We start from the raw sequence: 72,089 nt of genomic DNA, 5'->3' as shown, positions 1-72,089 counted from the left end.
AGCCACATAATTTTGTAATGTAATTTTAAATTTCATGGGTTGCAAAGAACTAACCCTAGTCTACAGGAGTGATTTGGAGCTTGCTCTTCACCAGATGGAGGCCAGATGGATAAGCAGGTTGAGGATCCTGGAAAAGGCATTGAACATAGAAAGTGAACTACATTACTTTCTGTAATCAATGTTATAATATATCACTGCAGGCAATTTAATCTTGAACTTGTTGAGAGGACTTTGTAAATATGATGTATTTTATTGTGAGGACTAGTTGCATGAGGAAGTATACAGCTGGTTATACAATGCTGTTTTTTATTGTCAAAATTACTTATGGATTTGGAACAAATCATAGCTGGGAGTTATGCCAAGCTCCAAGATGATGACCACTGTTGCATAGGATCTACAGCTTATAGAACCCTTCATATGGGAGTGGATTCCATAGTGTGTGGATAGATGATGCCTTTCTCTGTATAGTAGGATAGGCTGGTGCAATTTAAAATGGGCATCTTTAGATGTGTTATCTCTAATTCTAAGAGGTTTATAGGTACTGGAGTTTTCTAGATAGATGGATTCTCTTTCACGGTGACAGTTGGTATGAGAAGTATGCTTCAGTGATCTGCTGTAAATAGCATGGTGCCTACCCAAGAGGGGTATTGTTGAATGACTTTTGATGATAATTAATTGGTTTGGATATGACATGTTTGAGGTCTCAGTGGGGAGGTTACTTGAGGCTGATTAATTATTCTGTATGTGTCAAACAGCACAAGATGGCGGACACAGGTATCTAAATAGGAGTTGCAGTCTATGACAATTGATCAATGGAATCTGTGGGGATTTTTGTGAGCAGACTGTGAATGGTCTGTGTTAGACCTGGCATTTCTTGGCGTGATTATCCTTGAATTTGTGCCTCTACCTCCTCTATTTTAGGTGCCGTGATAGATTTTGTGTTGCCAACTTAGATGCTTTGGACACTTTGCCACTGCTAAACAGTGTAAAAGTGCAAGTGCTCCCTGTATAAAGTGTAATGGTAATGGGTTGTCCGTGATTGGTATGTTTATCTTACAAAGTAAAGTCCCTAGCAAAGTGCACTATGAGTGCCAGGGCTAGCAATGCAACTGCTACTAGTGGGCCTGCAGCACTATTTGTGCCACCTACACAAGTAGCCTTAAAAAGGGAACTCAGGCCTGACATTGCAAGGCCTGCGAGCAGTTTGTTAAACTGGCATGTTGTTTTGACAAGTGTACTCACTTGCCAGACCTTATCCTCCCATTCTATGCACATCAGACACCCCTATGGTAAGTCTAGGGTACCTCCTTGGGCAGGGTGCAGTGCACGTGAAAGGTAGGATATGTATTAAGGTGTGTGCCATGTCCTGACAGCAAAATAATCTCCATTTTGTTTTTCACTGTTGAAATGCCATCTTGAATATAGGACAGAATGAGGAGGCTGTGAATATGTTTTCAGCCTATCTTCCTAAAAGATTAAGATGGAAAGGTGAAGTTTAGTATGCCTGAACTCACAGTGTAATAACACATCTTTTTATGAAGGTGGTTTTTGCACTGTATGTTTAGAAGCCACTCTTTTAGAAGTGGCTGAGTTTTTGTGCTCCAACATTTCTGTGTGTCCCTGCCTGGCTGTGGATTGACTGTCTGGATTTAAAAGCGATATGATCTGGGGGATGTCTTGATCCAGGGGAGGAGGTGAGACAGCAAGAGGCTGACCTGCATCTGAATTGTAGGGGGAGGAGAAGCCTCTAGAGGTGAAGAGGCCTGGGTTGCTGCTATAAAACAATTGTCCCATCTCCTGCTGAGTGATTGAGAATCAAAACCCCCACTAATCAAAGGAAGAAAGGTGTCACTGGCAGGGACGCACACAGAACTGGTTTGAACAGGGCTCAGTGCCTCCTGAAACACAAAGACTTCGAAGCCATTGGAGGGGTATAACGTTGAGAGCTGAAGCCCCTGAACTTTGGAGAATGGCTTGATCAAGTGTGAACAAGCCTGGAGCCACTTCGTGGTCAGGAGGACCTTTGCCAAGAAACAAACAACTGAAGAGACTGAAGGATTGGACTGACCCTTGCTGTGTGTTCTGGGGCTGGCCTGCAGTTTGCTGTTTTAACCAAGGAAAGGCTAAAGGGACTTTGCTGTGTGCTGTGTACCCCTGCTTGAAAAGACTTTGCTGTGTGCTTGTGTCCTGAAGTAACTTATTCTCAAGGGCCCGAGGTGAGCTGGCTCCCTGTTTAGGAAACACAGGAACACAAACGTTTCCACGAGAGTCTCAGCGTTGTGTGTGCGTGCTTGTTGCAGCCTGAGACCCTCGTAAGGCGTGCCCTGTGATCATGGGCACCTGTAGTCCAAGCAAGGATCAGCGATGCAGTGTAAGTGTGCTTTGTGCAGCTTGAACCCCTTTGTGAAGATTGTCCAGTGATCGTGTGCACCGGAATCAGAGTGAGTCTCATCGACGCTGTGTGCGTGTGCGTTGTGCACCGTGAGACCTTCGTGAGGATTTGCCTTGTTATTCGGTGCACCGGAATCCAAGTGAGTCTCATAGACGCAGCATGCATGTGCGTTATGCACCGTGAGACCTTTGTGAGGATTTGCCTTGTTATTGTGTGCACCGGAATCCAAGTGAGTCTCATCGATGCTGTGTGCGGGTGCATTGTGCACCGTGAGACCTTTGTGAGGATTTGCCTTATCGTGTGCACCAGAGTTAAAGTGAGTCTCAGCGATGCTGTGCGCGTGATCTTTGTGCAGCCTGAGACCTGTGTGTGGAGTGCCCAGTGATCATGAACCCAAAGATTAAGGAGGACTCAGCGACACTGTGTGCGTGTGCTTTGTGGCAGCCTGAGATCTTCGCAACTGTAGCTGCCCAGACCGGCAATCCCGGAGAAGCTGAGTTGCAGGCCCGAGCCGCCGTTGCCAATTCACAATGCTGCATTGGAGGCCCAGCTGCTGGACGAGGAGAGGAGAGTGAGTTTGCGTCCCCCAGGTAACGTGTGTTGACTCCTGGGACGGAACGCTGGCTCGGAGGGAGACGCTCTAAGCCTCTCTCTTGTGTTGGCAGGGTGAGCCTCTGCTTCAGCTCGTATCGCGGCCCATATTGCCAAGGGATTGGCAGTACAGGGGCCGGAGTGAGGAGCTCCACTTTTGGATTACATTGTACTGTGTTGGTGGCTACTGTTCAGAGGCTGTCTGCAAGTTAGAAGGAGAGGCGGAGAGACCGCCTAAGGCTTGGTGATCGGGCCTGAGTGTATTACACATTATTCCATTTCTGCAGAACGGAGTACCTGACTGTCGTATTACACATTGAATCATCTCTGCATAATGGAGTACCTGATTAGAGTATTATGCATTGCATCATTCCTACATAACAAACTACCTGATTAGTGTATGACTCATGGCATTTTATCTGCAGAACGAGCTACCTGATTGTTGTATGACACATTGCATTGTTTCTGCATAATGAACCACCTGATTAGCGTATTGAGCATTGCATTGTTCCTGTATAACGAATTACCTGATTAGAGTATTACGCATTGCCTTATTTCTGCATAATGACATACCTGGTAGTTGTATTACGCATTGCATTATTTTACCTTGCAAAGTGCCTGATTGTTACGTTATGCTTTGCATTCCTTTCATTGCAGAGTGTCTGATTGCTGCATTACGCCTTACAGTATTTTTACATTGCAAAAGTGCAAGTGCCTGATTCTAGCATTACGAGTGTATGGCATGATATTAGGAGTACAGGAGAATGTTTAGAAATGCTCATTAATATCGCCAGAACTTACAAGGGCTGGCTGGCCTAACAACCGGCCAGGAGAAAAGTACACAACCTCATATGTTGGATTTATATTGTGTGGTCTTATCGTATATCTTTTTATATAAAGTTTATACTCGTTTTTATAAAACTTGTGTGGAGTCTATTTGTGGTGTCATCATTGGGTCGTTGTGAGCGTGGCTGCAAATACTTTAGACATTTGCCTTGAAGATAAGCCTGGCTGCTCGTGCCAAGCTGCTGAGGGGGTGAGCGGGCTATCTAAGAAGGTGACCTTCCTTTCCCTGGTACCTACCTCAGCCAACCAGGGATCCCGGGACTAACATTTGGTGGTTAGCGGTGTGGGATTTGAATGTGAATTTGAGGTGACCTAATCTTAGGACACCCCCGCGCCGCATGGCCACCAGCTGTCGCGTGTGTCCCCCACCTGCCACCGCTCTCAGCCTCGCTGAGCCTTCCTTCCTCCTGGCCACGCCCCCCACCGTCGCTCGTTGATCGCCCGCATTTCCCTGCTGTTCTGCTTCATTGTAATTGTATTCTACTGTAAATTGTATTGTAACTTGCCTTTCTCCTATTTTTCGTTCCTCTCTTTGTCCTGTTTTCCCCCCTTGTGCAGTTTCCCCGCAGTGCGCCCACCCGCCCCCGTGAGTGTATACACGCCCCCTTCCTTCGGTACCCTCCCCGTTCCCGCCTCCCAGCTACTCCTTCCCCCCTGCACTTCGCCATAAAATGGCGACCGTGCGCACGCGCAGCATTGACGCGCAGCGGGCGCGCCGATTGTGCGCTGAAGGCGCGCCAAAGATAAGCCCGTCTGCGCCCGTCCGTGCCTGGACCGCGCCCAGCGCTAGGACCCCTGGCCCTCCCCGCTAATGCAAGACGACCCGACTGACCTACGACTCCGCCACCCTCAACACACTCAATGCCGGCCGGAACCACGCCTGCTGCCAAGCCGCCACGAGACGCACCCACGGACCCTTCACCTGCCGCACCTGCAAGTTCACCTGCCTCCGAACCTGCCCCGCACCCACCAAGACTAACACCAGCAGCAACCACCTCAAGTGCATCCTGCTCAACACCCGCTCCATCCACAGGCATGCCGTGGAACTCTGGAACCTCCTCGACGCTACTTCACCGGACGTCACCTTCCTCACGGAAACCTGGATGAACGCCTCCTCTGCACCCGACATCGCCATCGCCATCCCGGACGGGTACAAAATCATCAGGAAGGACCGCATCAACCAGACCGGAGGAGGCATCGCCATCATCCACCGGAACACCATCCGCATCACGACCGACGCCAACGACTCCTTCGCCGCAGCCGAACTTCTCCACTTCCAGATTCACACCGACCCTAAGACGACCCTCAGAGGCACCCTCGTCTACAGACCCCCGGGACCACGCACACAATTCAGCGAAGACATCGTGGACTTCATCAGCCCACACGCCCTCCCCTCCGCTGACTACATCCTACTAGGGGACCTCAACTTCCACCTGGAGAACAACAAGGATGCAACACCGCCGCCCTGCTGGAAAACCTCACCAACCTCGGACTCAAGCAACTGCTCAACACCCCTACCCACTACGCCGGCCACACGCTTGATTCCGTCTTCTCTTCCAGCAAGCACATCACCTTCAGCCACGCCACCGGACTCCACTGGACCGACCACAGCTGCGTCCACTTCAGCTTCAAGAGATCCACGACCCACCACCACCCGCAACAGGTACCTCACAGGAATTGGAGCAAGATCACCGCGGACCAGCTCACCACCTCCCTCAGCCAGAGCCCGCCCGCCAACACAACGGACCCCAACGAAGCAGCCCGCAACTTCACCCAGTGGCTGACCGCCTGCGCCGATGACCTCGTGCCACTAAAGAACCCTCCCAGCAGACCCAGAAGCAAGAAGGCATCCTGGTTCACTGACGAACTCAAAGAATCCAAGAAGACCTGCCGCACCCTCGAGAAAGCCTGGCTCCTCGACCGGACCACCGACAACATGACCGCCCTCAAACACGCTACCCGCAAGCACCACCAGCTCATCCGCACCACCAAGAAGAAATCACTGAAGGAACGACTGGACAACAACGCCCACGACAGCAAAGAGCTCTTCACCATCGTCAAGGAGTTCTCCAACCCCAGCACCGGCACCAACGACATCACTCCATCACAAGACCTCTGCAACTCCCTCGCCTCGTTCTTCCACCGCAAGATCGCCGACATCCACAACAGCTTCGGCGCACCACCCGCGCACCCAACCGGCGAACCAACGCCCCCCACCGCCACCCTCCGCACCTGGACCACGGTAAACACCGAAGACACAGCCCGCATGATGAACACCATCCACTCCGGATCACCGACCGACCCATGCCCTCACCACGTCTTCAACAAGGCCGACTCCATCATCACACCCCAACTCCGGAACATCATCAACACCTCATTCAACACTGCCACCTTCCCGGAGAGCTGGAAGCACGCCGAGCTCAGCGCCCTCCTGAAGAAACCTACAGCGGACCCCACCGACCTCAAGAACTTCCGCCCCATCTCGCTCCTCCCTTTTCCTGCTAAAGTCATCGAGAAGATCATCAACAGACAGCTGACCGCCTTCCTCCAGACGAACGGATCCCTCGACCCCTCACAGTCCGGATTCAGAGCCAACCACAGCACCGAGACCGCCCTCATCACAGCCACCGATGACATCCGGACCCTGCTCGACAAAGGGGAAACAGTGGCCCTCATCCTCCTGGACCTCTCCGCTGCGTTCGACACTGTCTGCCACCGCACCCTAGTCCAGCACCTCAGCAGCATCGGTATGGCATAGGCACTGGAGTGGATCATCTCGTTCCTCGCCGGAAGAACACAAAGAGTCTGCCTCCCCCTGTTTCGCTCCGAGGCCACCGAAGTCATCTGCGGCGTCCTGCAAGGATCTTCACTCAGCCCCACTCTCTTCAACGTCTACATGAGACCGCTTGCAGCCATCGCAAGCCAGCACAACCTCAACATCATCTCTTACGCCGACGACACTCAGCTGATCCTCTCCCTCACCAGAGACCCCGACACCGCCAGAACCTGCCTACACGAAGGGATGAAAGACATCGCCGAGTGGATGAAGAACAGCCACCTGAAACTGAACTCAGACAAGACGGAAGTCCTCATCCTGGGATCCTCGCCCTCCGCCTGGGACGACTCCTGGTGGCCCCCAGCCCTGGGCACCGCACCCAAGCCAACCGACCACGCACGCAACCTGGGCTTCATCCTGGACTCCTCCCTCTCGATGACCAGACAAGTCAACGCCGTCTCCTCATCGTGCTTCAACACCATGTGTATGCTTCGCAAGATCTTCTGCTGGATCCCGACTGAGACCAGGAAGACTGTCACCCAAGCACTCGTCACCAGCCGACTGGACTACGGAAACGCCCTCTACGCCGGAACCACAGCCAAGCTACAGAAAAGACTCCAGCGCATCCAGAACGCCTCCGCCCGACTCATCCTGGATGTCCCCCGATGCAGCCACATCTCCAGCCACCTGAGGAACCTGCACTGGCTCCCCGTCGACAAGAGGATCACGTTCCGGCTCCTCACCCACGCACACAAGTCTCTCCACGACCTGGGCCCCAAGTACCTCAACGACCGCCTGACCTTCTACACGCCCACCCGCCAACTACGTTCCACCAGCCTCGCCCTCGCAGCCGTACCACGCATCCGAAGAGCAACCGCCGGAGGAAGATCCTTCTCTTACCTGGCTGCCAAGACGTGGAACTCCCTCCCCATCCACCTTCGGCTGACCCAGGACCATCTCGCCTTCAGGAAACAACTCAAGACCTGGCTGTTCGAGCAGTAGCATCCCCCCTCCCCCTAGCGCCTTGAGACCCTCCCGGGTGAGTAGTGCGCTATCCAAATGGTATGATTGATTGATTGATTGAAATTCACTCACAGTGATTGGTGTACATCATAAATAGCGCAGACCACGACGCAAGCACATATTGTGGCTGGCTTAGTATATGGTGCTCATTTATGTAAGCGTAGCACTATGCACTAACCCAGCCAACCCGTATGGTGATTTTAGTGGTCTGAGACAACCTTAGAAAGCTCTTTAAGTGGTAGCTGTGGAGTGCAGCCTTCAGGCTTAATCCAGAAGGAGTGTAAAGCGGCTTGTTCTACCAGTACTTAAGCATATGGTATAGGTTAAGTGAAAAAGAACCACACTGTGAAGTTAGAAAAATATGTATTTATTATGAACACTCACTAACACATTGCAATATCTGCTACCCAGAGATATAACCACAATATACACAATACTTTGATAACAGAACATGTAAGTAGCACAAAGACACAGTGGTATAGGTTAAGTGAAAAAGAACCACACTGTGTAGTTAGAAAAATATGTATTTATTATGAACACTCACTAACACATTGCAATATCTGCTACCCATAGATATAACCACAATATACACAATACTTTGATAACAGAACATGTAAGTAGCACAAAGACACAGTGGACTCCAGGGGGAGACCAAACCATATACTACAATAGTGGAATGCGAACTACAACTTAAGTCGGGGTTGGACCCAGAAGATGTAGAAGAGTCGGGGACCCAAGGAACCACCCAGTGTAAGTATCCAGGAACCCCACGGAGGCCATGTGCAGGGTGGGAACTTGACCGCGTTCTCAATACAAGTCAATTGGTACATCACGGTTGCAATTTTAAAGAAGAAGGACCCTTCCCAGAGGACCCTGAAGAAACCCCATGGAAGATAGAAGGTAGGAGAGTCACTCCACCCAGGGATACCCCAGGAACCAGGATACCTACACCAGGGAAACCAGGTGCATAGGTGCAAAATGACGTCGGAAACCACTGTAGAGCACAATAGAGGACTTTAGTGAAGATGCCACTGGCAAAGAGGGCAAAAGAGTCTGGTGGAACCAAAGGTGGATTCAAGATGAGAGGTAACTGCAAGCACAGGGGATAGAGTCTATGCCACTCAAGAGTGACCAGGAGGCATGGAAGATGAATGCTTATCGATGTCAGAGATGCAGGAGAGTTGACGTGCACGTGAAGTTGTAGCTGTGCAGACCAGGTGATGCTGTGGAAGACCAGGAGCAATTCATGAGCTGTCCCATGTCGGATGTCAAGAGCCAGGGTGTTAATGTCCCGTAGGGGCACCAGCAAGCCTTGGCAACCAATGAAGTAGTCAAAAAAGGTGCAGTGTCTGGAGCAGCAAGGTCCAAGTGACTCACCACGAGCAGGTAAGTCAGACCAGGCCTAAGCAATCAGGAGGGCCCACTGGAGTAAAAAAAGACCTTCGAGAGGACCCAAGGGCTGAAGTCACAAGAGTCGCAAGAGGACCCCGAGCAGCTCACCAAAGGATGAAGGCCCACGGTGCAGAGAATGTGGTGCAGGTGAAGATCTTGGTTGCAGGACATGCTTGAGGCTGGAGCTGCCTGGAGCCCGAAGATCTCTGGTGAAAAGAGCCAAAAAGCTGTGGTGCACAAGGGTACTGCTCCGGCAGTTCCGACAGGGGATACTGGCTTCAAGCGTGCTGTGAAGACAGTCCAGGTCTCAAGAGATTTGCAGAACCACCACCTGTGTTGATTAACCTTTTGGAGTCCGTAGGAGCTTAGGAACAGCAGACCTGTCAGCTTCATTGTTGTGCCTGCAGGTGCAGGAAAATGACTCCTTCACCTCAAGGGAGATTCCTTCAAGTGTCTTGGATGTCCACAGGTTTGTAAAAGAACCTGTACTGAGCACAGTCACAGATGATGCAGAAAACTGGCAGGACGATGAGACCAGGAGCAGCAGGAGTCTTCCCAATTGCAGTCTCGGTTCCCAAAGTGAAGTCCAAAGTGCCCAGACAGGTGAAGAAGTAGTTTCGGATCTGAATCTCATCCCACAACAAATCTAAAGACTCACCCACAGGTAAGAACTTAAGTACCCAAATGAAAGGGTTGAGACGATTCAGGGTTCCCTCCAACAGGAGGGGCTGGACAGCAACTAGGATACTCCTATGTTCTTTGTCCAGTTTCGCGCCAGAGCAGGAGCCAATGGATCCCTGAACTTGTTTCAACTGGAGTATGCAAGAAAGGCACCAAATGTGCCCTTCAAAACCATCTAGTGGCACTGGTAAGTGCACCCACCTTGTCCTAATACATTACGTCCTGTCTGGGAGGTGGTCACACCTCCCTGTGTCAGGAAACCCATTGTCCTGCCATCCCCTGCTCAAGCTTGGCTCATCAGTAGAAGGACAGAATTGTGTCTCTGGTTCGCAGCAGCCATAGTTTGCTGTCGGATCTAGAGTACTGGTACTGGGAGCACTGAGGGCCTCCCAGATGATCTTTACAGTGCAAGGATTCACACTTCCAACACTATTTACGCTGTTGGGGTATGATTCCAACATGTTTGGTACCAAACACAACAGGATTTGTTACAGCCAGTTTAGAGATAGCTATTGCATAATGACGCATGGCCACTCTATGTATCATAATGGCTGATACACTTACATCCTGGGAGAATTAACTCTGTGGTTTGTAGAGGTGTCCGACTCATGCAGAGGTACCCTCACACTTATACCCGAGCACCCTGCCTTCAGGTTTGAAAGGCCTGCCTTAGGGGTGACCTACAGGTTTCAATTGCAGTGACCTCAGATATGACCCCCGATATAAGGAAACTTATATTCTAGTGAAGTGGGGCTAGCATAGGCTGACACAGGCTACAATGGCAGGCCTGTAGTCGCAATTGGAGTGGACTCCAGTTTGGTAAATACATGCTTTAGCCCATGGGGAACAACTAGTGTACTTATGCCCTGGGTACCTTAGTACAATACACTAGTGACATACAAGGGTACATCAGTAGTCAACCTGGGGGGTACCTAAGTACTCATCATGTCAAATTTAGGGGAAAAGCAAAGAGATTGTGGTCCTGATTAGCAGAATCACAGTCAGAGTAGTCAGGAAAAAGTCATGACACCAGCAAAAAGTGGGGTGACCATGAAAGTAGATCCTACTTTCCCTCAGGGTGTTAGAGTCTTTTGTTGTGAGTGGTTTGGTGCATGAATGAGGCAGCAATTGGTATTGGGTTAGCAGAGGAGCACATCTTTATTAAAAACATGCCTGGATTAAACACGCCAATTGAAAGTGTATGCCTGCTTGTGGGTATGTTGATTGAATGGCAGGTCTGTGAACAGAGTCATAATGTGTCATGTGTTTAGTATTGATTGTATAGCTGGGAATGGATTGTATTAAATGCATACTGCAGAGTACATGTTCAGTTTCAGACACGCACATTGGGCTTGAGGTAATATGTGTACTGCTGATTTCATAGACGGGATTGGATGAGATTGAATGCATTCTGCAGAGTATATGCTCGTTTTTGGTCATGCACACTGGACTTGATAGCTCATTATGGGTGTAATAGGTGTACATTTATATTGATTTTTATTTTTAGGGATACTTTTTGTAAGGAACTTGCCGACTGATAAGAGCATAGTGTGTCAGGCATATCTTATTAGAGATGTTGTTCTCTGATTGATAACTTATTGGACATCCACAGAATGTGTAGGACTTGTTTATATGGTACAGTATAGTTGAGCTGGTATATATATCTTGCAACCTTGAAATTTAAAAATGAATCATTTTGTGTGGATATTTGTGGATGAAAGGAAAGGGATTGCACTTGTTAATTTTTTGGACTGGAATACGAAAGAGATATGGACTGATTGAAACCAATGAAGTGGATGTTTTTAAGAGGATCATTAAAATACGGAAGTAAGTAAAATCAAGGATACTTTATTTTGCAATTTAGGTGCACTCACCTATTCCTGGGAGTTTTGATTGATTTATAAAAATACATTTCCTATGCTAGTGATGTTACTTATATATGTGACAGTATATAATGAGTTAAGTCCTCTGACAATATGTGGATTGTCTTTATTTACATGAAAATATGAGATTAATGTGCACAAAGGAAATGTGTTGGGTACATTTATAAAAATTATGGTATTTTTAATAAACATAAATGTGAAACCTCTATTTATCTGTGGACTGATAGGAATGATTAATGTACAAAAGACTAAGGGACAAATGTATCAAGGTACCCATTTGCGATTCTGAATTTGCGATTTTTAGTGAATCGCAGATTCAGAATGGCAAATTGGTATGTATGTAACAATTCACAATTAAATAGCGATTCGGTAAAAATCGCTATTCAGTTGCGAGATTCCCAAAAGCGATTCCTCAACCCTAAGAAATCTCAATTTTGCGATTTCTTAACGGAAAAATCGCAAATTTGCGAATTTCGCAAATCTGCTAATCGGAAACTCGGGTGCAGCTTGATGACATCACAACCAGGAAGTGGGACTACCCATGCTGCACCTGAGTTGCTGAGTCAGAGTCAGAGTGAAGGAGTGGTGGAGAGGGAACTCTGCATTTTCATCAACATGGCTGAAACTGGAGACATGCCCAGCCAGGAAACACAGCAGCAGCAGCAGGGGGAAGGTTCAAGGAAGAGAAAACAGACATTCTCAGAGGCTGAATTGGAGGCATTAATCCAGGAAATGATGCTCAATCATGAGCTACTGTTTGGCAAAAAGTCTTTGAAGGTGCCAGAGACCCACAAAAGGCGCATTTGGGCTGATATACAGCAGAAAGTTAAAGCGATGGTATGATCTGCGCCAGCGCTCGAAGGAGAAGTTGGCTGCCAGGCTGGATCAGTCCAGGACCACCGGTGGAGGGACCTCAACAGTGTCGGACTCAACACCTCTGGAGGAACTGGTGGAGGGAACTCTACAACCAGAAAGTGTTATGGGCGTGGCTGATCTAGACAGCTGCGAGCAACCAGTATCTGGACCAGGTAAGAAGCATGCCATCACACCCCTGTCACCCCCCCAAACACCCCCCAGCAGCAACCTAGGGGCACGAAAAAAGATTTGTAGTCCAGAGCAGGTACACAGGCACACATAGCAATGCATTATGGGAGATGTATTCACATGAACTTAAAAGTTGTGCATTTTCAGCCTGCCAGTCCCCAATAGCATGTGCAGGTCAGGAAAGGAAATTACTTGACACATGTAATCCCAAACTGTGAAATGTAGTAATTGCCAAGTGCAAGTGAGTACAGTTAATAAATGTGTGCTATTCTGTCCACAGCAACATCTGCAACACAGCCTACAGGCAGTGGGACATTGGTTGAACATCCAAACTTAGGAGACGCAGGGCATGAGGAGAACACAGATGGGGAGGACAGCCCCGTCATCCCTCCAAAGCAACGCAGAGGACACGTAGTCAGACCACTACCCCCATTGGAGGGCGAGGCAGAGGACAGCGATGTCAAAGTGCATTCCGAGCCCACACAGCCACATCAAGAAGTCCGTGCACATGCTCACCAACTCCCACAAGGCACAACCAGGCGCAGACCTTGCACAACCAGCAGTGCTGCAGATCCGGGTGAGGGAACAGTCTTTGCCGGCCTGGTAAGGCATATGTTGCAGGTGCAGCGCCTGCAAGCCAAAAACATAAAATCGTTACAGAGAGAGGTGAGGGCAGGCTTCAGGGGCATGACGGGTGAACTGAGGGGTGCCATGCAGGCACTCTGTGAAGAACTACGAGCTGACCGTGCTGCTAGGCGCCGAGAGCTGCAGCGCCTGGATCTATATACACGGGACGTGAACCGCCTGGCCTCTGCCACCAATATCCTCTCCAGGCGCAGCATACACATGCAGCGGGAGATGGCACATGGTAGACAGGATGTAGCTAGGGCACTGGTGCAGGTAACATCTGCTGTAGACGAGCTGCGGGCAGTTCGTACTACTGGTCCAGGAGTCCTAACTCCCACTGAAGAGGACGCACTGTCAGGGCAGAGCAGCAACACCCCACCACCCATCATGGAGAGGCGCCTTAGTGGCCGAAACAGTAGGCCTACAATGTCTAATGAGGATAACACTTTGCAACAACCAACAGGGGCCTCAGCTCGCCAGCGCCGAATGTGAGGTGCTAAGTTCGTGACCACTGGGAGAGGGCAGCTACAGACTTGACTTGAACACTAACTCCTGTTTACAGTCTTGCACTGTGAGAATAACATGTGCAGGAAAAATGGAGTGTTACTAGTTGACATTCAGGCTGTGTGACATAATTGATCCTGCATTTAAGGAATTAAAAAACACAGGCACACACATGAGATATGGCATTGTGTAATTTTTTCTTACCTCGAAATAGTTGCGTGTAATCTCATCTTGCCTCTGGCGCCCAGCTGCTGCACCAGCTACACCAGCTGCCATACGTCCTGGGCCAGGCCCCTCCACGTCTGAGGATTCTGATTCACTCAACTCCACTGGTGTGCCTTTCCTGATGGCGATAATGTGCAGCATGGCACATGCTACCACTATCTTGCAACATGTCTTGGGGCTGTATTGTAGTGCACCTCCACTTTTGTGGAGGCAGCGGAATCTGCTCTTCAGTATCCCGAATGTGCGTTCAATGGTGCCTCTGGTTGCTATGTGTGCTCTGTTGTATCGCCGCTCCCCAGCGTTGGCAGGATTCAGGTAGGGCGTCAGAATGAAATCCCGGACTGCATATGCACTGTCACCTGTGGGGTGGGATGGATATGGTTAGTCACTGTACTGCACATGGTAGTCAGAACAAATGTGGCCTATGTTTAAATGCATTTACCTAGTAGATATCCCTCGCCAAACTCCCCACTTGTGAGTCTACGGTATATCCCACTGTGACGTAAGATGAAAGCGTCATGAGTGCTGCCTGGATATTTTGCAACTATGTCTGTGATGATGTGTTTGGCATCACACACCACTTGTATGTTCAGTGAATGGTAGCATTTGCGGTTCCTGAACACGTACTAATTGTTTGAGGGAGGGGATATTGCAACATGTGTCCCATCTATGCATCCTATCACGTGGGGGAATTGGGCAATTTGGTAAAAGTCCTGCTTGGTCTGGTCTAGTGCCTGTGGGGTGCTTGGGAAGTAAATGTGGTGTTGCATCATCTGTACCATGGCATCAAGAAACGCGTGGAAAAAGCGTGAAAGTGCACTTTGTGACACTCCTCCTGCTGTGGGTATCGCCCTCTGAAAACTACCTGAGGCCAACAGGTGTAGTGAGCACAGGACTTGGATCTGAGTGGGGATGGAATGTGTCCTGCGTGTAGGGTGTTCAAGGAAGGGTCTGAGTTCCTCAATTAAATCATGGATACTGTCTTCATCCAGTCTGTAGTGGGTGTAGATGTCCTCCTCAGTGCGCTGGTAGATGGTAATGCGCGCACGGAATATCCACTCCTGGCGTCTCCTCCTCTGTGCAGCAGCCCTGAGTCGCAACCTCCTGGCTAACACGTAAAGCCCTGCCATTGTGGAAAAAAGTCTGTTGCATTCTGGTACTCCTTAAATAGTTTGCACCTGGTTACCACCTGCTCCTACTTGGTGGTAATTCCGATTCTGTAAATTGCGAATTTCGGAAATTCGCAATTTGCGATTTTTTCATACATTCCATTGCGATTTCCTGTTTGCAAATTTTGCACTCTGAGAAATCACAAAAATAGGAAATCGCAAGAAATTCGCAGATTTTCCATGCTCTCAAATTAAGAAATCGCATTTTTTGAGATTTCTCGTTTTGCGAGGCAATTTTGCTTTATACATTCCGAATAGCGAATTTTCATTCGCAAGCGCTTATTCTTGCGATTTGCAGCGTTTGCGAATGAAAATTGGCTTGATACATATGGCCCCATATATTGGATAGTTCAGTCAATCGGAGGATATGTGTTACTTAGTCACATTATTATATTTTGTTGGGGCTTTGTAACATGTAGTAATGTTTTATTGTATATAACAATTTAATGTTTTAATGCAATTTGTATATATTTATATCTGTTTACAGCCCTGATGCAGTCCTGTTGTAATGACAAAATGCATTGGCTGGGATTAGGATTTATTTTAGAAAATGAAAAAATAAAGTTGAATACAACATACCAGTTTCATTGAAACAATGTACTGAATGTGGAAAGGCCAAATATTTGGACTTTGGATACATTAGCTTTGAAATTGCTGTTATTAAATAAATTGTGCTTATGATGATTTTTGAGTGCATCCCTCGTTGCTGTATTGATTTGTCAACTTTAAAACAGTTGGCAAATATAAATACTTTCCCAATTAAAAACAGTATTAAAAGAACACAAAAACATACAACAAATTACATCTTGAAAAGCAATTACTGCAGTGTTTACTCTGCTGGAGTAAAACTTAACCCAAGAAGAAATCTGCTCTGTGAAGAACCCATAAAAAGAACATACAAAGCAAGTTTAAAAACAATGATCATCTGAGAATAATTAAAAATATATCATTAAAAAGAGGAGTGACTCCATGTGGCGATAGCCGACCCCACACCCTACCAATTGTTTTTCTGTATATTTGGGGATATGCGTAGATGATTATTGCTCATGTATCTATTGCCACAGCTGTCCATCTGTAGGAATTAAACTGCTGCTGTTTTGCTGTCTGCCTATAATAAAAAGAGTTATAAAAAATATATATCTAAATAATTAAATAAATATAACAAATAACTAAAACTGTACTTTATATTTTTTCTCCATAAAACAGGTTTTATCCACTGGAGGAAGACAAAAGCCACAAAGGAATAGGAAAATCAAGTCACATATATCTAAAAATCCGAAGTACAAGAAAGTGTGTATTACTACTAAGGGACACAGACCCAGATGTAGGTAAAATAGATTTACCGATTTTAAATTACCGAATCATACCGATTCAGTAATTAAAAATCGGTAAATCTAAGGGGTTGAGATGTAGGAACATCCAGATGTTCCTGCTACCGAATCGGTAAAAATCGGTATTTACCGATTCGGTAAATACCGACCGATAATGGCCCATTCATTCCTATGGGCTTTGAAGCCCATAGGAATGAATGGGGCATTACCGGTCGGTATTTACCGAATCGGTAAATACCGATTTTGACAAGGGTGCAGGGGGTGTCACTTTGACACCCTCTAGCACCCCCAAAAAAGATTCGGAGGCCATGTGGCAGGCATACCTGCCCTAAGGGCAGGTCTGCCTGTCATATGGCACAGGTGTGCATGCACACATGTGCATGCACACCGGAATCGGTTTTTTACCATGAAGTTGGATTTCATGGTAAAATACCGATTCTGTAAGGCTTGTGGGACTCAGAAGAGTCCCACCTACATATCAAAAATACCTAATAGGTATAAATACCGATTCGGTATTTTACAGATTCGGTAAATTTACCGATCGGTAAATTTACCGAATCTGTAAAATAATGTGTCCCTACATACCGATTACTGAATACCGGTCGGAAACGGCCGAAAATACCGATTTTCGGCCGTTACCGACCGACCTACATCGGGCCCAAAATGTGTCTTTAAGGTAAAAATAATACATAGGCACAACTTAAAAATAAACTAAAACTAATGAGCTCCAAATATAACATAAAATTAAATAATAAACCAACACAACCAATATATCTTTCACTCTCAATAGAGCTCAATAAACAAAACTACAAAAGAAAAGAAAATACAAAATCCCCTATTCAAAGACAATATCCATAATGTAAGTAAATATAAGCAGCTAAACAGTAAAAATGTTAAAATAAATACTATAACATATTATCTTTTAAAATAATACATCCATATTTCTTATACTCTGAAACCAGATGTACAATGTTGGAAATGCTGGAAAGAGCAACATTCATCAAATTCCCAAAAAGGGATGCTTTTACTACGTTAAAGAGCATATACTTATAGTAAGGAGAGCACTACCAGTGAGAAACCACACTAGATATGCGCAAACTCTCACCCTAATGCATGCTGTGGCAGGGATAACACTAAAATGGTACCCTAAAAAGTTTTAGGTGACACAATCATGCCCCTTATTTGACAGAACTAGAAGTGAGGAATATTCACAGGACCTGAAAAAGGCCTGCACAAGCTCACAAGAGCCACCAACAGGACTAATACTTAAAAATATAATCAAAATGTTCCTGAACAGACAACAGGACAACTTGCTAGCATACCATACCTAAAAAGATTAATATCCAGAACACATTGAACATCAGTAGCACATAAAAAATTCGAAGAAATTGACATACCACTACAACTTCTAATAACCTACCAAACTACACTTTTTTACTCTGTGGCAACCACAATAATGTTTAATAATTATAACGTATGCTCCCAACAACAATGTACAAACATTAATACAATGTAACACCTGGATGATGGGTGGCACATTTACTTTGCCAATCACAAATACAAATATTCCATTTGTGTATCCATTGTTACCTAAAACTCAAGTTGCAATTTACGATGAAAACCAACACACGTAAAACAACAAACTAGAAAATAGTAAAAAATCATTTTAGATTTTTAAAATGCAATTAAATCCATTATACCAAAAACCTACCCACAAACTACAATTCAGGGGCGCTACTAGCATTTCAATCAAATTATAGGTAGGCACCTACCAAAATCCACCAACAGTATGTAATGTTCATTAGGCTAGTCTTGTCATGAATATCCCTTTTTACATACATTGTCCCATTCACATGACAATAACAGTTCTGAGAGGTGACCTTTTACAAAGTAATTAGCCCAGTCTCTTCGTAAACAGTCTCTTAGTACATTATCATAACAATGCTGTTCCTGACGTACATAAACATGTCCCTAGGCATAGCATACTTATTCTGTATAAGGTTCACCACATTTTTCATCCTTGGACAACAGCCAGCTGTGCATGATCGTATTTATTTGGAAAAACATTTATGAATGTTTAAAAAACATTCATGATTGTTTTCAAAACATATTGATTCTGGAAGAAACCCTGGAGTGACCACTCGTATATATAAGAACCTTATTTCCACCTGCCAATTAGAGGAGAATTCCTTCCAAACTGACACAGGTCCTGCATGCTGAATCTTCAACATGCAGCGTTCTGACATTCCTTGCGGGCTGTCATACTTGAAGCAGAGATGGAGTCCCTCATTCTCAACCATTAGGTGAGGGGGCTGGTTCTTCCCTAGGGGTTTCTTGGCTACATACATAAATATTCATATATTCATGCTACACATGCAGATCTAGGCTAGGTACATTTAGGCAAATTATTTAGGGTGCGCATTTTAGGAATATGCAAGTGTTACTGTTTTTATCTGAACTGCTTATGTTATTAGAACTATGGTAGAAATGTATCCACTATTTATTATATTGGTGCTAGCAATCTCTTTTGTATGCTTCTGTCGCCTGAACGTCACAGCACATATGTTTTAAACAAGGCTGTCGCTGGACCAATAAATACTCATTGAAACATCCTAAGCACCATCCTGTGAATTTTCTGATAGAAAGCAAGCACGGGTGTCTGAGCAAAACGTACTGTACTGTTTTCCACGATCCCTGAGGAATCTTGGTTCTCATGTTCAGTGGTGGCCATAAACTACCTACACCACTGAGATTACGGGGTGGTAATGGCACTGTGGAGATAGCTGGTCTAACAGCTGACATATCCTGTGGGGGTGTCCAGACGTGGTTGGGACACCACATCCTCAGTTTAGGTCATCCAAAATTCACAGGTCCAACAGATGGGATAACCAATTCTCTAAACAGATCCACTCTGCCTCTTCGATATGTGCCTACAGGGAGACTGATGTTTTTCTTCACAGTAAGTTTCCTTACAGGAGCCTAAAGTGCTTTAGACTGAGACTGTCGGACATCCTGTACCCGTTACGGAATTCTGAGTTGACTGGTTGATACTAAAATAACTCAGCAGGCATGCACCAATTTTAAGGGTAGAGAGACATACAACTACTTTATTAATGACCAAGACCACTGAGATGAGTCTTAAATCACACATAGGCATTTGTTTACCAGCTGCGCTAAAGTTCTGAAATCTACAGTGCTGGAATTTGAAAGGCAGCAACATAAACCCATAAACGCAGCTTATACCTGGGAAGGGCACACTGGAAGGGGACACATATGCACTAGCCTCTAAAATTATGTCAGCCTTGGTAATGCAAGTTAAAACCTCTTAGGAAAAATATGACATTATAGAAGCTTCCACACTTTTGCTTTCACCTAATATCAACACAACTTCCAAACTCACATGTGGGTGCCATTTTACAACATATGTGGAGCACCTGTGCCTTTGAATTGATGAGATGTGATAAAACTTTGTATAGTTCTGTACAATAATTTCCAGAAAGTGAGACTACACCATTCAGAGAGGATGGTAAAACTATTTTTCCTTTTCCATTTGATTAAGAGAAAAAACAGCTGGAAAAGTTTCAGCCCTCAAATTTAGATTTTGAGGAACTTGACGGCATGGGGATTTTTAAATCTCAATCTTCGGGGTTAATCATTAATAACCCCTGCCATTGGTCATATGGACCTTTGTTTCTTGACAACGAGAATTTAAAAGGAGAAATCATTTAAATCAATCTTTTAGTATCAGCAATCCTTTTGTCATAGGTAAGTCAATAAAGAGAATTTGCTTGAGTTAAAGAGTTTTATAAAAATTTCTAATAAATTCTAAATATTTTATTCAGAAGGTAACAGTCTTCTATCATTGTTATTATAAATTCAAATTATCCATTAGCCAGTACTTCAAAATAAGGTAAAACATATTATTATTAAACATTATAGTCAAAATAGAAATAATGCTACATGTGTGTTCCATTAACGAATTTCCCTAATCTAAATTAAATTATGAAGGGAATAAGATGTCAGTTCAGTAACCCAATAAAGAGTTGTGATGAGAGAATAAATGCATAAGCATAACGTCACAGTACTTCAAACAATAGAAGAACTAGTAAGCTGGATAGTATTCTCAGCTATGAATCTGCAAATCACGTCAGAAATAGAATAAAGCTCAAAGGTGAGACACCCATGAAGAGAGATATGGTCTCAAGAATCCCAGGGCAGGATCTCCAGAAAGAGCGACAACCTACTCTGGGAACTAGCTAATTTAAATTCTAACAAATACAAAGTGAAACATCTAGTACCATCCCCATTCTAAAGTCCAATAGGACCTCAGCAAGCCCTGGGAACAGGTAAACTCCCTAATTTCTCACTTCTTTTCAATGAATCACAGAAATAAGTCCTTGTAAAGAAACTTTGTACAGATCTCAGAGAGTTCTTCCCTTGAGTGATGCTTACTGCCATCTCCTCTCCCTCCTGTGAGAATCTCACCAACAGTTGTCTAATACAAAGCAAATGCATATTCACTTCCCAATAGAGGACTCGTGGAAAGTTGCAGCATCTGCAGTGAACGAGAAAAACATATTGTGTAAAAAACAGGATTTTCAAGGCTAATGTAAAATTTTTGTTATTGTGACAGCATTGGTCAATCTAGCTTAAATCATAACGTTGTGTTATTCTGCTCAGTGGCATAGCTAGACTTTTTGTGGGCCATGACGGTAACTACTTTTGCCACCTGGCCGCAGATAGGAGAGGGGATAAGAGGCCACCGCCCCCAAAACTCATACCGCCTGATGCTGACAGCCCCCCCTTGCTACTCCACAGATACTACTTGTGTGTTTTTAATGACTAAGGCCTAGATGTATCAAGCCTTTTGCGAATCGCAAAGGCCGAAATTCGCAGATTTTCAGCCTTTGCGAATCTCAAACGGTCTATTTGCATGTTTTGGCATGCATCAAAAATTCGCAAATTAAGGAATCGCAAAAATTTGCGATTCCTTATTTTGCCATACCATTAAGGAATCGCAATTTTGCGATTCCTTAAATTCTATCAGCCTGATTCATGAAAAACGGGATTTGCGAGTCTCAAATAGCGATAAAATGCGAATCGCTATTGAGAACTCGCAAATCAGAATTCATGAAGATTACCGGTAAAAAAAAGCGACTCGCACGCGGACGCAAATTCCGTTAGCGATTGATGATATTCGCAGATTAATCGCTATTTCCGGCTACCTGCGTCGGGAATGCGATTCGCAATCTCGCGAGATCGGGAAAACAGGAAGTCGCTTTTCGAGCTCAGTGATGACATCACAACCAGGAAGCAGGCAGTTCCCACCCCCATTCACCACAGTGAGGCAGACCTCGAGGGAGCAAGTGGGAAAGCTGCTGCTATTCTTGTGATTACTAGAGTGAAACTACTCTGCTGCCATTTCAGAGGAACCTGTTCCTGGCCCCAGCAACAACACAGGGCGGAAGAGGAAGCTAAAGTTTTCTGAGCAGGAGCTCGAAAATTTGATTGAAGGGGTGGTGGCCAACCACGAAAAACTCTTTGGCAAAGACTCCAGGAAGGTCCCGGAGCAAGAAAAAAGGAGGATCTGGCTGGGAATAGCCTCCAATGTCAACTCCGTGGGTGTGGCCGATAGGTCACTTGAAGAGCTGAAGAAAAGATGGTATGACCTCCGAGGTCGTGCCAAGGAGAGGGTGGCGGAGCGCCTTGGAGAGTCATCGGGCACTGGAGGTGGCGGACCTACAGTCCCTCCTAACACACCCTTGGAGGACCAGGTGGAGAACACCCTTGAGAGGGAGGCGTGCGTTGGCGTCACACTTCTGGACTCCTCCCGCCCCACCCAAGACACCCAAGGTAAGTGGCATGCGACTGCGACCCTGTCCCCTATGACCGTCCCTGACCAAATAGGCTTACATAATGTCCCTTAGTCATGCCATTGTTGCGCATCAGGAAATGCCCTGAAGCATTGTGGTAGATGTAGTTTGGCCACAATGTAGTAGTACCACAATGCAGCCAGACAGGTTCCAAAGTACGCAAATCCACAGCCATTCATGGAATGTCACCCAGCATGCATGTAACATCAGCACGTCTGACAGTCACATGCAACTAATGAGTGTCCACTTACCCTCACAGGTGGCGCAGAAAGCAGCGACAGTGAAAGGCTGCAAATAGATGAGGAGCCCCAGGAGGAGGATTTTCCACCACAAACCCAGGCACCAGCCCCTGCCGCTGCAACAACACCAGCAGACAGGCCCCCCACCGTTGTGCCCCCTGCATCTGGCGGACCACCGACAGCCAAACCCAGGCCCCCCACCGTTGTGCCCCCTGCATCTGGCGGACCACCAACAGCCAAACCCAGGCACGCCACCGTTGTACCCCCTGCATCTGGCGGACCACCAACAGCCAAACCCAGGCACGCCACCGTTGTGCCCCCTGCATCTGGCGGACCACCAACAGCCAAACCCAGGCACACCACCGTTGTGCCCCCTGCATCTGGCGGACCACCGACAGCCAAACCCAGGCACGCCACCGTTGTGCCTCCAGTCCCTGCCGCACCAGCAACGCCTGCTGTGACACCACCTGCAGCTGGTGCTACAACATCTGGGCCTGCGACAGCGCCAACACAGCGGCCAGCCACAGTGACAGGCCAGCAGAGCAGGCGTGGGAGGTCTCGCCATCACACCATTGCTGCAATCAGCAGGAGGTGCAATGGACAGAGTCATGCCTGTTTGAGCGTCGAAAGACGCATGTTGAGGATACATCAGCGCCAGTCACAGCAGCAAGGTGCCATTCAGCTCCAGCTCCACAAGATTGGGCGCAATGTGGCCGGAGTGGGAGACCGCATGGACCGCATGACGGCGGCCATGGCCCGCATGACTGCAGCCATGGAGGCCAACACCGCTGCGATGACTAAGCAGCGCAGTGCAGCAAGGCGGCGCCACCACCAGCTCATGAGCCGGCTGGCCTCCTACAGCAGGTCCAATTATGTGGCTGCAAATGCCACTTCACAGTTGTCGCTAACACAGCAGCACCAACTCGTACAGTGCTGTGAGGACATGACCAGGGTCCTGGAGCACCTCACCACGGCGGTTACGGCACTACACCCTCCTGCTCTACCTGCCACTGTAGGGGGTGATGATGGCAGTGAGGGGGCATCCAGCATCAGCAGCCACTCTGCCACACTAGTCCCGCCACTTAGGCGCAGAACCAGGGCAACGCCAGGTACAGGTGCCCCGGACGAGGAAGCGCCACAGAGGCGCTTGGGCGTAACGCGCGGGAGGCGCAATTGACTCATTCAGACAATTACAGGCACAGGCTGACTATAAGCCTGCCCTGTCCTTTGACACTGCAGTATGAAGTAATACTGTTAGTAGAAAATAGTTATACTGGTGACTTTTTTTGTGAAAGAAACAAATATATTTATTTTGCAGCTCACATTAGCGTTGTGTCATCATTACATTTTGCATGCCATTGTGATTTGTGGGGTGAGGGAAGAGGGTGGCCTAGAAATTGTTCTCTGTGATGTGGTTGCGACGTCTGTGGCCTTCAGCTGGGTTCTCCCCGCGTGCATGGTGCGCATGTGCTGGTGGCCGGTCGTCCCCTTCTGATTCACTGCCTGAGATGTCAACAGGTATCCGGCGCTTGGTTGCAATGTTATGAAGCATTGCACAGACAGCCACAATGCGGCAGCACACTGCAGGACTGTAATACATGGCCCCACCTGTCTTGTGCAGTATACGGAACCTGCTCTTGAGCAGGCCAAATGTCCTTTCTATACAGTTCCTTGTCCGGATGTGCGCAACATTGTAGCGCCGTTGCTGAGGTGTGGCAGGGTTGAGGTAAGGGGTCAGGAGGTATTCCCGTAGGGCGTAGCCACTGTCACCTGAATGAGAGGAGCAGATGTTGATTGCCTGTGCAGCGCAGTTACTTCATAGCAATGTGACATTGTCGACAAAGTGTACTTACCAAGTAGGTGTCCTTCCCCAAACTCTCCCCTGAGCAGTTGTGTGTGGAGTCCGCTGTGCCTGAAGATAAAGGAGTCATGGGTACTCCCTGGGTACTGGGCGACAATGTCAGTGATGTAGGTCTTGGCATTGCAGACCATCTGTATGTTGAGGGAGTGGTAGGACTTTCTGTTGCGGAACATATACTCCGTGGCAGCTGGTGGGCAGATGGCGACGTGGGTACAGTCTATGCAACAGAGTACATGGGGAAAATGGGCTACATTGTAGAATTGTAGCTTTGTCATGTCCAATTCCTGTTGGCTCGTGGGAAATGTGATGTGACGGTGGAGCTGGGTGAGCATGGCGTCAACGAAAGTGTGGAGGCAGCGTGACATGGTGGGCTGGGATATCCCCCCAGCAGCCGCTACTATGCCCTGGAAACTCCCGGAGGCCAGGAGGTGCAGGCTACACAATACCTGCACATGTGTAGGCACCGCATTGTTTCGCCTTGTTGGGTGCTGCATGAGGGGATCAAGGTCATGTATCAGCCAGATGATCATTTCCCCATTCAGCCTGTATTTAGCAAAGATCTGCTCTCTGGTTTGGCCCAGCAAGGTGACCCGCTGGCGGTAAATCCTTTCCTGCATCATGCGTCTCCTCCGTGCTGCTCGCTGTAGCCTTTGCCGCCTCACCACCATGTACATTCCTGTCATTGTGGAACGCCTATTGCTGCTGCTGAATGTCCTTATGTGTGATTGGTCAGGCCTGAACCTGTTGGTGATTGGCCAACGGTTTTTCAAATGTAATTTATTCATGGCTTTTATGGTTACCACCTGCTTTGAGTTGTCCTTAATTTGCGCCGCGCAAATTGCGATTTTGGGTTTTTCGCAATTGGATATTTTTTCATGAATGCCGATTGAGAATATAGTGCGTTTCGCTATTTAATTCGCAGATTCCGTGGTTGGTCGCTTTTTCCGTGTCGCTAATGCTCGACTACCGGGAATCTGCGACTTTTATAGCGTAATCGCTATTATGTGTTAGCGTATTCGCTATTATGTGTTAGCGATTTCGCTATTTTGTTCTTGAATGCCAATTACGTAAATTGCACCCGCAATTGCATTTTCGCAGCGATTTTCGGCCGCTATTTCGCTTCATGAATCAGGCTGTATGTATGTAGCATTTTTTAATTGCAATTTTGGTTAAGAAATCGCAAATTACCACCAACTTGTAGTTGATGGTAATTTGCGAATTCTTTAAAAAATGCACAATTTGGCATTTTTGAATGTGGCATGTGACACACACACATGCCCATAGGGCATGTATGTGCGCCATATGCACACACATGTACATTTCAGGGGTGCAGCAAGGTGTCCTTGAGACACCCCTGCACCCTTGAAATTATTCTCAATTTGCGATTAGCAAATTGCGAATCACAAATTGAGATTCATTTCACAATCAATCCTGTGGGCCTCCTGGCCCATAGGAATGAATGGGAAATTATTCCTTAATTGTGAATTCGCAAATTGCGAATTCGCAAATAAGGAAGATCAAGAAATCGCTAAAAAATAGCGATTTCTTACATACATCCCAATTATCGATTTCTAAATAGCAATTCCTTAAAAATCGCTATTTAGAAATCGCAAAGGGGTATGTTGATACATCTACCCCTAAGTGTGACTAACCATTACAAATGTGCATTTGTTATGTGCACAGAACTGTGCATAAACCTTTGCACCGTTCAGTTGAATCCGTTTTTATTTTAAAAACTAGAAAATTCCCATCAGCAAATATGCCCAATTAGAGTAAATTATGAAATTATCCATCAAAATATATGTCGAGAGTAGTGGTTCTCCTCTCTATCAGAATTCACTATTTTGCTCTCTGCACTATCTTTTGAGGGACTCCTCCTCTAGTCTATTGACCAATTCACAGTTTCTTTCCTGCTTCCCTATTTCTTGTGCCTTGTTTAACCACTTTCCTGCTGTGTCATAATGTGAGTTTGATGCTTAAATGTATAAAATCGTTTCCCGTTAAATGGTTGCTTACTTTCGTTGTATGCAACAAAGCTATGCATTGTGCCGTTCTACTGTACAGAGTGCTGATATTATTTGAGCTGAGTGTGGTCTACGAGAATGTGTATATATAAATAAATAAATATTTCACATTTTCATGCAAAATATGTGGGCACAGCTGTCCTAACCTCCAGACAGAATCTGATCTCTGAAACGAAATGATTGGATATGCTGTCAGCTTCCCCGCTGCTTCGGGAAAGAACTCTGCCTCCGTACAGGATTGCAATTGTTGCAGAGAACGACATGAATGATAAGCCCGCTATATATTTTCTCAGCGGTATGAGATGATTCGTGTTTTCATCGAACGAGCCATCCTGTGGGACCGCATTTTCAAATCATGAATCGGAAAATAGAAATATGCTCGTCTATCTCTCGGAGGTTTATGATGGAAGATTTAGTGAAATCGCTCAAAATAATGGCCTGGCTCACCCAGAGACTCGCGAGTTAATGACAACTCAAAATTGTTAGTTGGCTTTTGAGAGTGGCGTTTAAGGCCATGTTTCAGGAGCCTGGAGCATGTCTTCTTCCTTCACGTTCCGCGTTTTGCTGTACACACTGGTCTGGCTAAGTATTTGCAAAGAAGCCCATTGTTTCCAATCTTGACAGCATGATGGGCGATATGGGGTGACATCTTGAATGTCAGACTTGTTGACGGTACTCGAGTGAAAGGTTTTCCAGCCTAAATATAAGAATAGATACATTTCATGTTTGTGGAAGGAAAAGCAGCATCATTTTTTTGGGGATCGGCTTGAAAAAGCACATAAAATCGCTGAAAGTTATAAGCTCTGTCATAGATGAAGGAGCAAAGATTTTTCAAAACTACCTGAATTTAATTTGTTAAAGAAAATACATAAATGCAGGTACACAAATCAGGCATGTGAGAAGGCCTTGCGGGTTTCCAACCAACCACGCACTCATGGATGTCACTATCAAAGATTGCAGCTACACAGGCATCTTGAAACACTTATTGGACTATTGATCCCATTATAAATGATTTTTGTTGTTGAGCATGATCAGAATGCTGTGCCATTGTTATGAAGCTGCTAACACCTAATAGCCCTGAAGAAGGCCTTTTTGGCTAAAGCAAAACGCGTTTGCTGAATTCTGGTATATGGCCTGGAATATGATTTGTAAATAAAGGATGTCTTTTCAAATGGATTATCGTATTGAGAATATTCGCTTGATATTATACTGAGGATACTGACCAATACTACATGAAGTGCATGACAATTAGTGCCTCTTCTAACTTTTGCCAATTGAAATTGTTGACGCTGTGGCCAACCACCTTTTAGAGGTGGGCACAACATCAGTCCACAAGGGGACATTTTGGATACTCTGGTTGAGAGGCTTTTGGTTCTTCAATGGTAGTTTGCTCCTTGCGGGCAGTGCCATAATTTTGAAGGAAGGATTTATTAGTGGGGAACCTGTTTCAAAGTTAACAATTATGTCCTGTAGCAAAAGAGAAAAAAACGTCATCAGCATCTGGTGCTATTTCTTGAAATAAGTCACGAGAGCTGTCATATTAGTAATACAAACTCAAGCTTAGTTTTTATTAAATAAATATCTATGTTTCAGTGCGGGCATGTGGCTAGGGGAAGAATTACCCCTCAATTCCCCTTCTTGTGGGCCTGGCACAAATATTGCCTTGTCGAATGTCAGAGTTGCCGAACTCTACAGCTGCCTAGTCTTGATTCCATTTGCTCTCTCTTATATACCACACTTCATGTGACTGTATCTTGCGGCTCCAGTTCTTTTCCATCAATGTTATTCCCTTGTCACTGTGTCCTTATTTTCTCTTCCTCTTTCTAGATTGTTTGCTTTTTCCTATATTTCTGTAGCTGGTGATGAAAAATAAATCCCAGTCCCCAAAAATTAAACTGTTTTTTCCTGTCCTTTTTCATTTCTATCAGCACATCAAAACTTCCGCATTGTTTGCTTTGCATATGATTTACCACTGCTGATTTATGCCCATCAGTTTTGGATTGTGGGCACACAAGTGCATTATGAAGTAGTTGGGATGAGACCATTTAGAATCTCATAAACAAGAGGGCGGGATTTCGCCTTTTTGATCACTGGGGCTGGGAATGGTTTGAGGTTGCTTGTCAATTGTGGTTAAGTCACTTGAGGGGCTCATTCGAGATATGAGTTTTCAGATCCTCTCTAAAGCGGTCGAGGGAAGGGGAGATTCAGATCCATGCCAGGAAAGTGCTTTATGGTCTCAGTATGTATCTGTTTTCGGGTCTTTCCTTTTTTTGCATGACTTGATTTGAAGTTTCCTATATCACAGCTTCTTGCATCGTATTTCCTTAATGGTAAATGTTTTCTGGAATACTCTCTTAATTATGGATTTAATATTTCACCATGTAACTATGTTGAATTTCTTTATGCAGAGTGTCTGAAGTTAGACGGACCTTTTACTCAAATCGGTGTAATAATTAACATATCAAGAAAATGAGGTATAATTTTACCTCTAGTTTCTCATATGTGTCTTTAAATTTTTCGATTATGAGGATGAATACGGTTTAAAATATACACTGGCCACTCTGAACTGAGTGAATGGGAGTCACACCTCATTGTCATATTGTTTGGTATTATTTCCAAGGCTTGTTAGAATAACTCCAAAGACACTTGTTTAGAGATAGAAGAATTCTGGAGAGAGTAGTAATCCTTTAGGTATTCTGCAGATCACCAGGCATAGGTGTGATCTAGAGTGTCCCATCTGAATACGTTGAATATGACTCGAGAGAAATGAGGAGATAGCTGCAAATCAGAATCAGCGATCTCCAATTTGTTGAAGTATGTTGAGAAGGTTTTGTTGGTTGACAGCATAGAGAGCTGCTGTAAGACCATTAAAAATGTAAAGGCAAAGGTTGCTTTTGGCTGTTATGTGATGGACATTGTCTGCAACTTGCATAATTGCTGACACAGTCCTGGCACATGGCCTGAAAACTGATTGATAGCCTAAGGCATGTTGGAGGGAGTTGGCTTCGATTTGATTTAGTAATTGAATTGTAATTTTAATTATATTTCCAGATTGGCTGGCAATTAAAGTAAAGTGATCATTGAGGCCTAGGCTTTCTTTTTTTTCAATAGCAGGCTGATTTATTCAGGTTTGATTAGATGAACTGTATAGGGAAATGCCTCTTTTTGTATGATCGCCCCAAAGTTTCGCAAAAATGTTTTGTTTTTCAACTCTGCAAGTGCATGGGGCCTGCTAACCAGACCTCAGTGCCAGTGCTCTTACCTCTAAAAATATGTTATATTGACTTTTACCCAAATGGCATAAGTTAACTTACTTATAAGTCCCTAGTAAATGGTACCAGAGGGACCCAAGCCCTGTTAGTAAAAGTGTCCCTCAGGGGTTGCAGCATACATTGTGCCACCTTAAGTGTGATAAAGTAAAAAACATGCCACTGCAGATTGGTAACTCGACTTTGCTATTTAAACTAATGACAAAGTCCAGACCTGCCTTTTTGGTATATATGAGACAACCCTAGAGCAAGCCTATCAAGTCCTAAGGCAGGGTACTGTATATTAAAAATATGAATATATATATTTACATAAAAGTGAAAACCCCGAAACATACAAAAGAGAGGCTGTTATTTTGTACTGGTAGACAGGTTTGCGTTGGGTACAGAGAGGGGAAAACAGTTGCCAAACCAGTTTTCCCTTGGGTGTTTAGCCCTCAGGTAACCATGCCTCTGGAGTGGGCTACCAAGCTCAACACACCAAAAAGACCGATTTTGCCATATCGAGAGAGGGCAGAATATTGCATTCTGGGATAGGTAGATGCCAAAAATTGCAGGAAGTCATCGTCAGGCAGGGGGAATCTGGTGGGACATTGCCTAGTAACCACTGCATCCCACAAGGGCCCTTTATGTGTATAGATATGGCACCCAGACCTCTAATCACATCTGGACTTATCCGCGGCATTTGATACCGTTAATCATTGCCAACTTCTATCGCGGATAAAGGACCAGGGGATTCAGGGCACAGTCCTAGCCTGGTTGACGTCCTTTCCTGAAGATCGCTCGCAGCGAGTCCAACTCACAGACCTTGTGTCAAAACCAGCTAAGCTGACATGTGGTGTGCCCCAAGGCTCGGCTCTGTCACCCTTGCTTTTTAATATATATCTTCAGCCTCTGATTGCAGCATTGAACAGGATGGATTGTAGAGTTTATAATTATGCCGACGATACACAAATCCTGATCCTGATTGACGATTCAGCTAAGGCTCACTTGAGAATGCAAAACATCCTCAAATTTACAATCAGCTGGATGTCGGATAACTCTTTAAAAATAAATCCGGACAAAACGGAAGTCCTGGCAATGACGACAGCTGCCAATCCGTGGACTGATCAGTTCTGGCCAGCCGAACTAGGGCCACTCCCAGAACCAGCATTGGCAGTAAAAAGCCTAGGCAATAAAATTGATGCCCTGCTATCCTTGACCCAGCAGGTATCATCAGTAGTGGGCACCTGTGTTAGTTTGTTATGCCAGTTGCGGAAACTCTCCCCAATGCTGTCCTTTTCCACGCTTAGGCTGTGGGTCTCCGCTTTGATTCTGGCACGGCTGGACTATGGCAACTCCTTATACTATGGCCTCCCAAAAAACCTTTTGGCCAGACTTCAGGTTGTAATGAGCGATGCGGCCAGGCTCATTTTTAACAAACCTAGGCAAACCCGAGCCACGCCTTTACTATGCAGCCTACACTGGCTGCCAATCGCTCAAAGAATAAAATTTAAAAGCCTCTGCATCGCACATAAGGCAATCTATGGCTCAGCCCCCAAATACATCAAGGAACGGCTCATAAAGTACATGCCAAGTAGGACCCTTCGGTCTGTTGATGCATGTAACCTGATTTGCCCTCGGTTTAACCTTGCATCCAAGGGTGGCAGAGCATTTTCTAGTACTGTCCCCTTGGCATGGAATCACCTACCAGCAGAACTTAGGAAGGAAACCAATCTGCTAATGTTTAGGAAGAAGCTGAAGACTGTGCTATTTTGGGAAGCTTGGGGGCCCCTGTGATTCGGCAGTCTGGGACCTACTGATGTTGTGTGTCCGCTGATAGCGCTTAGATACCTCTGGGTGATATAGCGCTCTACAAACTTATAATAACATAACATAACATAACATAACATCTGCAATGGAGAGAGGACAGAAGGACTGTCCTGCTTTTCTCTGGACTTGGTCAATAGACGCTGCACCAGCGACTTGACTCCATCTGCTGCTCCGAAGCTATCAAACGAAGGAGTGTGCCTGTGGTGCCCTGCTTGAGGAAAAGTCATTCAAGAGCTCCAAACAGAAGAGGTGAACTCAAAGAGTCAGTTGGCTGACCTCCTGTTACAGCTATAGTGCCACAAAAGCTGAAGAAGCCCACCGTAGCTAGTTAGAAGCCTCAATTTCTTGACAACCACTGACCACTGACATGCAGCCTGGGAGACTGATGCCCGATGTTCAACTGTTACACCAGATCTTCTGGACCTGGGAGAGTTGTCAGAGTGCAGTTTGGTTGCTCAAGAAGGATACTAGCCTCCACCAAAGGGAACTGCTGGTTTTGTTGTGACCGGAGATCAGTAGTCCAGTGATAACTTGACTTTTGCTGGACGAGGGACATCAACCCCTGGGGCCAAATTCACTCCACCATGACGGTGGACCAAGGAGTAGCAGTCTATGTTGGCTGCAGAGCATCCTCAGATTCCCACAGCATCTTCAGCATCCTGCATCTCTAGCATCAGGACCAATCTATTAATGTCTGTGGCAGTTTGCCCATACAGCCTGGACCTGGACTGAGACTGCTTTGGTGACAAGGTCTATGTTCTACAAATCTTCAATGGCCCTCTGGACCCTACTGGAGTTGGTTACCCAAAGCAGGTTGGGGTACCCAAATATAACTTTATAAAAGTTTTACAAAGTTTCTGTTAACAGCGGCAGTTGCCAATGCTTTGTTCATTTTGAATGAAAAGTAGTAATTTACATTTTACTCAAAAATCTATACATCTGGAACTGTCTGCTACATTTTTGTTCATTTTGGTGTCTAAAGAATCATAAAAATGAGATACATTTTTATAAATTGGTGTTAGATTTCTTTCGTGTTCTGTGACTTTCTCATTCATTTGTTTTGGTACTTCTAACTACTTTGCCATGGCTCCTTTGTTTAAGCCTGACTTCTCGAAGCCATAGCTACCTAAGGTTGAGCTAAAGGTTTACAATTTAGCCTCAGTGGACCCAAGACAGTATTTTGAGTGGGTTATACTGTAAGGTTGCACAACCACACCATATACAACACACCTTTTCTCACACACTGCAAGTTTCAAGGTCCTCTTCTTCAACACTTTTAACATTGATGGAGGGGAGAGGTGACTTTGCTATGAGGTGGTAATGGCAATAGTAAGGACGTACATTAGTTCTGATAGAGTAAGTATTCCAAAGGATTTCCATATTGGAGCATTCCAAAGGAGAGGGAGAAAATGCTGTTCAAATGGTCCTGAACATCTGATGGTTGATTTTGTCTATTTTTATCAATATTAAAAGGTTTGCTATGGGTTACCAGCTCAGAACACATTGACACAACCTTTGACACTTTTGAAAAGGGCTTTGAGTCTATGTAATGTTTCCCAGCTAGTGAACTGATTTGTCTGTGGTGACGAGGTGTCAATTGCCCAGGGCCTCACCTTCCAAGGGGTCCCCTAGCGAAGTGAACTTTCGCTCTATCTCACATCTGTCTTTTTTCAATCTCAACTATTAATGTATTATCAATATCGTTTGGCATCATGGTGATTGAATTAGCAGTAAATGAGGGCCCCTAAGGTTTGTCTTGACTGGGGCCTACAAAATCCTTAAGATGGCACTGCTGAGACCTATAAACAAAATAATAGTGAACAAAAGGTTTAGATTTAAGCTGATAAAGAACATATGCACTTGTAAACACAATCAGACTTAATATCTTTTCATGACTTCCTAGACCAACATTAATTAAAACAACATCTTGGATACACCCTAACGTCCATATTAAAGACTTGACCCTCTCAAATCAAATGTAGGATATTTTATATCAAGCCCCTCTGGATCACTGACAATTCCAACTTCCTGCAAAACCCTAAGCATAACACCATCCTTCCTGCTTTGGATATAAAGTATGAAATCGACCAATTAGCAAATTCTCCATGTTATTACTGTGGCTTTCTTTTACAGCACTCTACCTCTTCAATACATTCCTGGAGAAATCCTGGTTGCAAATTCTAATAAAACCAATCAATTTACAAAGAGATTTCATCAACTTGAGAAACGAAGAAAAAATGTGGGGGGCATATAGCAGGGAAACAAATATATACCAAATAAACAGACAAAAACCTCAAGGTAGAGGGAAGGCAGGCATACAGAAATGCATAGCCTAAATGCTTAGCAACACACTGCTTAAAGGGTGTTTAATTTACCACAGGTCCCTATAAAGCAAGCAACACTTTAATTTTTGGGCTGAATATTATCATATATTGCAAAATGACTTCAGGGTTGAGATCTAGATCAATATGAATATCCAATATGAATTCTTACTATTTGTTTATAAGAAGTAATATAGACATATGTATTAAAGTATTTTGCAGGTGGTGATGCAACATCAAGGGGCTGTTCTATTTTAGAGTTTGGAAGCGATATGAGTCTTACTGGTGATACATAGAGCATGATTTTGTGAGGAGGGAGCTAACAATTTTTTCAAAATTGCAGACAGGCACTCATTACATGTGTGCTAGGTTTAGAATGGGAATACCAAGGTAGTGAAATCCTTGATTCCAGCCAGTATCACCATATCTAAATCCCGTAATTATAAGATTTGTTACTAAAATGAGGAATGAATAAGGACGCTAACCTGGTATTTATGTGTCTCATCTGTATAGTTTTAACAAATTATGTGGTCAAATTCACTGACATCTTCTGCCAGTTCAGCACATGTGGAACATGTCAGTGGGAAAGTCGGTGGAAATAAGAGGGTGGGACTAGGAAGTTTTTGGTCATGACATTCCAGGGTAACACTGGAGGAATGTTTTCTGCTTCCCCCTGTTGTGCCCTGGGTGGCATGGGAGGGGGGTAAAGAGCTGTCGTGTGTATTTATAACCCCCACACATATGATCCAAATGTATAGCTCCAGGGAGCATCATTGTGCTCTTTTTGGTTGCATTTTAGAAGTAATAAATAATTCCTATTTTGTAATGTGGGAACATATCTCCTTTAAGGGTTTTAAGGCACTAGGTGCCATTGGGAAGATTAAGTCAGCGATTGCCCACAGTTATATAATGCTGAGCTAATGTTCCGCCTGCTCATGGAATCGAACCGTAACCCTTCGCTCCAGAGTCAGTTGCTCTTGCCTCTCCCACCCAAAAGTACTGTGGTATCATATGACAAGAAGTAGTGTCTTTGCCATGTAGCAAGAACTGCTTTCATATGTTAGTTAAGTTTCTCCTAAAAGTGAGCTTTTTAAGCCTAGAGGTCTTGTTGCTTGATGTATAAAACATGAGGCATATCATATGCAATATTGGGAAAAGGATATCCTACACAGTGAAATGTTGCAAAAAGCTGTTGTCTTTGTATAATTAAAGCGGAATTTTCCAAGGACAGGCCTAATTATGAATACAATTAATGTTTTCCTTTCTTGGCCTTGGAAAATTCTAGAGGACTTTTCAAAGTTATTTTCAGATTATTTCATCTATCACAATGGCGAAATGACAAAAATAATTTTTTTAGGGGGCGTGGCCAGCAGCATGGCTTGTTAGGACGTGCTTCCCCAGAGCTCCCGGCGAGCTGCCTCCAAATCCGTCTTTCCTTATAGCCTCACACCACCAGAACACTGTAAAGGACGATGTGGAACCGCTAGACTCCGCGGAGACGACCTACAAGCGGCTCCAATGTCCGAACACCAGCAAAAGCCGATTTTATTCCACCACATTGGGAGCCCTCACGGCAACAAGATGGCGGCCGCGGTGTCCGAGCGGCGGCGCCGGCGCTGAAGTCCAGTCGGCGGGACCAGTGTCTCTCTACCGCTGTTGGGATCTGCTTGGGAGAGTCCTCGTGTGGTGCACCGCCGATAAGGGGAACTCCAGTGCGGAGATCGGGACTCAGCAAAAGCCGCCTGAAGGTGCGAGACCTAGACCGGTCATTGCGCTCTTTCTCAACTTCGCAGACAGGGACTTGATCCTGTGAGAGGCTAGGAAACTGGGGGAGATCCGACTGGAAAACACAAACATAATGATATTCCCGGATTACAGCCAGGAGGTGCAGAAGCAACGCCGCTCCTTCGATGCAGTAAAGGCGAAACTAACAGCCTTGCATATCTGCTACATGCTCCTCTTCTCGGCGAAACTCAAGGTAATCTACAAGGAAAAGTCAATCTTCTTTAATCATCCGGAGGATGCCTGGCAGTGGCTGGAGGAACGCCCAATACTCCATAGCAGGGAGACAGTTGGACGCGACATGATGGACAGGTCACTGCTGCAAGGGCCCCAGTGGAAACTACCAAAGGCACAGAGGTTGAAGTCCCGAAGGCTGAAGAGACAAACCCCGGCGACACCTTACCGGGGACATGGCTCAGGAGGCACTCGGAAAGGACGATCGGCCTCCCCGAGAGGCAGTGCCGTGCCTGGCTCCAGATCCGACTGTCTTCGGAGTCATGCTCGCTCAGAGGTAGATGACGAGGAAGAGCTTGAGAACCACACCTCTGGAGGAGAAGAAGAGGGGGGGCAGCACTCTGTCCACCCGCTGGTAGAGGCGATCCGAGACTTGGAACACGACGCGTCGGGGCGGAACAGTGCTCCCGACACGGACACTCAAGACTCCCACTCATGAACGATGGTGGATCTGGTTATTGGGACTGCAGCTCTTTTGTTCTTGATCACACACCTTTTCCTACTTTGGAGGGGTGGGTTAGGGCAGACTAAAGGGAGGGATGCATGGGAGGGCGACAGGCCTTCTCCTACAGACAGTTCTGCCTTGTGATGGGATGGGACTGGAAGGGGAGGGAGGTGGGGAGGGGGGAGGGGTAGGGGGTTCCACGTTAACTCAGGTTGGGGACCGGGAGGGTATAGTTGGGGTGAGGGGGTAGCAGTCGGGAAGATGCAGTTGTACAGTTTTGATGCTTCGCACCACGTATCCACATCAGAGACCAACCTCATTACAGTATCCCAGGCTCGAATGGCAAGTCCATTAGCGACACCACAAGTGGGTGTCAGGGGAGTTAGCATCCTGACATGGAATGTAAACGGACTGGGCTCCAAAATTAAAAGAGGTCTTGTGAACTCCTACCTTAAGAGATTAGACCCGGATATTACCCTACTCAAGGAAACCCATCTTAAAGGAACACACTGTGCCTTCATAGCCAGGGGCAGCCATAGAGTTCTGGCTCATGCGGGCTACACGTCCGATTCCAGGGAGGTCGCTGTCATTATCAAATAAATGCCCATTCTGCACCACACGCACTTGGATAGATCCACTGGGGACATATGCTGGGGTTCAAGGGACATGGAATAGACGTACATACACGATAATCTCTGTCTATGCACCGGCCAAGCTACAGGCACGTACGCTCAAAGCTCTCGCAAACATTCTCCTAGACACAGCCGACACTATCCAAGTCATGGGAGGGTATTTTATTTATTTATTTTCTAAACTTATAAAGCGCAAACAAATACCACGAATGGTGTCTCTGCGCTACACAGACAGAGAGGCACCTCCTGTGCATTATTGAATGAATAGCCAGGTCTTCACTTGCTTTCTAAAAATCATCAGTGAAGAGCTGCTTTTTATATGGTGGGGCAAGGTATTCCAGAGCTTCGAGGCGGCCACCAAGAAGCGTCTGTCTCCCCATGTAACTGTTCTCACCCGTTGAATGCATAGGGATGCGGATGAGGCAGATCTTAACGCTCTCGTAGGGACATACACCAACAGTGATTCCCTAAAAAAGTCAGGTCCTTGGCCATTCAGTGCTTTGTATATAATACATAAAGCCTTGAATTTGGTTCTCTTTTTTACTGGGAGCCAGTGTAGTTGGTAAACGATGGAAGAGATGGGTGCGAACTTGGGAGTTTTGGTCAAAATTCGTGCAGCGGCATTCTGCACCATTTGTAGCTTTTTAAAGACCTGCTCCTGAGCATTCAGCAGAAGCCCGTTACAGTAGTCCACCTTGGATAATACCAAGGAGGACATAAGGGTTTTCCCTGCCGACAGGGGAAGGTAAGGTAGCAACTTTTTCACTTTTCGTAGCGTGAAAAAGGAAGAGGAGACTACTGCATTGGCATGGTTGGTGAAACTTAGTTTGTTGTCAAACAACACTCCTAGGTTTCTGACCTTTGAAACTGGGGTGGGTGGATTACCCATTTCAGGTGGCCACCAGATTGGGGACCAGGATGGTTTGAGGTCTCCAAACACCATTACCTCGGTCTTATCGGTGTTTAGTTTTAGACAATTACTGTCCATCCAGTGACTGATGGCTCTCATGCCCGTCTGAAAGTTGGCTGCCACTTCGATCCCATTTTTATGCACTGCTAACACCAACTGAGTGTCGTCGGCGTACGAAGTCACTCCCATTCCATGGGTTTTAATGACCCTCGCCAAGTCCGACACATAGATGTTAAAAAGTGTCGGACTTAGCGAGGATCCCTGAGGGACTCCGCAAGGCAGCACAAACGTGGGTGAATAGAAGTTCCCCATCTTTACCGACTGTTCTCTGTTAGACAGGAAAGAAGCCAGGAGCTCCGCAGCTTTGCCCTGTTTGCCCATAGCTGTGACACGGTCGATCAGGATGTTATGATCGACCGTGTCAAAGGCCGCTGAGAGATCCAGCAAGATCAGAACAGCTGTACCACCCTGGTCCATGATCTGTCTGATCTCTTCGACGTGATGGATATAGAACAGGACAGATCTGGGGCGGCAAGTAGAGGGGGAACCGGACCACCCTGTCCCACCAGATCGCCAATATAGGATTCACGGATATTTGGAGGTGGTTGCACCCTACTCAGATTTCCTATTCATTCTACTCGGGGGCACATAAGGTATTCTCGAGGTTAGACTACGTATTTATGTCCAGACAGTACTTGAAGGCGGACGACACGGCAGAATATAAGGCCATAGGTATATCTGACCATTCGCCATTGTTAGTAAAGGTGGGACACAACTGGGGGCCTGATGGGAGCCTCCTGGCGCTTTGCGGCATGGGACCTTCAAAATGCAACTATTCTACGTGGCCTAAGAGCGGACATCAAGGTCTATATTGCCGAAAACAAGGGGACAGTAGAGTCGAACGTCACCTTTTGGGAAGCCCTGAAACCTGCATTGCGAGATAGAATACAAAGTAGACTGGGTGAGGAACGACGTAAACTCCAAGCCGAGATTACGGCCCTGGAACAGACTATCCTAGGTTTAGAGAGGGAATACCAGAGCCTGAATAATGCTGAGACTCTAAGAAGACTGCTAGATGCCCAGAGGCAATACAGAGAGCTGGTTACTAATGAGGCGAAAACTCAATCCCTTGCCACCCTTCACCGTCTTTACGACGTGGGGGATAAGTCAGGCAAACTCCTAGCATGGTTAAGTAAGAAGGAGAGAGCAGCTAGATGGGTGGATAGCATCAGGAATGCAGGCGGGAGGCTTGTCAGCTCCGATGCGACAATAGCTGACACGTTCGCCACACACTACGAACGTTTCTACGCAGCCAGGGATCTAGGGACGTGTGAGGATGCTATACAGTACATGACACAGACGGAACTGCCCGTGCTGTCTCCCGAGGCCCTTCTGGTCTTGGAGGCGGACATTACAATGGACGACATAACGGAAGCTATAGCCAAACTGAGACCGGGTAAAACTCTAGGATCAAACGGTTTCCCGGCCGAGTTTTTTAAGCGTACAAGGGACCTCTTGGCTCGTCATCTTAAAGGTCTCTTCACCGGGGCCTACCAGGAGGGGAGGCTCCCCCAGACCTCTCCTTGGCTACGATCGTCCCGATACACAAGGAGGGTAAGCCTCGAGAGGAATGTGCGTCCTACCGCCCCATCTCCCTCCTCAACACGGAAGTGAAACTTTTAGCGACTATCTTGGCGTCCCGCCTGAGGTCGGTTATCCCGGACCTTATACATCCGGACAAATCAGGTTTTCTACCAGACAGGGCGACCAAACTGAATCTTAGGCATACCCATAATTGGCTACAGGAAGTGAGGCGAAGGAGCGACCCACACTGGTTTCTCTCCCTCGACGCTGAAAAAGCCTTCGACGCGGTCCACTGGCCATTTCTCAATGCGGTGCTTCACAAATTTGGTTTTGGCCCTAAATTCCAGAGGTGGGTTCAGCTCCTCTACACTACACCAAGAGCGAGGGTGAGGGTGAATGAAAGGCTATCATGTGAATTCCACGTCCAGAGGGGGACCCGTCAGGGCTGCCCCCTATCTCCCCTCCTCTTTACACTTACCATAGAGGTACTGGCAGCCAGGATCCGACAAAATGAGGGCATCTCCGGTTTCAAAAGAATTGACACTGACCCCGCACAAGAAAAAAATTCACTCTTTGCGGATGATGTCCTTCCATATATAACAAAACCAGAGACCACTGTCCCGGAGTTATTCCGAGAATTAGACCGCTATGGTAGGCAGGCGGGACACACCACAAATTGGCACAAATCTATCCTCTACAACCCAGGGGGACGGGACCGATGGGGTAGGCTACCGGAGCAATTATTGACGACCACCGAAGGCTTCCACTATCTCGTTCCGAAAGAATTTGGAACGGATTATATTGAACTCGGTGGCAGATATGGACCGCTGGAGACAGCTCCCGCTCACACTCTTGGGTCGAGCGGCCATGTATAAGATGATCATTCTACCTAAATTTCTCTATGCCCTACAAAACGAATACTACCCGCTTCCGACTACGATAATTGCTAAAATCCACTCTGACATGAGAACCTTTCTTTGGTTGGGCAAGCAACCTAGGGTAGCTCTGACTACGCTCCGAAGACATCAATATAACCTAGAGGCCTACTATTGGGCGGAACACATGACGTCGATTAATGATTGGCTGCACGCCCCGGCGGATCACCCGACCTATTCCCTAGAGAGGCTTAAACTGTCGTCAAAAAACCCACTTTACTATCTTTACGGGGGCCCAAGACGGGCACAGCTCCTCCCAGCGACTACCCTCACGCTAAATGCGTGGACCAAGGCCACAAGGCGCATGGGATGGGAGAAGATGTCCACCCGACAAACACCGCTTTGGCACTGTCAGTGGTTAACAGAACTCAATAAGCTGCGCGGCTTCCGAAGATGGGACGACATAGGTATCTCCACTATAGGGGATGTGATCGCCACAGGGGAGCTGAAACCCTTTCAGGTCCTCAAGACAGAATTTGGGCTTCACCACTCGCAGCTCTTCGAATACACACAGCTGCGACATGCGTGGCGGGCCCAGAACGTCCCGCTAAACGATATCCCAGAATATGCGCACTTGGAGGGACGGCTCCTCCAGGAGCGGATCCTGGGGAAGGCGGTCTCTCTCACCTACAAAACCTTAACTAACAATATGTTAGGTGACCTGGCGAAGCTTAGACGTACGTGGGAGGTGGAGGTGGGAGACATGGAGGACCTAGACTGGGAGATAGTGTTAATGCATCCTCGGGAGGTGGCAATCAAATCAAGACTACGCCTTATTCAATTCAATGTGCTCCACAGAACCTATTACGACAGAATGCGACTCCGTAGAATGGGGAAAGTTGAAGACTCACTCTGTCTTAGATGCCGTCAACTCGACGGAGACTTTTATCACACCATATGGGCATGCGACAAGATACAAACTTACTGGACGCACATATTCATAGAATTGGGGGAGGTTTTGGGGGTCCCGCTCCAGCGAGAACCTAAGCTGGCACTACTGGGTATGACTAATGAGGTAGATCTCCGGCGCCCACTCCTCACCTTCTTGGTTCTTGCACTAGTGGTAGCTAAAAGGGATATTGCAAAGTACTGGGGGTCACCGGAACCGCCTGAACTAGAGGAATGGAGAAGGGGGTGCCCGAAAAAATTTCAAAGAGCCTGGACCAAATGGCGGCACTACCACGGGTTGGATGGGGGTTGTGAGGGATGGGACCTCTAGGACTTGGCCATCCCATCGCTTGAGCGCATTCAAGAGTACTGCGGATGTGAAGCGATATGATAATCAAACTATGTGTCAATTGACGCTGAATTTGAGATGTTTCGCACTGTGACAGACCTTTTTGGCTTTGAGGTGGGTGGGGGTGGGAGTAGAAGTGTATGTGCTGCTAATTTTACAACTGTATTGTTGAGTTTTGATAAAATGCAAATAAAAATATATATATTTTTTTTAATAAATTTTTTATAATTTTAGTGGAACAGTAACACTACTTTGTGCTGTCTCGGAGTAAACTGGGTTGCTTCACAGCCTTCCTCCAGAGCCAGAATACTTATATGAATGCATGTATGTATGTTGTATTTCTATAGCATGAACCTAGCTGAAAGGCTTTGGAGCACTCTACAGTGTCAAAGGTTAGAGAGGAGTCTGGATGGCCTCATACCAAAGCATAACCCCCCATTCAGGATGACCGAGTGTACAAGGGGTTGAACAGTAATTCTGAAATCACTTTCTAGGAGGTATGGCCACTGAAAATAGGAAAATATGGTAGGGGATATTGTTACACCTCGATATCTTAGCAAAAATATCAGTCAAAAATATCAACAAGTATGTGTAGCTTTTCTATACCTATCTCCACATCTGTATATCTTGAAGTTGTCTATGTATATATATATATATATATATATATATATATATATATATATAGATTCACTGAAAAAACCATAGGTTTCAGGGATGTTAGAGTTAGAAATTATCATTTAAAAAACCTTTCAAATTTACAAAAAAACATAGATTTCAGGGACGTTATAGTTAGTTGGACATTTCACTCGTACAAAGCCAGGGAAATTCAGATGTTATAGTTAGTAGAGCTAACTATAGCTTACGGCCCCGCAATGTACTGCTGATGACATCACATATTACATCACTCATGACATGGTAAGTGACATCACTGATGACATTACTGATGACATCTCAAATGACATCACTGATGACATCATCCAGTGACTGTGTGTTTCTTTAAAATTTAAATATGTTTTATATACATATATGCCATGGTGTATTGAAGAATTTAGTGGGTGTATAAGTGTCTGAATGGATGATTTAGTATGTTCATGACTGATTGTATAAGTGACTGATTAAGTGTATCTTACTGAATGCATGGGTTAGAGAGTAAACTGTGTAAATGTCTGTATCAGTCTGTCAGTTGGTGTATAAGCAGATGCATGAGTTGGTGAGTAGCTACCTGACTGTCTATATGGGTTATTGATTGGTTGTCTGAGTATCTATATGGGGCCTGAGTGTCTGTGTGAGTGGGTGGGGGTGGATGACTCTGAATAGATGTGTGGGTGGGTGAATGACTGGGTGTATGGGTTCAAGAGTGCATCTGTGAAGGGCTGTAGAGGTGGGTGAGTGTGTGTATGGGTGTGTTGGTGAGTGAATGCATGTCTCAGTGGTATATGTGTGTGTAACTACATATGTGAAATGCAGTATATGTGAGTGTTTGGGTTTATAAATGACTTTAAGTGAGAGTGAATGATTGTGAGAGTGGCTGTATGAATGAGTGTCTGTGTGTATGAGTGATTGTACAAAGAGTAAGTATGTGTTAATATTTGTATACATAAGTGAGTTGGTCTGTGTATAACTGTGTAGGCGAGTAAATGGGTGTGATTGATTCTTTGCATGACTGAGGAGGTGTGTGAGTAAGTCTATGGATGAGTGGTGGTGTGTGAGTGTATGTATAGGTATGTGAGTGCATATGATAGTTCTGTATTGATGAGTGACTGCATTCATGAGTTACTTTATGGGTGAATGAGTGGGTGTGTGTAGACTTAGGAATCAGTGAGTGTGTATGTAGTAACTGCTATTGGTGTGTCTATGGTTTCCAAAATGATTATTTTAAAGTGGGTGTATCAAAGGTTTTAGGGTGTGAGAAGGTGCATCAGATTATCATGTGGATGATGTCATAAGTGATGTCATTAGAGATGTCATCAGTGATGTCACTGACCTTGTCATGACTGATGTAATATGTGATGTTATCAGCAGTGCATTGCAGGGGCGCGAGTTATAGTTAGCTCTACTAACTATAAGAGCCGCATTTCTCTGGTTTTGTATGAGTGAAATGTCCAACTAACTATAACGTCCCTGAAACGTATGGTTTTTACAGAGAATTTCAAAGTTTTTTAAATGCTAATTTCTAATTATAACGCCTCTGAAACCTATGGTTTTCAGTGAATTTCAAAGGTTTTTTAACTGCTAATTTCTAACTATAATGTCCCTGAAACCTATGGTTTTTTCAGTGAATTTCAAAGGTTTTTTAAATGATGTTTTGTAACTGCTATATGTAAAAAATATTTTCACATAGCTTTTTATTTGTTGTGAAAATTCTATAATGTTTTTCTTTTCTGAAATATATATTTTAATTTTTTTTGCAAAAAAGTGGAGTCGCGTACTGATCGTGTACCTATCTCGGAATGTGCGCAGGTTCAAGCCGCCATATTGGTAAAGTCGTGGAGGATGCGCATTTGTTATGCGATGGTTGCGCGTGTCCGGTCCCGCGTAATATCAAGTACGTACGTTGTCGCGCTGGGTGTGCGACTCCCGTAAAATGTTTATATTTTAAAAGTATATGTATATAACTTTAATTTGTGTATTGAAGCAAGAGATTATATAAACTAATTACAAAGAGCATATATTTGAAATTGCAATTAAGCTACATTAGTGTTAAGTATGTTTTCCGAGCTTCGTGATCAATGCATGTATGGTATGCGAAGGGTGCGGGGTGTCCGGCCCCGCGTAACGTCACGTTCATATGTGGTTGTATCAGGTGCGTGACTCCCGTAAAATGTTTATGTTTTAAAAGTATATGTATATAACTTTAATATTTGTTTTAAAGCAAGAGATTATCTAAAGTAATGATACAATTCATATATTTCTATTTGGAATAAAGTTATATTATTGTTAAATACATTTTCCTGAAGTCACGCCGGGTGCGGCCGTTTGCGCGCTCAGTGCACGAACCCCACGTAATTTCAAAAGAAAGCATTTCATTGGTTTACATGGTTTTGTTTCGAGATTGTGAAGGACCTCCTCCCTTTTTTTCATTCCTTTAACTGCTTCCTAGGAGATACACCTGTTGTGTTTTTTATCTGGGTTGTACTTTTTTTGGTGTTTTTGGCAACAACTGAAAAATGGCTTCTTCAACTGAAAATGGGAATTTAGCAACAGAAGAAGAAGAGTTGGAGGAACCTGTCAAGAAGAGGAAGGAGTCTGTTGTTTGGACCTTTTTTACAATTCCTGGCTGGGAAAAGAAGGTAAATGCAAGAAAAGTAAGATGCACTCTATGTCCGAGGGTCCTCTCATGGGGAAATGAAAAAAAATATTCCTGTGGGACATCTGGTATGATGAAGCACCTGCAGACACTGCATCCTTGACATCTGGCCCACGAGCAACATTAGCGCACACAGGAAGCTGTGCAGCAAGATGACCAGGCTGCTGGACCAAGCACCTCAGGAGCGAACCGTGGACTTGACATATGTCCAGAGTTTGCAAACCTAGAACAGCAATGCATCAAGTGCAAAGCTGTAGTATGTTACAGCGAGCAGTCTGTTGATGCTGTGGTTTCTGCTACAATAAAACACTCTTGTTTAAAAAAAAATAGTTGCATTTTTTCTTGCAATGACAGTTTAATTGCAAAGTTGGACAATTAGTTTTGTTGTTTTTCCTTTTTTTAAAACAAAACCCCAAAATTTACAAAATAGTAAAAAAACACAAAAAAGAAGAAAAATGAAGAAAAAAAACGGTTCTGTTTAAAACCACCTACTCTTTTAAAAAAAGAGCAATAAGTGTAAGGTAATGCCTGGTTGATTGCATTAGTACATATGTAGAGCTTAAATGATTGAAAGAGTGCATGGGTAGTGCATAAGTGATTGCATGAGTGCATCTCTAGTGCCTGTGTGATTGGACGAGTGCATTGGTAGTGCCTGGGTGATTGCATGAGTGCATGGGTAGTCCCTGCGTGATTGAACAAATGCATGGGTAATGCCTGGCTGATTACATGAGTGTATTGATAGTGCCTGTATGATTGGACGAGTGCATGGGTAATGCGTGGATGGTTACTTGAGTGCATGGGTAGTGCCTGAGTGATTGCATGAGTGGATGGGTAGTCCCTGTGTGACTTGTCAAGTGCATGGGTTATACCTGGGTGGTGCATGAGTGCATGAGTAGTGCCTGTATAATAGGACATGTGCATGGGTAATGCCTGGATTATTGCATGAGTGCATAAGTGATGCCTGGGTGTTTGCATTAGTGTATAAGTGGTGCTTGGGTGATTGGAATACTGTATCAGTAGTGATTGGGTGATTGCATGAGTGTATCAGTAGTGCCGGGGTTATTGCATGAGTACATAGGTAGTGGTTGAGTGATTGGAAGACTGCATGGGCAGTGCCAGGGTGAATGCATGAGTGCATAAGTAGTACATATGTGCTTGTATGTGTGCATGGGTAATGTCTGGGTAATTGAAGTTATGATTGAGCCGTGTGAGGTGGTTAGAGGATTTTATGGGTGCTGCACAGGTGATTGTAGCAGTGCAAGTGTTAGTGCCTGGGTCAGTGCATGAGTACATGGGTACTGACTGGATGATTAGCGTACTGCAAGGAGAGCACATGGTGAATGTATAACTGCTTGGGTATTAGCGTAGTGATTAGATAAGTACAAGGTACTGACTGGGTGATTGGAGGAGTGCATGGGTAGTGACAGCATGATGGTTGGACTGCATGGGTAGTACCTGGGTAATTGAAGGAGTGAATAAGTAGTGTCTAGGTGATTAGAGGACTGCATGGGTAGTGCACATGGGATTGTAGCAGTGCATGTGTTATTGCCTGGGTCATTGCATGAGTACATGGGTACTGGCTGGATGATCAGGGTACTGCAAGGAGAGTACATGGTGAATTTATAAGTGCTCGGGTATTGACAGAGTGATTGGATAAGTACATAGTATTGGCTGGGTGACTGGAGGATTGCATGGGTAGTGGTAGGGTGATGGTTGGACTGCTTGGGCAGTACCTGGGTAATTGAAGGAGTGAATGAGTAGTGTCTAGGTGGTGAGAGGACTGCATGGGTAGAGCACAGGGGATTGTAGCAGTGCAAGAGTACATGGGTGCTGACTGGATGGTTATAGTACAGCAAGAAGAGTGCATGGTGAATTCATAAGTCTTATGCCCGCCGTATTTGGTGCAAGGAGCTTCCCGAGGAGCTCCCGGTTTGGGGATTACCTGTTGGTAGTTTATCCCCATAAAAACCATTCCATTCGGCCTTAAACCCACCAGCTTGAAGACCTGGCAACTCACCCCTTCTGAAAAATACCTAATAGTCCGAATCCGACTCCCGACTCACCTGATTTATCGAGTGCTGCTGCTGCCCCTGTCTGTGCCATCGCGGTCCGCTGATTTCTCACCCCAGGCCCGTCCTGCAGCGGAGGGGTGGACACCTAGCTGCGGGATTTCTGAGCTGTCGCCTGTTGTTATGGCGCCCATCATCCGGTGCTTGGTTGTTTCCGGATGATCGAGGTTCCGTGCCAGGCATCGTTGCTGTGTTTTTCGCATCTTTGGCAGCTTTGGCTGGTGACGAGTCCAGAGCGTAGCTGGTGCGCATGCAAGCAGAATGCTCCGTGCCTGCGGCCCAACAAGCGACTTCCATCGACAGCGATGGGAAACCTGAATTTCACCAAAGGGCGCACAATTAAAGGGCTGGTAGAAGTGGAGATCCAGGGAAGTACCGGAGAATTCACGCATTTTGGGTGAGCCGTGCGGCGAGTGCCGCCTGACTCTAAAATGGAGGCCAGCCGCGGCAGCTCGAGTCAGAGAATGACTCCCTAAACAATGGAAACCCCAACACTTGCGGGGCAGATCGGCCCGAGAGGTGAGTTAAAAGGAGGCTCTGACCGGGTGATCAACAATCTGCTCAGTTGGGCCTGAGGACATTGCCGATTTTTTTTTTTAACATCGGAGCCCGACTGGCCAGGCACAAAATGGCGGCCGCGCCGGACAGGCAGACCAACCGATGGTGAGGCTAACGAGTTGAAAGTGGATTGCCTCGGGAGCACAGGACCGATCCTGGCGGCTAGCTCTGCCCACTCTGCTCCCATTGATGAGCGCGGAGCCTAGTGGGAGGCAGCAGTGACTTGCGAATGGCTCCTGCAGACTCTGAAGCACAGGACCCCATTTTGAATTTTGGGTGGGTGATTTCAGCCTCTGGCAATCCCCTGACTGTGAAGAGACACCCTGCCAGTGTCCTAAGGTATTACCCGCCCGCTGCCTCAGCGGTCTTGCCAGCTTGTCTGTCCTAAGCCACCTGTTTCTGAAGAAGCGAGGTGAGCGACCCCCCCATCCTCGAGGCAAAATGGCGGCCCCCAATGTGTCCCAGCTCACCTACAGGGCAGGGCGCCCAGGGACGCCAGGGGTGTTCTTTGTTGCCTGTCTAATGTCAACTAATGGGCGTCCCATCCCTGAAAAGCTCCGCCGCTCCTGACACACTCCATATGGATCAGGGTCCAAGGATGCCTGACCCCATCATGGCTGAAAATAATGACTTCTCCCCCCTGCTGAGCTTTGACTTACTCTTCCCATCCAGGACTGCACCTACCCTTATGCGAACATCTGCAATTCTTTCTTTCCTCCCCGCTCTACTCCTCTCCACATGCCTGCTACTGACCTCTGCCCTCACCTTGTCCTGGCCCTAGACCCCACCCTTGCTTACCCATGAATTTTCCCTTGTCATTTGAGATCTAGCTATTTTGCCTGATGCCCGATGGACCTACCTGGTTTAGCTATAGGGGAGAAAGGTCGGGGATTCCCTCCTTGGACGTCACCTACCCAGTCGGTCTTTAGTCAGACTTCCTTTCATCTCTCCTGTCATCTCTTCCCGCATCCTCCCTCTATCTATGTCTCTCCTTCTCTCCTCTCTCAATATTTTGAGACTGAACTATTTTGTCTGATGCCCGATGGAGCTACCTGGTTTAGCTATAGGGGAGATGGGCCGTGGACTCCCTCCTTGGTTGTCGCCTACCCAGTCGACCTTTAGACAGACTTCTTTTCGTCTCTCCTTGTTGTATATCCCCTTTACTCCCACTTCTCACCGGGTGATGGGTGGTCTGCTTGGGCACTACCTGGGTAATTGAAGGAATAAATGAGTAGTGTCTAGGTGGTTAGATGACTGCATGGGTAGTGCGCAGGGGATTGTAACAGTTGATGATTACTGTCTGAGTCATTGTATGAGTACATGGGTACTGACTGGATGGTTAGTGTATGGCAAGAAGAGTGCATGGTAAATGTATAAGTGCTTGGGTATTGGCAGAGTGGTTGGATAGTTGGGAGAGTGCATTGGTAGTGCCTGGGTGATTTCATAAGTGCTTGGATAGTGGCGGAGTGATTTCATCAGTGCTTGGATACTAACTGGGTGATTGCAGAATTGAATGGGTACTGCATGTGTGAATGGATAAGACCTATAGAAACTCTCCCTCACGACCCATTTATTTTAAGGACCTATGTTAAAGATTCCACCTTAGGCACTAATAAAGACCAAAAAGACCAATTATTTCTTTATACTTTCTTATTTCATTTTATTTATTCATCTTTATGTAGTCCTTTATGGTTCTTATAAACTCTTTTTTCTTTTTTTTAAACTCTATTTTCTTTAAAAAAAACAATGGGTTTTTTTCAAATCAAATGCAATTTTTTTACAAAATGTACAATATTACAAAATTATTTGCACGTAAAACTTCTAACAATTAGCATCCATACCTGGGTAGAGAAACATGCAACCAACATCATACATACATACTACATGCACACTATTCACACAGCACACTCCATCTGTACGAGTTGGCACGTTTCAGTTGTTTGTCCATAGATCACAATAGAGTCAGTACATTCCGTAGGATTCAATAATACACTTGGTCAACGCGTTTCGGTGGGATAGATGATATTGAAAACCACCTTCATCAGTACCCGTCAGAACATTGCATAGGGATCTCTAACCCAGGAGTATTCTTTTCTCTGTGTGACGCTTTTGTCTTCACACAGCTAAAAATTCTGTTTACAGTATTTCTTTTTTCAACCATGTGTTCCAATAACTTTTTACAGCGTGAGTTAAGTATAGATTTGGTGCAATTTTTTATTTCTTTCGTTGTTCACTCTTTTATCAGAGTTTCTTCCGTTGTATTGATGTTCACCCAACCATCTGATATTTATCTTGGATTATTCTACCTTATGTCTATTCCTTTTCTTGGGTTGTAAATCCAAAGTTTCTCCAAACTGCTCAGTAATTCTTCCTATTCATATAGTCACCAGAGCCCGTGACACAGCATCCGTCCACACGTGTATTGTGATCTAAAGACAAACAACTGCAACGTGCCAACTCGTACAGATGGAGTGTGCTGTGTGAATAGTGTGCATGTAGTATGTATGTATGATGTCGGTTGCATGTTTCTCTACCCAGGTATGGATGCTAATTGTTAGAAGTTTTATGTGCAAATAATTTTGTAATATTGTACATTTTGTAAAAAAATGTCATTTGAATTGAAAAAACCCCATTGTTTTTTTAAAGAAAATAGTGTTTAAAAAAAGAAAAAAGACTACATAAAGATGAATAAATAAAATGAAATAAGAAAGTATAAAGAAATAATTGGTGTTTTTGGTCTTAATTAGTGCCTACGGTGGAATCTTTAACATAGATCCTTAAAATAAATGGGTCGTGAGGGAGAGTTTCTATAGGTCTGGTTGTTATTTTCCCTTCTTCTCCCTGACCCAGAAAGTAACTGTTTCAGAGGGGGCCCCCCTTTTCCTTTAGTGTGTGATTGGATAAGTGCATGGGTAATGTTTGGGTTATGGCATGAGTACATGGGTAGTGCGTAGGTGATTTGGAAAGTGCACGGGTAGTGACTGTGTGATTTCATAAGTGCTTGGGTAGTGATGGAGTAATTTCATGAGTGTTTGGATACTGACTGGGTGATTGCAGAACTTCATGGGTACTGCATGTGTGATTGCATAAGTGCATGTGTAATGCTTGGGTTATTGCATAAGTACATGGGTAGTGCCTGGGCGAATTCATAAGTGCTTGGGTAGGGGTGGAGTGATTTCATGAGTGCTTGGATACTAACTGGATGATTGGTAGAATATGGAATCAGTCAATCATTACTCATGTAGTTTAAAAATCACCCAGTCTCTACCTTTGCACTCCTGTAATCGGCCAGGCAGCCTCTCCATAGTTCACTAAGCATACAGATAACTCTATATATACAATCTGAAGGCATAGATTAGTCATTACATATTATCGAGTTAAGTAGATAGGTACAACATACCTGCAAGGGTAAAATGCAGTGGTTTACTTTTGAGCTACATCTTCATCATTCTATCTATAAATATGCGACGTTATTAAACTATACCTCCGAACAGCCTTAAAAAAGAAAGCTAATTAATAACACCATTTATGAGAATTTTTAAAACCACACTTTTATTCTACATCTTCACCTTTGTATCTAAAGTTATGTGGCATCATTCAACTATACCTTTGTTCAGAATAGAAAAAAGAAGCCTCATTAACAGCACCTTATTTCACCATTCTTACTAAAAATATGTGGCTTCATTTAACTTTACCTTTGTACACACTAAAAAAAAGAAACCTAATTAATAACACCTCATATGAACATCTTTCAAACTGCACAGTTATGCTGCATCTTTATCAAACTATCTAAAATTATGCAGCATCATTCAACTATATCTTTGTAGAGACATCAAAAAAAGAAGCCTAATTAATTACACCTCATCTAAACATCTTTCAAATTACATATTTCTGCTGCATCTTCAAGCAATTATCTAAAACCATGCGGCATAATTGAACTATACCTTCGTACATACATAAAAAATCTGGCTAATTAATAACATCTTATATGAACATCAGTAATCATCTTAAAATGTACATATTACTGTACAGACTATTATTTAAACAACATTTAAGTACAATGAAACCAAGTACAATATACATCTCTACAATTAATAAAATATTTTAAACAACACAGTTTTTGAATAATGTTAACAAATGTAAAATACATTTTGAGCTCACCTTGCCAATGTGTTCAATTTAAAATCTCTCAAACTCTGACAGGATTTTCTTTCACACACAATCAATATAATGCACCAGACTCAGCAAGGTAAAACCAGTAATGGCAAAGTTTCCCTCTCTTTCTCCACACAAATACACATAAGTAACAAATCATATTGCTTCCCAGATTTTTCAAAATTTTAAAACACATTTCTATTGGTTGCACATAATAACCCTTAGCAACTGACTTCTAAAGGTGCCCAAACTGTACCTACTTATTTTTAGAAGTTGCGACCCCATCGTGCACCACCGCGATGGAGTCACGAATTCCTACGGGAGTTCTAAAATATATAGCAAATACATATAACACTGTTTTTTAATTAAACACCACTGCTAAAGAAAGTACTGACTTGGGAAAAATCATTGGAAGAAAAATATTACCTATATATAAATTACAATTTCACATTTTAAAAGCACAGTTAACTTGTACTCTTTCCCCCATTCTTCTTCATGCCAGTTTCCATAGTAACAGTTCAAGGAACATTCAACTGAACTCACAGGTCACAAGTTTGCCATATATTCAAGTTAACCACACAATGTTGCAAATACAAACAGCAGGTGTGGTTAACTTGGAAAAATATGATCTTATCCTTTCTATTGTACCTTTCAAACATTGTTTACTAACCAATAAGAAACCTGCTTTAAAAAAAAGTAAAATGCACCCTATGTCTGAATGTAGAATGTTTTAAAAAGCCAATCAATTCAATAATTTTGAAAATAATTGCATCCTGTCCGCCATTTTACATACCTCTCATTCTACCATCTGACTAGCTCAGATACAGACATCTCTACATTACTTGCAGACATCCTTTCAAGATGCTTACAGTGTGGATTGTTGGGCTCAGCAATGTTTTCTGGTGCTAAAGGTATGCAGAGGTATTGATGAAGACCTAGCTTTGCAAAATGTAGACATTAAATGGATTGGACAGAGGGGATTAAAGTGGCACCAATTGATGCCATTGGTTAAAATCTTTTTGTATCTCCAATCCCCTGACCTCATGATTGTGCACTGTGGTGGCAATGACCTAGGCACATTGACTGGGGTAGATCTGAAAATGCTCATGAAGGACACCTCTGCAGAATTGATGTTGCTTTTCCCCAAAACTGTCTTTGTATGCTCTAACATATGCCAAAGACAGAAATAGAACTAGTCCAATAAATTCTGTCCACAGATTGCAAAAGCCAGAGAAAATTTCAATAAAGCTGTTTCTGCTTACCTCAGAGGCCATACGATGGGCTCCAACTATCACAACAATGTATGTTTCCATATGGATGACATCTGCAGAACTGATGGAGTACACTTCACTGATCAAGGCAACAGAGTGTTTTTCAACAACCTGAAGCTCTGCATCCGCAGTTACATGTAACTACAACAATCTCCCTATCAAAACAAGGGCTCTTTTTAGAGCCACCCAATAAACCAACATATAGCCAACTAGTACAAATATTAATTTCGTAGTTATTTTTGAGAGCCGGGCACCCATCACGTTCACATTAGGGGGCCATGCACCCATCACATTCACACTAGGGGGCCGTGCTGATAGCAGCGCACCCATCGTGTACACACTAGGGGACCGCACTAAGAGCTGCACACCCATCGCGTTCACACTAGGGGGCTGCGTTGAGAGCCGTGCACCCATCGTGTTCACACTAGGGGGCCATGCTGAGTGCCATGCTAGGGTCATGACTCCAAACTTTGGCAAAAAAAGCCCCAGGGAGGTGGCGGTCCGTAACGGACCCCTGAATTTCAATTTTTAGTGCCCTGGGGAGGTGGTAGTCCCTGGGGCAGTGTGGGGGGGCTCGAGCCCCCCCACCCACTATTTATTATTGAAAGCCCCTGGGAGGTGGCAGTCCCTGGGGCTTGGGGGGCCCGAGGCCCCCCTTATTTAATAACCCCACACTTCATTAAAAATAATAATTCTCACCTGCAGTCGCGTAACTTGCTCGACTTCGATTTAAAAAATAAATATTGGTGGTGGCCCTGGGATTTTTGTGGCACCCCCTGAACAGCCCTAGGGGGTCAGGGTGTTCCTACCTGCCCCCTTTTCTTGTTTTTCATCCTTTTCCCCCACAGTTTTCTTCTAACACGGTTCTACCAAGTCACAAAATGGCTGCCAAAAGTTTGTGGTTTGGAGTGTTGGCAGCCAATCAGAATTGAGCTTGTGCTCGGGAGGGTTCGCGAACCCTACTCGGCGCTTAGATATCTAAACTATTTAAAAACAAAATTCTCAGGAACTACTGAACGGATTTACACCATTTAACAAAAAGGGATCTTTCTGAACCATGACCTACCTTTTTGCCAAATTTGGTGTAATTCTGTTCGTGCTGTAGCTTTGTCTAAAGTTTCCTATAGAACATTACATGGGGAAACGTGTTTTGGGGCCCCCTTTTTTCTTGGCCCCTGCTTGACGAATCACCCCGAAACTTTCAAGATAGGAGCTGACCGGAGCGCCCCACTAGTTTTGAAAATTTTGTGAAGATTCCTCAAACGACGCCAACGCTATTGGAAAAACAAAAAATGCTTTTTGAATATAAACAAGGTCCTAACTATAACTACCTACTGGCGACTGCGAGTAGGTAATATATATATACAAGGTATGTAGCTGTGGTGTTAAAGTTAGTTAAACTATACTTCCCTGTCAGAGCCCCTTTCAGAGAGCAGGAGATATTGGGCACAACAGTCAGAGTTGAGGCATTTCAATTCTGATATCCTGGGGCATTGCTTACTATAAGTCTTGATCAACTGGGCCAAGTAACCCTTCAGCACTTCTCACTCAGTAGTAGCAAGGTTCAAGCAGTTCAAGGCTTCTCTCTCTTATTTTTAATTTGCATGTACAGAACAAAAAAGCAAAATTGTCAAACAATTTATCAGTGGTACTTAATTGAAGAATGATAAGACAGAATACCAATACATAATCAATTATCCAATGTTCGGATAACCCACATAGAAATACTTTACATCAAATCCATTATTCCACATCCAACCCCCATAGAATATGTAAAGATACTCTCCCAAAACTCATCGAATTTACTGCAGTGGCAGATTATATGAAACCAATCCCCACTATCCAGAACATCACACCTAAACCAATGACTGGGGCATCCCCCATGAATTTAATTTAGGAGTTATGGGGTCCTAGATAGTAACCATTTTGAAAACTAGAATTGTATTACATTTCACACTTCTTAATGTGGTAAAGTTTAACTCATTTATTTTTCAACAAATATCTTTGGTCAAGATCCTGCTAGAAACATCAACCTTCTCTACTGACAACAGATATTTATTCCAAAACACCAATTTCTTCATAGGTGGAGTGGTAATTGGATTTTCCGTCAACTTCTTCCTATCCAAAATAATCTTAGAGTCAATGGCTTGTAGAGTACCATAAAGAACCTTATAGGACCACTGCAACCACTTGTTACTTCTTCTAATATTAGGTTCTATCTCTTCCCAGGTTTCTATTTATCGATAACAAAAAAATCAGCTAGCTTCACAAAGCCATTGGCCTTACAACTACTAGCAATTGCAGGATTCATGGTAGCACTGGAATTCCCTTCAACCAGGTCTAAATAGGTTTTGAGGTTAACAGAGGGGATATCGTACAATCTAAGGAATTATGCTTTAAAAAAAAAGATTGTATTTTATATCTCACTTTTTGTGGGGATTTGTATAACCTTAAAGGCCCTCAGATTTTACTTTCTTTTAACATCTTGTCTATGACGTCATTCTGAAAGTCACTACACAATGTGCATATTTTCCAAAACTTGAAATCATACTGTCAAAGTGTGCAAATTAATGATTTCAAATTTGGGAGAGCCAAGTCTCCTTCCTTTGTTCTCCTGTATAAAGTGCATGGTGCTAATCTGGAAATCAATTTAAATCATAAAAATAATGAAATTATTGATCCAATCACCTTAAAACTTTAAGAATATAAAATAAATAGAACAACTTCCAATAGAAAAATAAATACATGCATAGTCCTAGGCTTTTAGGAGGGATGCAGATGCATAGGGGTGTCAAAGGCTCACAACTCAAAATACTTTCAGCAGCAGCAATATAAATGCACTTACAATACAATACAATAAATGATTGTCCAGTTAAATACTTATATTTATTAAAAAAATAAGTATTTATATATGAATGCAAAGTGAAATACAGCATTCACAAGCAATACACACAGTCCCCTGAAGTCAGGGCTCTAGTGTTCCAAAGGCAGGTACCTGTCACCCATGTCCCTCTCACTAGCCATAGGTTTTATTCTCCAATCACTATAGGTGACATTTAGGCCTCACTAGTAGTCCAAGTCTCAGGCGTCCCAGTCCGACTCTTTTAAAAGACAAAAGTGTTCCAGCTCCCAAAGCGCTATGTGGCAGAATAAGATTCCCCTGGGCCTTCTTGCCCTACTAACAGTCATACCTGCTGCTACAGGGGTTGTGCGACCATAGACACTGGGAGCTTTCCACCCACAGACATTGTGGAGGGCTTCAGTGGCTGATGTTGGTGAGTAGCATTCGCAGATCTGCAGCAGAAGAAATTGGACATCCACGATGCTTACTCCGGTGAGATGGTAAGTTCCTCTGATCCTTCGAAGGATCTGGTTCTGATTCTCAATTGGGGGCTCGGATCTGCACTGGTCTCCATGGTGGCATCTCCTCTCGACGATTGCTTAAAATAGTAAATGGTCCTTGTCCTTTCCAGTATCCACCTCTTGCATATGGGATCACTGACTTCCCACTGCACATGGGCAACTGCACGATCAGCACAGCAGACTCCCAATTTTCCCAGCAGTCCCCTCTGGCAACTGAGATCTTTGGATTTTGTTCTGCCCAAGGGAAACAGCCTGAATGATGAAACCACGGCTAATTTCAGAATGGCCTCCTCTGCCATACCGGGTCATGGTCTTGAATCTGCACAAGGCAATGACCCAATTGGTGCAGCAGCTGTCTCCTCACACCTTGCTACCAGGACCCACTTGCCAGGATACTCTACTGAACCTCTCTTCTTCCAGCAGTCTCTTCTTATTCTCAGGGCACACTGGCTTGTTAAGCAGGCATGCACTGGGACTTTAGGTTCCAGGGACAAGTGGTCTTGGAATTCATTTGGTGATGCCACCTCACCTTGCTGGAAGACTGGCAGGGTTTAGCCCCCAGTCCTGGTCTCAGGGAGAAGTCTTGCAGATCTTCTCCTCCTCACACAGCCCTACTGGCTGCTTAACAGTTGACAATTGTGGGGGCATCAAACTTCCCTTCTTATAGTCCATTTCCAAACACCAAATGTGATGTACGGTCTGAGTTTTTGAAGTCTGCATTGGGGGTCTGCTTCTTTTTGAAGCCACTCCACTGCCCTGCCTTCAGAAAGCAGTCTGACACAACAGGAGTGACTCAAAATCTGATTGCACCACAACACATGCCATGAGAGTGACTAGCGATTGGCAGCTGGATGTTATCACAGTGTTGTGTACAGCAAAAGGTTATCCGAGGTCCCTGGCCGTACTCTTTTTTATACTCTTATCAGTCCCATGTCCTTCCTGAGGTGTGCCCAGGTCCCTTCCCAGTGAATGCTCTGTGAATCAAAGAGCACACTTTTTGAGTGTACTGAAGAGCCTGGATCTTCCTCCTCCGTGTGTATGTCCACAGCTCACAGGAAGGCAGAGGTGCAAAAACCTGTCTGGGGAGAACTCTCTACCTCCACATACTTCTCCAGTCAGGCCTCGGTGTCCCACATTCTTCTTCAAGCAGCCATCTGTCTCCCAAAACGGAACTCAGTCCTCTATGTGTTGCACCATTCATAGATACACATACACATAGCACATACATGCAACCACATGCATGCTGCACAGAACTACCTACTAACTTGATATAGTCCAAGAGTGAGTTAAGCACACAACCGCTGAACTTTACATGAGTGGACCTGTAGCGATCACTCCAGTGACATAGGTAACAAGTCCTTTTTCATCTAACTGATCACTACACTGTATGCTGCCACCGCAGCGCTTGTGCCACTTTACTCTTGGCATAGGCAGAAGCCATTCACCATCATGAGGGTATTGCTTTGGGCGCCCCTCCAGGTCCACCAAGACTGAAATCTGTGAGAAAGGCCTATGTCATGGCAGATTCACCCGTGACATCAAATATTGTTGCAACTGGTGCACTCAGGGCAGAGGTTTATATCTGTCACCATGTGAAGGACTTTTCCATTCCAACATTCCCTACATGCTCTTACCTTTTGATATTTTGGTCCTTGATTTATTGGCTATGATACTAAGGTATAACAAAATTCCTGTACTCGATATTCCAAGCTGCAGCCTTTCTAGGAGGGATGGTTTCACTTTCTTTAGTGTAGTGAAGTGATAACAAGCAATCTTGATTTTTTTGGTGATTTGTTATTGAAGGTTACAGCCATGTCCCTATCTTAGTGTGTACGACCCTCCTGTTGGAATCAGTGCTCGCAGCAGGAAGACAGGAGTAGAACTTTCTGAGATAACCCATTATTCATATTAGATATTTATTTAGAACCAGTTACCTTGAAAGAGTTGTGTTTTTTTTCAAACAGACAAATGATTAGTGAAAACTGTTAGTGACATATTGGCTGTACTGTTTAAGTGCCTTAAAACAGAAAAGAAAGAGAAAAAAGAAAAGTACAATACTAAATATGTGCTTAAAACTAGATTTATGCAAAATACCTTTTCCTTTGTTTAAAAAAATAAAACATATTCTGTCTGTATGAGAGAAGTTGTTCTCTGCAAGGTGAAGCTAACATTGGGTACTGATTGGAACTGAATGTTCAGATTTTATTTACATTTTCTGAGTAGAATATTAATTAAACAGTGGTAAAAAATAGACATATGTAAAGCAGAAGTTTGGTTCTCTGATTATGCTGATGATGCACAGGTAGATACCTAAATCTCTTACCAATGATATTTCTCTAAACTCCAACGTTTTGGAGACCATTCAGATATGGATCACTATTCATCATTCACCTGAAAACAGAGATTGTCAAAGGTAATCTTAGGCCCAAAATCTAAGTTTAGACCTGAAGTCCAACTATAAACTTCAGATCTAAATATCTAAAGATCTTGGATCTAAATGTAGACTTCAGTTCTAAGTTTGCCTTTGGGAATTGGGTCCAGTATTTTTATTTCTTTCGCAAGCAAAATCCACCGGATACAAACGGGGCCTGATTTACAAAGATAAAGTTGCACAGCAGAATCCCCACACATTAAAAGATAGGTCTGACACATATTTTCATGTGTGGTGACTTGGCAGTCATAAAGATACTACTAGTAAAATACCTTAGTGTATAGCAAACTATTGTAAACTTATGCAAAATTGTAACTTTACCTCTGTGAATCAGGCATAAAATGTGGAATGTGTCCTACACTATCCTGGACCATATACCTGCCGTTGTGGATAATGTTAAATTGTTGTGTTTGCTCCTAAATAACAGACGTAGGTCCCAATTCACCAAAATAAACTTAGACCTGAAGTCAAAGGGCCTGATTTTGAGTCTGACAGTCCAAAGACTGCCAGACTCACTGTGGCATGGCAGTGGAGGTCCAGCCTCCGCCGCACCGGCGGTCTGACCTTCCAATTACAAGTTGGGCTATCGCACTACCGCAACCGCTAGGGAACAAAGATCCCTTGCGGTGGAGCTGCGGTCTTGAGGGCACAATATGCTTAGTGAGACTACTGGGGTTCCACCAAGCATATTATGAGTTTCCTCTCTGCCATGGTTTTCCTGTTAGTTCCTCCTCCATGAAAACCATGTTGGAAAGTAAACAAAGGGGGCCCTACATGACCCACTGTTGCTTCTGGGCCATGGGGTGCATGCAGGGGTGGGACATGTTGTGCCCCCCTGCGTGCATGCACCCCAGTACCTGCACTGCATGGACTGCACCACTGTGGGAATGACACAGAACCACCTGCCAGTGACTGAAAAAGTCATAATTTGGCTGGCAGATTGCACACAGGTTTGGCAGTCCTGGCGCAGGATGGTGGTGTGGCGGCCCGCTCCAGGACTGCCAAACTCGTAATCGGGCCCTAAGTTTAGGCCTGCCATTTAATGTCCCGATTCACAAAGGTAAACCTAGACTTCAGGTCTAAGTTTACCTTTGTTAATTGGGCCCACAGTCTAGAATCTCAAAATGAATGCCACAGACAATATGAGTGAGAATTGCGCTCCCCTCAAGGGGTAACATCCCTTTGATGCACTGCTAATTCCGAATGGATGATGGTAATGTCATTTATTCTTGATTTTATATAATAAACTATTCTCGATTTAGATGATTTTTTCCATCTTGAATTTCTTCATTCAAGTGTAAATTTAATAATTCAAGTGTTGATATTTCCAAAGTGAATGATTTTTCTTAAATACATTCCTGAAATGTATCGAATAACATAATTATTCATCCCATCCCAATGCATTTCGGGCTGATTGAGCAGGGCATATATTCCTAAAAGGAGATGTAAAGCGAAATGAGAAATCGGCTGCTATGGCACTGGTTTGTCCATCACAGTGTGTTCAGTAGTTTAATATGTGCATACATGAAATGCTAGTTAGTGCACGAACGTTGGTGTGTATCAATACATTTGTTGTTGTTATGATGGAATTTGCCCTGTTGGTGTGTTAGTAAGTATGAGAAATGTGATTAACTTGTTGGTCAGTGACGCTGACCCTATAACAATTGAACGCCACCAAGTTTTTGTCAAACACACACGCCCCAAAAAATGATGAATCTGCTAAACTATAACTATCACCGGTGGGGCTGGTGACATAAGACACTTCGAGCGTCAATTGCGCTAAACTTAAAACTTAGACACCGCCAAATATAAAACAAAACAAAAGAGTCTCAGTGTCATACATAGGTGAAAACATGCTCAGGCGGGTGATGATCTCTGGTTCGTAATGATCAAAAACCGACATTTGCGTCCTTACAAATCATGCAAAAGTATGGAAACATTACGCAGGTATGGTTCGGCAGTAACCATGGTGCATCAAAGGGAAGTTAGCCCTTGTGGGAAGCACAATTCTCACTTATTAAGACACGCTTTTGATCGGAAAGGGCTACCTTGTTGCATGCCAGTAACAGACAGTAATACCATAACAGCAATATATTTGGTTTACAGATCATATAAACACGGAGTGCGTGAGCCAAGCTCTAATAGCCAATATGAGCACATTATTAACCAATGCCTTTTTGAGATAGCAGGCACTTTCTTCCTGAACAAGACCGTAATATATTAGTATAAGCTCTTGTTTTTTGTGAGACTGGACTGTGGCAACTTGCTTGGCACTGGCCTGCCAAAAGTATATGTGGCATTCCTTATGGCTGTTTACCATTCGATTTCTTATTTTATCAAATCAAATCAAATTTGGATTTAAAGAGAGCGACTTATGACCTAGGAGGGTCTCCAAGTGCTGGGGGACAGGATGTTCTGCTGCTCCAAGCTATTTGTTGAAGAGTCAGGTTTTAAGTCTCTTTCTGAACTCCAGTAGTGTTAGTGCTGATTGAAGAGGTAGGGGGAGGTCATTTCAGTGTTTGGCGGCAAGGTGGGAGCAGGATCAGCTGCTGCTTCTGATGATTCGAGGGGAGTGGGTGAGTTGAAGGGAGGAGGAGCGAAGCTGTCTTGTGGGCTGGTGAAAGTTCACTCTGTGGTTGAGGTACGCTGGGCCCTTGTTGTGGAGGACTTTGTAAGTGTGAATGAAGAGTTTTAAATAGCAGCATTTGCTGATGACGAGCCAGTGCAGTGCTCTGAAATGGGGAGTCATGTGGGTTCATCTCGGGAGTACAAGGACGAGCCTGGCAGCCGCTTTCTGCATTGTCTGGAGCCTGTTTTGAAGTTGGGTGTTGATCCCTACATATAGGGCGTTGCCTTAGTCTAGACAGCTGGTGACGAGTGCCTGGGTGATGGTGCTTGTGGTGTCTGTGGGGAGCCATTTGAAGATTTTATTCAGCATGCAGAGGATATGGTGTTCACCTATTTTTTCATGGATAGATTGCTGTCGAGAATAATGGCTAGATGTTTTGCGTGTACTGTGGGCTCAAGAGGGGAGCCTAGTTTGGTGGACCAACAGGTATGGTCCCAAGGGAAGGCTTTGATCCCAAAGATGAGTACCTTGTCTTTATCAGTATTAAGTTAGAGGCATTTGCTCTGCATCCAACTGGCAATGCTGGGCATGCACCTGTGGAAGTTGACATTTGTGTTGGTAGGGTCGGAGGAAAGGGACAGGTTGAGTTGGGTGTCATCCACGTAGGATATGATGTTCATGTTATGAGATTTGACCAGGGTGGCTAGGGGGGCCATGTAGGTGTTGATCACGGTGGGGCTAAGAGAAGAACCTTGGGGGACTCCGTAGAGGATGCCCTTCGGAGCTGAGGAGTAGGGTGGAAGGTGGATGCTTTGGGTTCTGCCTGTGTGAAAGGAGTCAATCCATTTGAGGGCATTTCCTTGGATGCTTATCCGGTGGAGGCCATGGAAGAGGATGTAGTGTGATATGGTGTTAAAGGCTGCAGAGAGGTTGAGGAGAATGAGAGCAGCGTTTTCACCTTGTCCATGATGGCTCTGATGTCATCTGTGGCTGCTGTGAGGGCAGCTTCCGTGCTATGATTGGCGCAGAATCCTGATTGCAAGGGATCCACGAGGTTGTTGGTTTTAAGATGGTTGGTCAGTTGAGCGTTGATTTATTTTTCTAGGACTTTGGCTGGGAAGGGTAGTGGCGAGATGGGTCAGTCATTTTTTAGGTCTGTTGGGTCTGTGGAGGTGTCTTTTAGAAGGAGTTTGACTTCTGCATGCTTCCATGCGGTGGGGAGGTAGGAATGGGTGATGGAGACATTCAGGATGGGGGTGAGCTCATTGTTGATGGAGCTGGTTCCTTTGTTAAACATGTGTTGAGGGCAGGGGTCACTTAGAGCTCCAGAGTGGATGGAGCTCATGAGGGTGGTGGTGGTCGGCATGGTGAGGGGTTCCCAGATTGAGATGATGACTGGGGTGTTGTCTTTGTTGGTGTATAGAGTGCTGAGTGCTTCAAGTGGGGTTTGGGGGTCACAGTGTTCATATATTGGTTCAATGTTGTTGTGGAAGAACTCTACAATGGAGTCACAGAGGTCCTGGAGGGGGATATGTTGTTCTCTGTTGCTGTTGGGTTGGTGAGCACCCTGACGATGCCAAAGAGTTCATTGTTGTAATAGGAACTGGCTTATAGGTGGTTGTTGAGGGCCTCCTTCTTGGCATTCTTTAGTTGGGAGTGGTATTTGTTTAGTGCTCATTTGAGATTTTCCCTGTTGGAGGGGGTTTTGTTGGCGCGCCAGGTCGTTTTCAAATTCTAGCAGTTCCGTTTGGTGTTGGTGAGTTAATCTGTGAACCGATTGGCTCGATGAGGGGATTTGAGGGGTCTGGCGGGTATTACGGGGTGCCTTTTTGGACGCAGTTGGTGATCCAGGTATTGAAGTTTTTGACGGCGTTGTCAGGGTTGTGGGAGAGGGGAGGTAGTGATGTATCGAGGGTGTGTGTCCAGAGGTCCTCTGATACCTTGCTCCAGCTCCTCTGGTGGGTGTTGGAGAGGTTGGTCAGGGGCTTGGTGGTGGAGGAGAGGAGGAAGTGTACTATAGAGTGGTCAGACCAGGTGATTTCACTGGGGTGGCTGTAGGTGATTTTGTTGCTGGCTGAGAAAATGGAGTCCAGTGTGTGTCCTGTAGTGTGTGTGGGGTTAGTTACTAGCTGGGAGAATCAGATGTTCTCCAGGATCTCAAGGCTGTTGGTGGTGTTGGGGTCAGAGCGGTCCTCCAGGTGGAAGTTGAGGTCCCCTAGGAGGAGGTAGTCTTTGGAGTGGATAGCTAGTGTGAAGATGAAATCTGTAATGTCCTTTCAGAAGTCAGTGCAGGGTCCTGGGTGTTGATAGGCGAGGGTACCTCTTAGTGTTGTTCTGCTGTTGGCGTTGACCTAAAAATGTAGATGTTCCATGATGGGAATGGGTGCGTCCGTGGTGGATGTGCAGTTGCTGTCCTCTTTGTGAATGACTGCTATTCTGCCACCATGTTTATTGGTGCAGTCACTGTAATATTTTGTATGTGCTGGGAACAGAGGCAGCGATGATGGGTGCTGATACCAAGTTTAGCCATGTCTCGGTGAGAAAGATTACGTCTTGCGTGAGAGAGGTTATGGTGTGCCAGATTTTGAGTGTGTGTTTAAGGAGAGAGTGGGTGTTGATGAGTAGGCAGTGGAGTTTTTCTGTGTCATGGTGGTGGGGAGGTTTCAGTGCGGCAGTGGAGAGGGCAGTGCCGACAGGTGAAGGGTTCATCTATGTGAAATGGGGATGTGCAGTAGCAATTGATGATGCAGGGCCTTGGGTTGAGAGTTAGTTTCCTAAGTATGTGTAGTGGGGTGGAGAGGGACCAGGTGTCTGGGCACGGAGTGTGATCCACGCAATGGATGGGTGCCGACGGTCTAGCCTTTGGCGTGCCTTCAGTAGGTTACTCAGTAGGGGGTAGCAGCGCTGGGTGTGGTGCAAGGGAGGCTGGAGAGGGAAGAACAGCCGGGCGGTGCTGCATGGGGAGCAAGTCCCTTAAAAAACTAGAGGGGATCTGTGGAAAAAAAAACAAAGTTAGGGAATCTGGAAGAAAAAGACAAGTTAGGGAATCTGAAAGAAAAAGACAAATTAGTTAACCTGAAAGAAAACAAAAGGTTTAGGGAATCTGAAATTAAAAGACAAGTTAGGGAATCTAAAAGAAAACAACAAAGTTAAGGAATCTCAAAGAAAAGAAGGTTCAGGGAATCTGTGGGGAGAAAAACAGAAATTTACAGACGAGTAGAAGACAGAAAGAGTGCGAGGAACTTTGGAAAAGAGAAAGAGACAGAAGGATGAGCGGCTAAGCGGGAGAGAAGTGTGAGAAAGAGGCATAGAGACAGAGAAAACTGTGGAGAGCAAGCTGAGGGTCAGAAAGTGCAGAGGAGTGCAGCGGTTAAGGTAAGCGAGAGAGAGACTGTTGGAGCAAGTGGCTGGGGTGCGCTGGCTAGGGACCGGCTCAATGGGACCTTGCTGCAGCTTCCATTAAGAAGGTTACCCGGGAGGAGTCGGGCACTGGGCGTGGTGCGCTGGAGAGGGAAGAACAGCGGGGCGGAAGAGCGGGGATGCATGGGAAAGCGAGTGGCTTAGAAAACAAGAGGGAATCTGTAGAAAAAATTAAACAAAGTTAGGGAATATGAAAGAAAAAGACAAGTTAGGGAATCTGAAAGAACACAACAAAGTTAGGGAATCTGAAAGAAAATAACAACGTTTAGGGAATCTGAAATAAAAAGACAAGTTAGGGAATCTCAAGAAAATGACAAAGCTATGAAGTCCGAAAGAAAATGGCAAAGTTTAGGGAATTTGTGGGGAGAACAATGGAGATTTATGAAGAGTGGAAAACAGAAAGAGTGTGAGGAATGAAGGAAACAAAGCGAGAAAGAGCCTGGAGGATGAGCGGCTAGGCGGGAGAGAAGTGCGATAAAGAGGCATAGAGATAGAAATGGCAAACTATGGAGAGCAAGATGAGGGACATAAAGTGTGGAGGAGTGCAGTGGTTAAGGTGAGTGAGAGAGAGCCTGCTGGAGTGAGCAGCACGGGAGAGCTAGTTCGGGGACCTGCTCAATGGGAATGCACTGCAGCCTCCATTAGGTAGGTTACCCGAGAGGGGGGCGGGGCGCTGAACGCAGTATTGGCTCCTGGAGGGAGTGCTGCGGGGCGGGGTGGGAGAAGGGCAGGGTGGGGGGGTAATAAACTCTGGCATACGGCTGATCAGAGTTAGGTAAAGAAATAAATAAATAAAACAAATGAAATTGCACGAGCTACAATGCATTTGACGTTGCAGCACGCGCAATATAATTCGTTTTATTTCTTTCTTTCTTTACCTAACTCCGATTGGCCTTATGCCGGAGTTTACAACCCTGCACCCTGCCCCTCCCCCACTCAGCCCCACCGCCCCACAACACTCCCTCCAGGAGCCGCTACTGTTTGGGCGTGGGGCAGGGGAGGCGGGAGAGAGAAGAACAGCTGGAGTGAGAGAGTAAGGGTGCAAGTTAGGGAATTGTATATCTTGATGCAAGAAATTTAACAACTTAACTCTTGTACTTACACTGCTTCAAAGGCTTCCTATCAAAGAGAGAGTTCTGTTGAATTTTGTTGGCATTGCCTCATGATTGAACAAACAAGCAGTGATAGCAGATTCAAACATCTACAGCAGAGATTCTTAACCTGTGATCTGAGGACTGTTAGAGGTCCACCACACCGACTCAGGGGTTGTGCGATTATTTCTAAAATTAAATAATATTAGCAGATTAAAAAAAATTATATCTATTAAAAACAAAATTGACATTTTTAAGATGCTCAGTAAATGTGAATGAATTTGAAATTTGGGGCTAAAACTCAAGTTGTTATCTTCATCTTGATTCACGGGAGCAGCTTAACTACAACTAAAGGAAACTAATATGGACAAATGGTGGCCTTATTTGAAGGAGTGGCATAAGCCAGAAAGAATAGGATGTATTTGAAGCAAATAATACAAAATTGTCTGCTAGCATACAGAAAACTGCTTTGTCTTTTAGAAAGAAAATTACCATTTGAAAAGCTCCACCCATCCAAATGAAATTCTTTTTTTGATTTTTTCATATGTTCTTAATTATATTTAATAATATGTGGGTTTGTTTGATGGACAATTGTTTCTGTATTTGTGTGTACTGTTTAGAGTTTCACATTGGAAATGGCTTAGGTGGGGGGGGTGGGGCCTGGGCATCCAGCAGCGATTTAGTGGGGGTCCATAGAAGGTAATAGGTTAAGAATTACTGCGCTACAGTTTGCACTGACTTCAGCTAATGGACGTAATGAGGGGTCTTTCAGTCTCTACAGGGCAGGATGCTCCTCTCCTTCAAGGGGTACCAACTTCATCTAAAGGATATGGACATCTGTGAGATATGTGAGTTTCATGGGCACCTCACCACATTCTTCGGGGTGGCACATATTTTGGTTATGCCACTGCTTCAGCCTGCCCCTCTCAGTTTCTGTGTGAAGTGTCTGCCAAAACTCAGAAAGGATTATGTTATAACATTTTGCAGCATACCAGAGAGATGTGTCATCAAATCGAAGATAACAAAAAAGATGGGGTAATGTAAACATGGACTCTGGAAAAATGCTTCAATTTTACCAAAGAATGTATCAAAAGCTGATGAATTCAAAGACATTGTGGCTCAGCTGCCTTTTGTGCTCATCACACTTTTCATAGGTCTTCTAGGCACTGCACAGTGAAACTGACTAACTAATTACAACTATTGCTTATGTGCATACACACAATGTTCCTTTGCCAATTTATCATTTGTTTGACATAAATGACTTCCCAAACTATCTATATGCATTTTGATCTGATGTAAATTAACCCCGATAGCAATATGGGATAATTGTATATGTTTTGTGGGCTGAAAGTACTGTATTGGTATTTGCACATATTTTGCGTCGCATTTACTGCATTTTTGTGAGTTTCACCAGAAAAGGCAAATCTCTAGCTTATTTTCGAATATTCCATCGTCAGAACAAAAGAAAATGACTATTATTTGTACTCCCGCTTTGCTGGCTACGTAGAAGGTTTAGATACCAAGACCTCTGCGCCTCCTCATTTGATCCTTCCCTTTTGCTCTAGAAATAAATCAATTTAATCTGCTGGTAGCTGGATTTCTTCCTCCCTCCCGCCCCTTCTCCCTTTGTGAGCGCTCTTCTTCCGCGCCATATGGCATCTGCGAGGAGGCCGGGGCAGTGCTCTGGGTTCTGAGACGCTAACAAAAGAGGCAGTGGTGTCAGAGCGGCTCATGAATAGATGAGACACGTCCGTGTATATAGAAGCGCCCCCAGTCCTGTCAGGGATGACTAAAGAGACGGCTGATGGACCTGACATCGCATCACAGAAAAGAAAGGCAGCAGATTCTCGCTCTGGCCCCTCTCGGCTCCCCCCTCCTTCCCCCGCGCGTTTGTTTCCTGCCACAATCCCATTAGCTCTATCAATGACACGAGGCAGGAAGTCAAAGCGTGTGGCAAAACAAGAAACAAAATAAGGCCACTTTATTTACTCGTGCGCGCCGGCTCCGAGGGTCAAACAAAGCGGCGGCAACCATGGGCACAGCGCAGGGCGCTTTAAAACTTGCAAGGACTGAAAATAGGCCCAGGAACTGAAATGAAAGTCTATTCGAATAGCGAATCAGATAGCTAAAAGAGGGCCCACATTTGCAAATCGAGGTAGTTTTAAACTTGAAATGAAAAGATGCATAGGTGTTTTGCTAGGTATAAGGGACTGCGTGCATTTATGCCTGTGCCAATGTTTGTGGCACTGTCATGGCAATCAACAGTAAGAACAGAACCACTAGACCATAAACATACATGCCAACATTTTAGGACAGGGACGTGGGAGGTTTAGAGTAAAAAATCGGGAGAATAAAAATTCCCCATTGACTTCTGTTGTAGAAAATGAAATTTCAGGCAGCTGAAATAAAGCCGTTTTTGCCTTGAAAAATCGGTAGTCTACCTGCTGAATCGGGTCTATTGGCATGTATGCATAAAACAGGCAAACACTGGGTCACACACTAACCTGTCAAGCAACCCTTCTGGCTGGGGTGACCAGAATTTCAGGGAGAAAAACCGGGATGGGCACAGACATTGAAATAGGACTAAATGTCCTATTATTACCTATGAAGTCTCAGTGCCTCATATATATATATATATATATATATATATATATTACCTACTGGCGGTCGCCAGTAGGTATATATAGTTAGGATTTTTTCTCTATGGGATTTTTGAAAATTCTATGTCTAATAACTTTGGCGTTTGTGGACGGAATTGGCTGAAATTTTCAGGAAAATGGCACATTTTGTTTCTGAGCAGCCCTTGAAAATTTGGGGGGGTTCGTCAAGGGGGGGCCGAGAAAAAAGGGGGGTCCCAAAACGTGTTTTTAACATTGAGTTTTCCATAGGGCGGTTGGCCTCACTTTTAGCCCGAACGGCTGAATGGATTTGCACGAAACTTGGCAAAATTGTAGGGACTGGTAGCCCGATGTGCCTTTTGTAGGTCTCAATATATGTGCTCCAGTGGATTTTGAGAAATTAACGTTTAAAAAAAGATATATATCTGTAACAGCGGACCAGGCAGCGTCCCAGGACGCGTACTTTTTGCGCAACGGAGCTTTGTGAAGCGAAGCTGATTGGTTCTCCGGCGTCTGTCAACATTCCAAACAGTCCGTAGCGGCCGCCATCTTGTCTCTCGGTAGGATCGAGAGACAAGAGGAGGCCAAAGCGAAGGGGCAAATGACCATAAGGGGGAATAGTAGATCCTCGCTGACCCCCTAGGTTTGATGTGGAGGTTTTAAAAGGGCCCCGCGGGGCAAAAAAAAAAAATAATAATAATAATCGAACGGCTGAATGGATTTGCACGAAACTTGGCAAAATTGTAGGGACTGGTAGCCCGATGTGCCTTTGCTAGGTCTCAATATATGTGCTTCAGTGGATTTTGAGAAATTAACGTTCAAAAAAAGATATATATCTGTAACAGCGCACCTCTTCGCGTACTTTTCGCGTTACGGAGCTTTGCGAAGCGAAGCTGATTGGCTCTCCGGTGTCTGTAAACATTCCAAACAGTACGTAGCGGCCGCCATCTTGTCTCTCGGTAGGATCGAGAGACAAGAGGAGGCCAAAGCGAAGGGGCAAATGACCATAAGGGGGCATAGTAGATCCTCGCTGACCCCCTAGGTTTGATGTGGAGGTTTAAAAAGGGCCCCGCGGGGCAAAAAAAAATAATAATAATAATAATCGAACGGCTGAATGGATTTGCACGAAACTTGGTAAAATATTAGGGACTGGTAGCCCGATGTGCCTTTGCTAGGTCTCAATATATGTGCTTCAGTGCATTTTGAGAAATTAACGTTCAAAAACAAGATATATATCTGTAACAGCGCTCCGCTTCGCGGAGATAAAATTATATCTGTATTACCTAGCTGTTGCTAACACCAGTTAGCGACGGCTAGTAGGAGATAGCGACCATCTTGGGCCCCACTTTGCATGTGAGTGATATTTATCACTAATGACATGCAAAGTGGGCATGCCAAGATGTTAGCGACTGGAAACAGTCGCTAACATCGCTATCTCCTATTATCAACTTTTGGAAATATTCGAGATAAGCGCGAATATCTCCAAAAAGTAACAGCTGCCCTGAGCAGTTCTTAGCCATGTTATGCAATGGGAGGTGGATAACATGGCTAAGAGCATTAGCTCGGTAATGCATGAATATCGCTGAGTTTTCAGCGATATTAATGCATTGCGGTCGTTTTTTATCGTATTTGCGATAAACCTTGATAATAGCAAGGTTTATCTGCGATAATTTCTGACGGTAAAAAAATCTTTGCAATGCATCGTTAGGGATAAATATCGCTTAACTTTGGTAATATGCCCCAATGTCTGTTAACGTTCGATTCGAAGGAAATCAGGAAGTGTTGAAAAACATTGTCTGCGCCATCTTGTCTTTTTTCAAATGCCACACTTTTGTCGTGCACGGCAGCCATTTTAGATGCCTTGACCAGACCCACTCTGTGCACGCTGTCGATCCTTAGCATGGCTCCCCACCCTCGCAAGCATCTCACCCAGGCAGTGGTCACCCCCGCTCTCTGTCTTATGCATGGGTAATAAACCTCCCCCCATCTGCGCTGCTCTTCCCTGAGAATCACACCCTGTGCCCGCCCGACACCTCCCTTTCGCCCTATTCACTACCGCACCCTCTGACACTCCTTTTCCTCTGTGTCCGATTGTCCAGGCCGGTCCTAGGCTATCAGCTAGCCCTGCAGATGTAGTTTATGGCCACAGCTGTAAAGAATCACCCCTCTTCAAAGGAGTTATAGTAGATCAAGGCCCACACTCGATGAGATCCGTCACAGCAGAAGCGTTGCTATTATCTGAAAACCATCCTGTATTGTGATTGGGGAGGGGACCGAGCGTGAAGCGGAAGATTCCAGGGATGACTCTTTGTACATCAAAGTTTTTACAATTATGTGTCACATTAAAAATATATAGCACTCCGACAAAGTAGTAAGATTATAAAACTTTAATAATTTATAAATATATACAAGAAAACAAAAATAGTAATAACATATAAACATTTTTAGGGAAAAACAACGAAGTAGCGGTCGGCTGTGCGAATAGTCCCAATGCAGCACAACGTCCAGATTTCCGGCATGGGGCGTCGCGGGGGGTGGGTCATCAGTAGCAAACTGTTGTGCGAATAGTTCCAAGGCAGCAGAACGCGCCGAAATCTAGATGACACGAAAGTGATGTCTAGTAAGTTGCCACCCAGCAAATAACGGCGTGGGGCGTCGCGGGGGGTGGGTCATCAGTAGCAAACTGTTGTGCGAATAGTTCCAAGGCAGCAGAACGATGGCACCAAGGTGATGTCCAGTAAGTTGCCGCACTGGTTTTGGTATCCTACAATGCTGTTTCGAATAACGGCGTGGGGCGCCCCGGGGGAGGCGGCGTGAACGGGCCTCTCCAGGTGGAGTGTCATCTGTTGTAGTGGGGTGCCCCTTTACCGTTTCAGTTGCCATTCCGTCCGTTTTTGGTCCACTGTGTCAAAAGCCGCAATTCAGCTGAGTTGCGCCCACTCTTGCGGTGCAGCGATAGGCGGCTGTCACAGGACTCTCAAAATGGCGGCAGGCTCCTTCCTTTTTGGGCCTGGTCCACTGAAATGGCCCTGGGACACCTTGGAAATCGGACGCTTGTCTGCTAGGTCTTGGACCCCATTCTCGAAAGCGTCCCCTCCGCCTTGAGAATTCATCAAAAGTTTTGGGGGCCCCGACTCCTGCAGGCTTCTGGTGGGGAGCGGCTGCCATGATTGCTCGCGGAATGACCACGACGGAGCTACGAGATGGTGGTGCTCTCATGCTGATGCCAGTTTAGTCTGAAACATCCAGAAACAAGGTGGGGCTTTCATCGTTTGGGAAAAAAAAAAAAGTTTTCATCCAATGAAAAGTGTTGTTTTTAGGTCATATGATCAAGCCTTCCATCATTAGGAAACCAAAAGTAAAATGAACCAATGAAAAGTTTTATAAACAAGTCACATGACCTGTTATGCGGCATAGGGTATAAAATGCGGAGAAAATACGTTGGCACGTGAGGCGGCGTCAGTAGCGGACCGATGTGCGAATAGGCCGTAGGCAATACAACGCGCCAAGATCCGGATGGCACCGAGGTGGTGTCCAGCAAGTTGCAGCACTGGTGTGGCCATCCTACAATGCTGAAAGTCGGCGTGGGGCGCCCCGT

This window comes from Lissotriton helveticus, chromosome 2_1 (genome assembly GCF_964261635.1).
Source record: "Lissotriton helveticus chromosome 2_1, aLisHel1.1, whole genome shotgun sequence".
Lineage (NCBI taxonomy): Eukaryota > Metazoa > Chordata > Amphibia > Caudata > Salamandridae > Lissotriton > Lissotriton helveticus.
This window is presented reverse-complemented; position numbering follows the sequence as displayed.